Raw genomic sequence first — 63,701 nt, 5'->3', positions numbered from 1 at the left:
TGCTTGCCCAGAAAATCCCCTATATGGTGACACTAACTTTCCCTAGGACCCTTAAGAAGCTGTATTTGTCTTTAAGGTTGCTCACAAGTATGCCAGTTCTTCTCTTAGGCATGTGAAGAGATCTCTTCTCTGCCCCCTTTGAAGTTAGGTAAAGTAATGGACTGGTCAATACAACGTGAGCAGAAGTGTCACATGGAGTCACATACACATATCAAGATGGAGCTTGTTTCCTGAGTGACTAGAATGAGCAGACCCCACTAGACATGCAGAATGAGCAAGAAACAGACCATTTTTGTTATAAGCCACCAAACTTGGGTGTTATTTGTTACTACAACATAACCTAGCCTATCCTGGCCGATACAGAAGCTATGAATGTCTACAGAGATCCAGAAGAGATCCAGAAGGAAGACCAGCCGCTGCTAAAAAGGAACTTCGGGATAAATGGGCTGCTCCAGCTCCTGAATTCAGTTCGCTCATTCCAAGGTTGCAGATAGTTCTGAAGGCAGACGGGTGCCCTTCATTCCTTTTTAGCAGTTCCTCACTAGAGACTGAGTGGTCCGACCTGTTTCTAAAAGCGGTCTGTAGTCCTATAGCCTAGGACCTCGGAATGAAAAACACCACCACTGAGTGGTCTTAAGTCATCCTTGCAAAGTGTCTTATACAAAATGCATAAATAAGGTTGACAGAAAACAGCCATCATTTTTGTACAAATGAAAAGGGGCTCATGAGTGCCGTATTCCTTGAGTTTACTGATTTTTGAGGTCTGTCATCTTTTTTTTAAATTCTTTTAAAACATTTATTCATTTTTGAGAGTGAGAGAGAGTATGAGTGGGGGAGAGGCAGAGAGAGAGGGAGACACAGACTCAGAAGCAGGCTCCAGACTCTGAGCTGTCAGTACAGAGCCCGATGCAGGGCTCGATCCCCCGGACTGCGAGACCATGACCTGAGTGACACTTAACCGACTGAGCCACCCAGGCACCCCTTGAGGTCTGTCATCTTTATATTTTAATGTCAACATGGTCGAATTGTAGTCTTTTCAACTCCTGTAAATGTTAACAATATCTGCTCATGGTAAAAATGTCAAACTGCATGGGGCGCCTGGGTGGCGTAGTCGGTTAAGCGTCCGACTTCAGCCAGGTCACGATCTCGCGGTTTGTGAGTTCGAGCCCCGCGTCAGGCTCTGGGCTGATGGCTCAGAGCCTGGAGCCTGTTTCCGATTCTGTGTCTCCCTCTCTCTCTGCCCCTCCCCCGTTCATGCTCTATCTCTCTCTGTCCCAAAAATAAATAAACGTTGAAAAAAAAATTAAAAAAATAAAAAAAAAATGTCAAACTGCAGAGTAGGGTGTAAAGTGAAAAGTAAAAGTCCTCCTATATCTTATATATGCAATCTCACTCTGCCACCCCCCACCCCCACCCACCCAGCTGGGGGCACAGGCACAGAGCCTGGCACTGGGGTGTTTTTTTTTTTATTAAAAAAATTTTTTTTTCAACGTTTATTTATTTTTGGGACAGAGAGAGACAGAGCATGAACGGGGGAGGGGCAGAGAGAGAGGGAGACACAGAATCGGAAACAGGCTCCAGGCTCTGAGCCATCAGCCCAGAGCCCGACGCGGGGCTCGAACTCACGGACCGCGAGACCGTGACCTGGCTGAAGTCGGACGCTTAACCGAGACTGCGCCACCCAGGCGCCCCATTGGGGTGTTATACATATAGTGTAAGAAATGGTCTTGACCCTCAATAGGCTCATTCTTGTATTCGAACTGAAGCAAGCTGGGAGGGGACTGTGTTGCACTGGTGAGTACATGTCTTATCCAAAGCGACAGCCTTTTGCTCAGGTCCAGTTGTTTCTTGTTCAAGGAATAGAGACTCAGTGTTACTAGATTTCAGGATTTCAAGTGAAAATGGAAATCCATTTTTGCAGGAGATACTTGTTGCTATGCCAAACTAAGCACACATGTTTGGCTGGATTTGATCAGTTTGCAGATGTTGCAGTAGTCCTCAGGATGGGCCCTGGAGTCTGGGTTTGAATCCTGGTTCTACAACTCATCTATCTGGGCCCTAGTTTCCTCAACTATAAAAGGGGATTCTACCTCATTGGATTCTTCTGAGAATCAAGTAAGATGCTGAAAGCACTTAATAACATGTGAGGTGGACACCTCATAAAGCTTACAATGTAGGGAAAGGGTCAATAAATGAACTTCATGTGGGAATTGCAGGAAGACTTCATTGGGACAGTGGCATTTAAACAGAAACCTGAAAAATGAATAGTTAATTGGGTAGAAAAGTGGGAAAGAAGGGGAAGGAAATAACAGGCAGTGGGAAAAACCCGTGAGAAAGCCCTGAACAATCATGTAAGCCAACGCTAAAGCAGTGAGGACATAGAGGAAACAGCCGTCTGGAAGCCAAGGATTTCCTGACAAAGTGGTAACTGGAAGGAGCTTCAGTTCAGCCTGAGGGAGTCCTTGCAAACTTAAGACTTCATACTACTCTGGCCACTGTTAACTTCCCGGACAGAAAAACCACACACACCAGGTCTTCTGCAGAGCCCTCTAACCCTCTTCTCTCAAACGGAGAAGAGGGCGGGCGGGGGTAGGGTTTGGCCTTGGGGTCAGAAGTAAGTAGTTTTCCGGCAGAGAAGGGAGATCAAGAGGGTAGGTAGGAAGGCACAAAGGTGGGAAGCAACCCTATTTGCTCTGGCGGCTGAGATGTTTAGAGGGATGCCTCCAAGGCTGGCTGGGCGGGATGCAGAACCTAGTTTCAGGCTGAGCAATCTGGCCGGCTGCAGGACCTCAGTCAAATGGAGAATGGGCGCCCCCTGGGAGCAGTGTTCGGTAGTGGACGCTGGAGAACCAAGATGAAGTAAGTGGGCGGGGAGAGGAGGGGGTGCGGCTCAAGATAGGGGGAGACTGCCTGCCACAGTTTTCTTCTCACAGGAACTGACCCCCTTTCGGCATGATGGATTCCTGGGATCCCAGAAAAGCTGGGCAGGAAGGGACCTCGAAAAAGGAACTACCAACACGTGCCCCGTGTCAGGACCTGAGCTGGGCACTTTCGTGAACATTGTCCTAGTATACCTAACTCTACCTGGAGATAGGTCTCCTTATCCCCATTTTTCAGATAAGAAAACCGAGGTTTGGTGATTTCCCAAGGAAGGGCGGGGATTTTGTGTGACTCCAGAGCCTTTTCCCTGGAGTCCTCAAGACTTGGAAGATACCTATACCAGGAGGTTTGGGGGAACAAGCATCGGGTGTGAGGCACCCAAGCTCTCCAAGAGACAACAGCATGATGGTACTTTCAGCGAGAACCACGCCTCCCTTGTCGCGACAATACTGATTATTGTTGCTTTCCTTTACAAGCCTTACCATCAAATATGAAGTCCTTGCCATACGCGAGGACGGACATTATATATTACTTAGATCGCCCGACGTGTTTCTCCCTCACCTACATTGATCCCCACTGGTGACATAAATTCTCCCCCTCCACTGGCAAGACAAGGCGTGGGACTACATTTCCCGGCAGGTCGTTCAGAAAGAGGTGGTGGGGAAAGGAAGACGGAGACTCTCGCTTTCCGTAGGCTCGCAATTTGGCGTGTCCGCCGTGATGCACATTTCAACAGCCCACGTCCTTTCTCTGGAGAGCTAAGGAAGGGACTACGTCCCCCAGCAGGCACTGCCGCAGAGAGCGAGTGATAGGCAGCCATCATTACTGTAGTCAATTTTTCCCGTTTCCACAGGGAGCAGCCTTAGTGCGCGGACTACAAAACCCAGGTCGCCGTCTCCCCTTCCCTCCGGCCCGCATCTTTCTCGATTGTCCCCGCCCCTTTCCCCTTCCATTGTCTCGACCAAAGATAATGGAGCGGAGCTGGGAAGACTGCAACTCCCGTCAGGCTCTGCGCCACAGGGAGGGGGGATTTCGATATTACAGGCAGGCGAGGAGCCCAAGGTGGCAGAATGAGGCGACGGGGAGAGGCCAGGTAGCCTGCCATCTTTATGGTAGTCTCCTTATTCTCGCGGTTCCGCCATTCTTAAGGCACACTAGAGGACTAAAAAACTACTACTCCCATCGCACCTCATAAGACCGACTGCTAGTCAGGTGTACGCCCCTCTTCCGCCATCTTGTTTGTAGTCCTCATTCCTTTTCACCTTTCCATTGTTCCTGACGAGTAGAAATGGCAGCGGGAAGGCAGCAGATGGACTGCGACTCCCGTCAGGTACCACACACGCGGAGGGTTGTGGACCGGAGGGCGTGTGAGTGCCTGGGAAGGAGGTCGGGTCGGGGGAGAAGGCCATCTTGTTTGTAGTCATCGTTCCCGCTCCTTCTCTATCCTCTGCAACGGGGAGCCTCGGGGCAACCGGACTATAACTCCCGGCATCCTCGGCTCCCGGCTTGGCACGCCCTCCGCCATCTTGTTTGTAGTCCCCGCTGGCCCCAGCGTCCCATTGTTCCCACGGTATCACTGGTGTCCGCAGGACTACGATTTCCGTCGTGCCCTGCGCGTGTTCGCCCTGGAAAGTGGAGGTGGTGGGGAAAGGAGGGGGCAGGGGGCGGGGTTCCTCTGGGAGAAGGAGGGAGTAAAGAGGAGGAGGAGGAGGAGGGAAGGAGGAGGGAGGGGTGGGGGAAGAGAGGAGGAAGGAGGAAGGAGCTCTGGAGGGATGAGAGAGGCGGCCAGGGCCCCGGGCCGAAGCAGCGCGGGGCTGGGGGACCAGGGGGGCTGAGGCACCCCAATTGCCCCCTCCCCCTTTCCCTGCCCCCTTCCATCCTTTCCTTCCACCTTCCAGCTTAAGGAAGGGGATTTATTCAAATTTTATTTAAACCCCTATCTCCGGAGGGTCGCGCGCTGGGGGGAGGGGGCGAGGGCGGGGGCGCGCGCAGGCTGGGGGGGCGGGGCCGAAGCAGCTTCCTTCACCCCCCTCCGCTCGCCCCGTAGCCCTAGGGCAGGGGGCCGCAGTCTAGGGGCGGGCCCAGGGGAGGGGGGCAGGTTACAGGGACCCCCCCCTCCCCGGGAACCGGCGGTGGGCGGGGCTTGAACCCCGGAAACGGTGGGGGGGCCCAGGCCTGGTCCTGGACCCCTGGGCAGTGGGAGCCGGGAAGGGGCCAGTTAAAGGGCCGGGGGCACTGTGGAGAGGTGGGGTGGGGGGAGGGGAGCTGTGACTCAGACCCCGGACTGAGTGGGGCCCGGGCAGAAGCTGAGCACCCTGCGCCCGAGGAGCCCCCGTTGGCCTGGGGGGGCTGAGGGACTGAGCCCCCCAGAGCAGGACCTCCCCCTGGAAGGGCCGCGCCGCAGCCCGTGGGAGGGCCTCGCCCCTGGCGCCCCCCATCTCCACTCGCCGCCGTCCCGGCCTCCGCCGGAGGGAGGGGCCGAGCGCCCTCGGGGGGCCGTGGACCCCGGCGTTCTGAGCGTTCCGCGCCCCGCGCCGCCCGGCCCCCCCGCCGCCGATGGCCGCCGACCCGCCGGGAGCTGCCGAGAAGGGAGAGATGGCTCCCGGGACACGTGTGAGGTGGGTTCATGCGGCTCCTCCTCACCCCCAGACCTGGGCAGCTCCCACTCCCATTCATCCTCAGCCCGGCCTCTCTCTGCCTTCCCCGCCCCCAGCCTCGCCCTCTCTTTGCTCCAAACTCCTCATCTCCAGCCCTCCTTCCTGTTACCTCTCAACCCTGGGGAACTGGCCTTCCTTCCTAGACCCTGCTTCCCCTTGCAGACCCCCATCCCTGCCTGCAGTCGCCGCCCTCCAGGCCCCTCCCCTGGAGCACTGGAGGGCCCCTTCCCCCCATGGATGGGTCTGGAAGTCCCTGGAAAGGGGGAAGCTGGGGTAAGACTCTGGCCACGAAGAGACCCTCCAGGCCTGCTGAGTCTGTATGGGATCTTGGAGGATCTGGTTTCCATGGGAAGGGGAGCCCAAGGGATTCTAGACAATTAGGAATGGAAAGCAGCCTGAGAAGCTTGGGGGTTGGGGGGGAAGACATGTAGGGCTGAGCCCATCCTGAGTTCTGTGGAGATGTCAGGGTGGATTCTAGAATGCCAGGGAATCTGGGAAATTGCCCAGATTGACATGAGAGATCCAAGAGGAGGGTGTCTTGGGGCAGAGGGAGCTCTGTGGGGAGCAGAGGAGTTGAGATGTTGGACTGAGGAAGAGCTCTGAAGCAGCATTGGGGGGAGGGGTGTCTCAGAGCCCTGGGCAGCAGAGTGAATCTTTAGGGATGGGGGAGGGAAGCATCCCATTGGATGTGTTGACAATGTATAGGTTTTGGAGGAAGAGAGATTGGGTGGTAGTTGTGTGTGTGAGAGAGAGAAAGGAGGGAGGAAGAAAGGTCTGGAGCTTCTACCCAGGAATCTGTGGGTATTTTGGAGGTAAGTCTGGGAAATTTTAGGTTGGAGAATGCATGGGGTGTATTACATTTGGGTAAAAGAGGAAGAGTTGGGGCCTCTCTAAGGTAACTCCACAGAAAAGGAGCCCCTGGCTTTCCAGGGAGCTTTGGTGTGGGGATGTCAGTGCAGAGGCCCTAGTCCCTTCCTCATCTCTGGGCTAGGCAAGAGGACACTGAGGAAGTGTTAGAGGAAAGAGGAGTGAGGTCAGGAAGCCAGTTCTCAGACTCCCAGAGGAGCCAGGTGAGCTGCTTTGGAGAGAGAGGCCTTGGAGGGAGTGTTGTTCCCCCCCCCCACCCCCCACCCACCTCCCCTGCAGGAGGGATGACCTCCTTGTCTCTCCCTGGGTAAGAGGGCAAGCTCTGGTTGCCTAGGAAAGAGGGGATCTGCGGGAGTTTCTCAGGCCAGGGCCTCAGTGGGCTCACCTGACCTGCCACCATTTACCCATAGCCCTCGGCGTTGCTGACGCCCCCAATGTCGTCGAGCAGCCGGGGGCCGGGGGCCGGAGCGCGCCGACGCCGAACCCGCTGCCGCCGCTGCCGGGCCTGTGTGCGAACTGAGTGCGGGGACTGCCACTTCTGCCGAGACATGAAGAAGTTCGGGGGGCCCGGGCGCATGAAGCAGTCGTGCCTGCTCCGGCAGTGCACTGCCGTGAGTTCTGACCCCACCTCATCAAACACCCTTGGGGCTTTGGGTACCCTTCCCCAGCTGGCCCAAGGGCCTTTCTGGGGGTGGCTTCCTGGCGTGTACTGTAGAGTTGCTGTTTATTCATGAATTTTTTCACTATTTTGTTTAAATGTCCACCAGGCCCATTTTCACTCCAAGCTGGGGCAATGTTAGGGAACCTAGGAGAATCTAACCTAGTGCCTGCTTTCATGCTTTTCCCAGCTTCAGAAGCACAGACCCATAGAGAGCTCACCCTGTCTTGGTCTTGTACCCCTCCCTGGAGGGATTTGTGTACAGAGGCCCACTTCCAGAGCCAGCCCCGGTGAATAGGTCTTAGCCTTCTTTGGCCTCTTCCTCACCTGCCAGAGTGGTCTTGAAGTTGAGGCAGGCTTACCCTTTGCTTGACCTTGAACAAACACTTTGAACCTCAAGGTGTCTTTTCTGTGAAACGTTTTCTTTGCCGAGTGTAAAGATTAAACAGTGGCATGGATGTGAGTGTTCCTGCTACTGGGCCCAGCACACAGTAGGTATCTGGAGAATGTGAGTTTTTTCCTTTAAGCTTCCTGGGGCTCCAGAATGTGGCCCTTCTCCAGCAGCCTTAAGGAGCCAGCTGCATCCTGCGCCCCCTCCTGGAGGACCACCACCTCCTTTTCCTTCCAGCCACTTTTTGCTGCTTCTTTACCCCACAGCACTCCCTTCTCTCCCTTTGTACCCAAACCCTTGCCTCGCTTTCCTGTTTCTCCTTTCCCGACCTACTTTTTCCTTGGGCCTGTCTCCCGACCTTCAGCGTCCCTCAGATGACTACGTGTTACCACTGCCCTTCCCAAAGTCAAGTTGTCTCAGGGCTGCTCTCTTTCTCATGGGACTTTTTAGTGTTCCCAGGAGTCTTGCCAAAACCTGGTTCATTGTAGGCTCCAGAGCAACCCTTGGGCTGCCCATTGAGCAAACTCAGAATCATCCCAAGCTGTTGCCACGTCCTCTGCAGCTCTCTCTCGGTAGTATTGTCATATTTCCCATGGTTTCTCTTCTTCGGCAAAGCCAGCTACAATTTTCAGGGTCACACACACAGACCCTGACTCCAGCTGCAACATTTCCAACAGCGATAACAACTATGTATCCGGTGCCTCTCATGCATTATCTCCTTCTTCCAATAGTCCCACAGAAGAAAAATGCTTAGCACCATTTTACAGATGGAGAAACAAAGACATAGGGAGGTTAAGTCACTTGTTCAAGGTTACGCTGCCAAAAAGGAACAAATTCAGGATTTGATCTCTTGACCCGTGGGTTCTGAATTTCATCCAGCATTGGCCAGGCTCCCCAGATGGAAGGGTTTCTCCCCTGTTGCTTGCTTTCAGGGTCCCTAACACCCTCTCTTCCCCAACAGCCCGTGCTCCCACACACAGCTGTGTGCCTCTTATGTGGGGAGGCTGGGAAGGAGGACACAGTGGAGGGAGAGGAAGAGAAATTTGGTTTGAGCCTCATGGAGTGTACAATCTGCAATGAGATCGTCCACCCTGGCTGCCTGAAGGTGATGGCCCTGGGGGCCCTGGAGTCTGAAGGTGATGGCCCTGGGGAATGCTGCCTCTGGGCTTACTGGCACCCTACATCCACTCCCTGCCCTCTGCCTACAGATGGGGAAGGCTGAGGGTGTCATCAATGCGGAGATCCCTAACTGCTGGGAGTGCCCTCGATGCACCCAGGAAGGCCGGACCAGCAAGGTAAGGATAGGGGCTGGGCTGGGTGCTGGACTCTGGGTAGGCAGTGGGTCGGAGAGCTGGATAGAACCTCACCCTCAGCTTCCATCTCCCCAGGATTCAGGTGAGGGACCAGGCCGCCGCAGGGCTGACAACGGCGAGGAGGGCGCCAGCCTGGGGAGTGGATGGAAGCTGACGGAGGAGCCGCCGCTTCCACCACCCCCACCCAGGCGCAAGGGCCCCCTACCTGCTGGGCCCCCCCCAGAGGACGTGCCTGGGCCCCCCAAAAGAAAGGAGAGGGAGGCAGGGAATGAGCCCCCCACCCCAAGGAAAAAGGTGAGCCAGGGAGCATGCTCACTAGGTCTAGCACAAAGGATTCTGGGAGCAGTAGTCTTGTTCCTTGTTGGGGAGGGTGGGCCTGGGACGCTGTGCTCTGTGGGTTCCCCAAGGGGTTTTTGGGAGATGTAGTTCAGGTGGTATTGGGAGGAGGATGGAGCATGCTCAGTGGGGAAGAGAGGTACAGGTGAGGTGCAACTGGTACTGGGCAGGGAAGCTTTGGGAGCTCAGGGTGCTTCAGGTAGGAGGGAGAGAGCATGCTCAATTTAGCTGCTACAGAGGAAGAAGGAGGGGCTGGGAAGGGCCTGAGGGGGAAGAAAGAGAAGATGAGAGCATGCTCAGTGAGCCAAGACACTGTTGGGGAGGTGAGCATGCCCAGAGTTCTTCCTGAGATGGGGGCTTCTGGGATTTGTAGTTTAAGAAGAGAGCATGGATCTTAGCTTTGTGGACAATGAGGGGCTAATGGGGTCTTTCCCTTTCCCCATATTTCCCTCTTACTCTGGTAGGTGAAAGGAGGCCGAGAGAGGCACCTGAAGAAGGTGGGTGGAGATGCCTGCCTCCTCCGAGGATCGGACCCAGGCGGCCCCGGCCTTCTGCCCCCCAGGGTTCTGAATCCAAGCCAGGCTTTCTCGTCCTGCCACCCTGGGCTCCCTCCCGAGAACTGGGAGGTGTGCCGGGGACCTCCTCCCTCCCCCTCCCACCTTTCCTTGCCCCACCCTCCACCCTGGAGACAGAGATCTGTCCCTTCCTGCTCACCTTGTCTGCCCCTGCCCCATTTGGCCACAATGGGCATCTGGACCCCTGGGAAGAGTGGAGGGGGAGAGGTGGGTTGGGGCCAGGCTTCAGAACTTTCCAAGAACCCTTGGGGTGTCATCTGATCCATTTGCATCATCTTTCCACATCTTAAAGGGAAAAAGAACTGAGTTCAGATCCCTGCCCACTGACTCCCTGTGTGGTCTTGGCAACTTGTCAGCTGTTCTGAACCTTGGTTTCCTCATGTGTGAAGGAGATGATACTGCCTACCCTACCCACCTATCTCACAGAACTGTTTACATCTAATGAAAGTAAATGAGTTTTGTGAACTGTGAAATGTACCTAGGGTTGTGGAAAAGGAGGCCCAGAAAGGTTAAAAGACTTGCCCAGGGTCACACAGCAAGGCTGAACTTCAGGTGTCACTTTGCCCTGACACACAAATGCAAGGGTCTGCCTGATTGTGTTCAAATCCTGCTTTTGCCATTTGTCATTTTGTAATCTGGGCTAGTCACTTACTCTCTCAGAGCGTCCATCTCCTCATGTCTAAGAAGAGTGGCCCAGGTTGCCATTCCATGCAAGCACTGTGAGAGTATGTTGAGTTAGCGTGAGATGCTCTGTCACTCTCACATCCTTGAACAGATACTTAGAATCATCTAGTCCAGCATTCTGTATTGCAGGTGATGAGCCAGGGGTTTCCAAAGGCCACAGAAAGTTCGATAGCCAAGCTGATACACAAAACTACATCTCTAATTGTTCTCCATATTTCACTGCGTTTGGAAACTCATAAGCTGTTGAAACCCATAGGGCTTTTAATTCTTTGAATCAATGCCTTCATGTGACAGATAAGGAGACCAAGGTCCAGAGGGACATGGTGTGGCTGAGGCTTCACATCGTTCGGGGGCATAGTCACGACTGGAACTCGGGACTGTCTCTTGGGCTGCTCATCCCCTGCTGACTCCTCAGGGGCAGGGAGGTGGGACAGTGCACCCCAGGCCCTAGAACAGCCTCCCCCTATCTCCTTGCAGAAACCAAAGCCGCCTTTGGCCTCTGCTGAGGGCCCGGCAGTGCCGTCCCCATCGCCACAGAGGGAGAAGCTAGAACGTTTCAAGCGCATGTGCCAGCTGCTGGAGCGGGTGCCTGACACCTCCTCGTCCTCCTCAGACTCGGATTCTGACTCCGACTCTTCAGGCACATCGCTGAGTGAGGATGAGGCCCCTGGCGAGGCCCGGAATGGGCGACGGCCAGCCCGGGGCAGCTCGGGCGAGAAGGAGAACCGCGGGGGGCGGCGGGCTGTGCGCCCTGGCAGTGGGGGGCCCCTCCTCAGCTGGCCCCTGGGCCCCGCCCCACCGCCCCGGCCCCCACAGCTGGAGAGGCACGTGGTACGGCCCCCACCTCGAAGCCCTGAGCCCGACACGCTGCCTTTGGCTGCTGGATCCGACCACCCCCTGCCCCGTGCCGCCTGGCTTCGTGTCTTCCAGCACCTCGGGCCCCGAGAGCTGTGCATTTGCATGCGAGTCTGCCGGACTTGGAGCCGCTGGTAAGTGACCTGGACAGGCCTGGGTTCTCACTTGCTGTGTGACCTGCAACAGCAGGTTGTGATCTCTTTGGCTCCTGGTCTGTAATCTGTGCACATTTTAGTCTGATACTTTTGTATTTGCTGTATGCAGGCTGCTTTCCATTTGTGAGCTCGTTGAACTCTCATAACAACTTTGTGAGGTGGGTACTATTATTCCCTTTTATAGATGAAGCTGAGGTCAAGGTCATGGAGGGGACGTAGTAGAGCTAGGAATTTGAACCCAGGCCCTGTGGCTCCAGAATCTTTTCTTTTAATAACTATCATTTACGAATGTTCAGTATGTGCCAAGCATAGTGCTGACTGCTGGACATGCGTCACCTGACTTGTTTTTCACGCAGTCTTTTTTCTGAGGACAGTCTCATTATAGGTCCTATTTACAAAGAAGAAAGGTCTTTGCTGAGGTGGCCCCTGCCCTCTCAGAGGCAGCCATTCTTGAGGCCCCTGGCTCCCTTGGTAATTTCTTTCTGCCCCGTAGCCACCACCAGCTCCCTTTGCCTATCCTCCCCTCATCTCCCCACTGCTTTCTCAACCTTGTTTGTTCAGAAATGTCGGTCATCCTCCCAAGCCCCTGGTCTTCCTCTTTGATCCTGCCCCTGACAAAATCCTCCCCCAACCCCATCAAACTCCCACCGTACTCTGTTCCCTCTACAGAGCACATAGAGGTCTTTTGCCTGCTGATCAGTTTTCACTCAATGATTCATTTTCATGTTCATGTCCCTTGTTGGCATGGTACTTTGTCTGTTTTATCTGTATGTCCCCACCATGGGACAAGGGCAGTGTAGGTGCCCGAGAAATAATTCATTAAATGAGAACATTCAGGCTCTTTCCCAGGCACTTACTGTAGACCAGGCATTGTTTTGGGCACTTGGCAAATTGTTGGCTGACTTGTTCCTCGTAATAGCAGCCCTGTGAAGGAATGAGGGACACCTGAAGTCACAGCGCAAGTTCGTGGCTGAACTCAAACTTCAGTCCTTTTCCTTTAGACTCTGGGGCATTAGTTCATGCCTCTGGTCCCTGTGGAGGCTGTAGAGCTAAGAAGATGGGAGTACAGGCTCTGGAAGCAAATTTCCTATGGTTGCATCGTATTCTTTCTCTGATAAGCTGATGCTGCTGGGCTTAATTTAGAAGTTAAGTTTCTTAACTTCTCTGTGCCACCGTTTTTTCTTCCATCTGTGAAGCCAGGAGAACCAAAGCATTTACTTCGTAGTGTCTTTGTAAGCTAATATACTTAAAGAATTGAGGATGCTACCTAGGAAATAGAAACTACTCCATGCCTTAACTGTAATCGTTATTATTCACTCAGTTGCAAATATTGCTGGAAGCACAGACTTTATATCCTCAGAACACAGGTCTGTGCCCTTGAAGAGTTCCCAGTCAACCCGCAACATAGAAGCAAATAGAGCAATTACTGGGGATCATCACCCCAGCTTGTGTAGTGATTGAGGAAATGTTTGCTGAGGCCTCCTCAAAGCCAACTCTGTGCTGGGCACGTGGGATCCAGAATTGAAGAGGACTTGATTTCTGCCTCAAGGAGAGACTTGCGACCGGAAGTGGACGAAGCAGAGAGGCTGGACTGCACAGTGATTTCTAGCTGGGGTCCTGGAGTCTGGCCTTCGTGGGTGTCATCCACTGGGACTTCCGCACTTCCTGGATGTATGGCCAGGGGTGGATAGCGATACCTTTCATGGCCTGTTTTCTCATCTTTAGTCTAGGGTTCATACTCTTACCTTGTGGGAATTAAATGAAGTGGTCCTTGCAAAGCACTTAGCACACTACCTGAAAGGCACTAAACACTATATAAAATGGTGGCTTTTGATAAGGTTGAAGGTAGGGCGGAGCAGAGGTTCAGTGGGACCAGTCAGGAGGCTCGGTCAGGCCCGGGCACAGAAGTAGGGGCAGGAGGGGTAGAGAGGAGGGACTTGGAAGACGGCTGTGCTCACCACTATACCACCAATGCTGGCAAGAGAGGAGGCACTTGGGCTGAGAACTTTTTAAGAAGCAGAATGGCTTGCACTCAGTGACTAAATGGCTATGAGAGCAGCAGGGTGACTCTTAGCTGAGTTTCTGGCCCACAAGTTTCTGGGTGGGCAACAGTGCCGTTCCCTAAGCTCAGGAATACCAGAGGAGGAGCAGGTTCCAGGGAAAGCAAAGTGCTCAGCTCTGACATAATTTGGCCCAAAACTTCTGTGGTCCAGTCAGGAGCTAGCAAGACAGCAGATGGATGTACAGGTCTGATGTTTGAGAGAAAGATCCAAGTTTGGAAGTTTTCATCCTATGGGTGGCAGCTTCCAGAAAGAGGACAGAAGACGGAATGTTAGTATTTGCGAATTAGACAAAGAGCAGCCAGAGACATGGAGGAGATGGTGGTGGTCACATCCTGAAGAAGAGAGATTGAGGAAGGAGTAAATGATAAAGTGTAGGATGTTGGTGAGAGGTGGTAAGAGACCAAGGACCAGAAATGGCAATTGGATTTGCTATGAGAGGCCTTGGTATCCTTGGCTGTGCTACAAAGAGTTAGGGGGACCAAAGCCAGGTCGCATGGAATCAAGGATGTCAGCTCCAAGGGAAGGACTTAATCTGTTTGCTTCTGTGTCCCTAGTTTCTAAGATGGTATCTGGCATACAGTAGGTTCTAAGACAGTACTTGTTTTTTTGTGTTTTTTTTAATGTTTATTTTTGAGAGAGGCAGAGCGTGAGTGGGGGAGGGACAGAGAGAGAGGGAGACACAGAATCCAAAGCAGGCTCCAGGCTCTGAGCTGAGAGCCCGATGTGGGGCTCAAACCCGTGAACCGCAAGATCATGACCTGAGCTGAAATCAAGAGTAGCATGCTTAAACGACTCAGCTACCCAGGCGCCCCTAAGATAGTACTTGTTGAATGGGTGAATGAATGGAAGTGAGGAAATCAGGATGGTGTGTGGAAAGAGGTAGTGAGGGTGGAGCTAGAGAGGAATTTGTAGGTGGGAGAGCAGGAAGTTGTAGGCTTTCCTGTCTGGTGGCTTTTATCTTTTGGCACTGGGAGGCGAAGTCAATGTACCAAGAGCGAGGGGAGGGGGCAGCCAGAGGAAGTATGGTGGAGTTGTTGAGTCACAGGGAAGAGGGTTGGAACTTTGGAGGACATGGGCAGAGAGGGTGGCAAGGAAGGGACTAGAACACAGGGTCAGGACCAGTTGGGGGCTGGGAATAAAGGCCTGGAGATGGGTGGGTAGGAGGACAGTGGTGGCATCAGGGAGTCCAGATTGCTGAGAGGGAAGAACCAGTTTGGGCTGGTAAATCTGCATCCCCAAAGGGCCTCTGCAAGACAGAGGTTTAGAACTAGAATTTCAGATTTGGGAGGTGGGCTTAATGGGGTGCTGACTCAGTCGGGGTGGCTGGGGTCTAGGAAGAAGTGAACGGGTTAGGGAACTCACACATCAAGCCCTGACGCCCCTAGATGAGCGCATGTGGTGCCTCTTAAGAGTTCTTCTTGCCTCTCACCTTAGGCGTCCTTCCCCAGCTTAGAAAGAACATATCCGTGGCTCCCTGCTGCCCTCACAACAGACTCCCACAATTCTGTTGGACGTTTGGACATGTACAGTACCTCACCGACGGCACGAAGTATTTCCCACACTTCCCCCATACGGTCTGCCTTCATCTTTGCAGCAAACCTTTGAAGTACCGCCTTTACTCTCTTATGGTTTGGAGAATGGAGGCCCAGAGAGGGTGACTCAAAGCATGGAGCTGGCAGAGCTGGGATTCAAATTCCTATCGAGCTCACACACTTTACCTCTAGGCTCTCGTGGGCATGACAGTCCAGCCTGGCATTCCAGCCCGCCTTGACACGGTGGGCCTCCCCTGGGCCTCCTCTGAGTTCTTCCCCCGACCTCTAAACCAGTCACAGCTCAGGCTCTCAATCCAGACCAGCTTGGTTTAAAGCCTGGCTTTGCTGCCACTTGGTAACTCTGGGATCTTGAACAAGTTTCTTAATCTCTTTGCCTTAACTCTTAAAAAGGAGATGATAATAACAATATTTACCTCCTAGGGCTGTTGTTGTGAGGTTAAATGCCTTATCTATAGACAAGTACCTGGTACATAGTAAACTCTCAGTAAACACTAGTTGTTAGTACCATAGGCATCATCCTCACCTTCCTCATTATGGTGAGCTGATGAATTGCCCTTTGTTCCTGCTGCCTGAGTTTCTCAGAGTGCTCTGTTTTCTCTCTGTGTCCTAGGCCTGGACACTGGTTCTTCCCCATCTGGAACATAACACCCACTTTCCTCCCCTCACTAGAATAACTGCTGTCTTAAAGTCTCAAATCAGGCTGTCTCCCTGGGAGGCTCCTTGTCCAGTCCTCTCATTGACCCTTATTATATCCTTTGCTGCTTCAGTTACCATGGACTGGCCGTGTTTCCCCCATTTTCTGATAGCCCAGTGGAGGCTGGGCGCTTAGGATCAGTAGGGCAATCGGTGATTGTCGGCTGCTGTTCTTAGGTTTAAACCCAGTGTCCTGGTCATTCAAGAGTAAAGGGACCAATTAGTTCAATCCCAGAAAAGTCCTGGGAGACTTCCCGGGAGAGGAGGCACTGGAGCTGTGTGTTGAAAGCTCTGGGTTGGTTGGCATTTCTGGCAGAAGCACAACATGTACCAATCTATGTTGGCTCCAGGCAGCATTGTATGTCAATAGGCAGGCAGGTCGTTTGGCCTGGCTATCGTGAAGTGGGATACAGAAACAACTGGGGGGCCCATGTGTGCCTCCAGGGAGAAGGGTTCCCTTCTAGCCGTGGAAGGTCCAGGAGGGCTTCAAGATGATAGTGGCAGTTGAGCTGAGATTCAAGACTGGGTTGGAGTGGGCAGGATTTCACTGAGTAGAAAAAGAAAAAGGGCAGGACCTAGGGGCAGAAGCTGCGTTGAGGATAGGTTGGGTTTTTTCCTTTTCTGTTTTATAATTGGAGAGATTTGCAAATGTTTATTGGTTGAGTGGAAGGAACCAGGAGAAGTAGAGGCTAGAATGCCAGAAGAGGGGGGGAAGTGGTAGGAAGCAGCAGGCGGGAGTGGAGTTGTTTGGATTGAAGCCTTCAGTGTCTGTGCCCCCAGTATTCCCTAAAATGTCATACAGGGCGCTGGCAGTTTCAAGTGGCACAAAAGCATGGCTTAATCCTTCTGTTAGTTTTGAAAAGGAAGTCTCTCCATTGGGTGCTATTGTGTCTTTAACACTTCTCAATACTTATCTCCCTGTTTAACAAAAATAGTCTTCAGGTGGTAGCCTAAAGCCACAGGAACACCTGCCTAGAACTTAATAGCCCTGGTCTGTTTTTATTGTACATGTTTCTAAGGTTAACATATGTATATGAAATAATACTGCCTTTAAGTGCGAAGTGGGGATCAATTTAAAGATAAATCCATGTTCTGCACAGAAGGGGATAGCAAATAACCGGAGTTGGGAACCACTGCCCCAGCTCAGGGCTTCTTGCAGGGAAAGCCCTTCAGTATGAGGGGTGGGAGGCAGGGAAGACACAGCCTCCTGGGCCCTTCCCACGCCTGCTGCTTCTGACACAGTCCATCTAGCCCAGTGAGAATTTCCTGACATGCCTCTGAAAACTGGAAGAGAGTTTTCTAACTAAGTCTCAAGGAACTTTAGTGTGCCACAAAGTGTTTATAGGTGATCTGGGGAGAACACTGGAAGGGTTCCTGGTAAAATAAGTTTGGGAAGCCCTTCTCTGGTTTTGCTGCATGTTGGACTAGTCAAGGCTCTCAGAAATGCTGGGATCAGGAATTCAAATTCAAATCAGGATTTGAAACTGAATCCTGGGCCCTACCAGGCCTTCCATAAACACTGATTAAGTGAATAAATGAAAAGCTGAGATGAAATGTGTTGTGGGGGAAGGCCCGGTGGAAGCTTCAGGGAATTCAACACTGGCTTTGCACCATTCCTTCATTCAACAAATGTGCAACAGATCACCTGGGTGCACCTGGCACAGTGCTGGGTACTGGCCCTACCAAAGGAGAAAAGCCAGACCTGCCCTTGTAGAGCCTCCATTCTAGTTGAAGAGACACAATGATCAAAGAGAACAGGGTTGTAGGTCAAGCCTCAGGCAGTTGGCCATCAGAATGGGGCAGATGTGGCTCAAAGGCAGAGATTAATAAAGGTTATGGGAAATTCCCATGAGTCATCATAACTTAGCCAGGGAGAACTCCAGAAGTCCAAGGTGGGGTGGGGGTGGGGGTGGGTAGGGGCTGCTGACAGATCCCTATGGTGTTACATTAAATACACCATGTAGGGTGTTTGTGTCTTTGCTAAAATGCTTTATAAGCTGTAATGCCTAAAAACATACAGAAGCCCTGTGGGGCTGACTGAGTCTGGATCATTATCCTCATTTTATAAAGGGAGCATCTGAGGCTCAGGGAGAGGAATGGACTTGCTTGGGGTCTCACATCCAGTAGGTGATGAAATAGAACCCCAGACCCAGTGCTCTTGTCCTGAGGAGGGGAGCTTCCTGCCACCCCCTGCTGTCTTTGTGGGCCAGCCAGGACAGAGCTGTCTGTGGTGGACCCTTAAGTAGGGAGTTTTTTGGGCTCCCTGAGAGCTGAGAGCTCTGTCTCCCTCTTGTGGCTGATAGGTGCTATGACAAGCGTCTGTGGCCTCGAATGGACCTGAGCCGGCGAAAGTCACTGACCCCGCCCATGCTCAGTGGTGTGGTTCGTCGCCAGCCCCGAGCCCTGGACCTCAGCTGGACAGGTGTCTCCAAGAAGCAGCTCATGTGGCTTCTGAACCGACTGCAAGGTAGGGTTGGATGGCAAGGTAGGACAGAGTGAAGAGGGAGACGGTCCTGGGATGGAGCATCAGCTTCCTGACCTTCCCTCCAACCCCCCAGGCCTGCAGGAGCTGGTGCTCTCTGGCTGCTCCTGGCTCTCCGTCTCTGCCCTGGGCTCAGCCCCACTGCCGGCCCTGCGGCTCCTGGACCTTCGCTGGATTGAGGATGTTAAAGACTCCCAGCTGCGTGAGCTGCTGCTGCCTCCACCAGACACCAAACCAGGTGTGGCCCCTGTTGGCTCGTTTGCAGAATGGGCTGGGCAAGGGGAGGGAGTGGGTATGAGGCCTCCAAGGTCTCTTCCAACTCATGCTGGATGTTAAAAGATTTGAAGAAAGGACAAGCACAAGTTTGATTAGAAGGCCTTACTTGGCCATTGTTCATCTGCTGTGCGTTCCACCGTGTGATAGGAGCTGTAAGGGAACAGGGATGAAGAGGAAGTAGCCCCTGCCCTCTAGAGGGGAGATGGTTATGTGATGAAACACGGTATAAAACAGGAGGATGATGTAAGAATTCTGGAAGAAGCCAGGGGCATGGCTGATGGCAGATATGAGTGAAGTCACTGGGTGTGGTGGGCACTATTGGAGAGCCTCCAAAGGGAGCAGCGGCAATTGCCAGGGAAGAATGCAGGCCCAAAGAGCCAGAAATGGATTTTTCTATGAGATATCCATGATTTTATTTTATTTTTTAAATGTCTGTTTATTTGGGGGAGAGGACAGAGAGAGAGGGAGAATCCCAAGCAGGCTGTTAGCAGGGAGCCTAACTTGGGGCTTGAACCCACAAACCGTGATATCGTGACCTGATATCATGATGATATCATGATGACCTGAACTGAAATCAAGAGTTGGGCACTTAACTGATTGAGCCATCCAGGTGCCCTGAAATATCCTTGATTTTAAATGATGGCAGTTAATTTAACATTCTTTTGCTTATTTTATATATTTTTAAATGTTTATTTTTGAGAGAGAGAGAGAGTGTGTGTGTGAGCAGGGGAGGGGCAGAGGGGAACAGAGGATCTGAAGCGGGTTGTGTGCTGACAGCCGTCGGCCCAATGCAGGGCTCAAACTCACAAACTCTGAAATCATGAGCTGAGGTGAAGTCCGATGCTCAGTCAACTGAGCCACCTAAAAGAATGTCCCTGACATTCTTTTAAAATTCACGTGTGGACCAGTAAATATATGGCTGAGCAGTAGATTTGGCTCTTATGCCCCCTTGCCCTGTAATAAAAGGATAAGGGTTTTCCTGAGAGGATGGAGCAGAAAGAGGGAGCCAAATGACTTGGAAGGTTGCATAGGGCTGGTGGTATCATCTCCTGAGTCAGGCCAGGTACCTGCCAGGTAAAGTCAGCTTTTGTTATTGAACACATGCCCTGGCCCTGTGTAGGGCCCTGGAGATCTCAAACTGAGTTGGTCCCATTCCCTACGCTGCTGGAACCCTAGTAATGCAGAAGAGAGAGAATCAGAAATGGAAAGTTATGGTGTGATAATGGTAGTGGCTATGGTCAGGGCAGGGGTGGGGAGCAGTGAGAGAATTCCTCCCTGAGTTGGTGCTATTTGAACTGGGTCCTGAAAGGGACAGGGTTGTCCCAGTGAGTGTGAAGCAGGAATAAACAGTTTCTTAGGGCATGAGGCCCATACTGACAGAGGGGGGTGCTGGGAGCTGAGGCTGGTCAGATGAACAGAGGCTGGTCACAACAGAGGTGTGGGTTAGGAGCACTGAGGCCCGGAGCTTCCTTGTCTAGCCAGGAGATGTGATGCTAACAACAGCTTCTCTGGCCCCCGCTAGTCTTTTCTCCACACTGATGCCAGGGGAACCATCCAGAAGGGCAAATCTGTCCATGTCTGCCCTGTGCTCTAAATTATTTCTCATAGCCCCTTGGTGCTCTCTGGATAAAGACTAATACTTTGTCGCTAAGGCATGGCATGGTCTGGCTCCCACTGACACAATACTATCCCTGCATTTCAGCCCCTCCAGCCCCAGGACCTTTGCCCAGTCTTTGTCTAGAATGCTGTATCCTCCTTTGTCTAATTAACACCTAGTCATCCTTCAGGCTTCAGAATAAGTGCCACTTCCTCCTGGAAGCCCTCCAAGATCTGCGCCACCCCCCACCCCGCCCCACACTGTGCACTAAGATCAGAGTTCCTTTAGAGCTTTGAGAGCAGGGGGGCCCTGGGTGGCTCAGTTGGTTGGGCATCTGACTTTGGCTCAGGTCATGTTTTCATGGCTTGTGAGTTTGAGCCCCGCATCAGGCTCTTGCTGACAACTCAGAGCCTGAGCCTGGTTTGGATTCTGTGTCTCCCTCCCTTCCCCCGCGCGCGTGCTCTCTCTCTCTCTAGCTCTCTATCTCTCAAAAATAAATAAACATTAAAAAAAAAAAATTTAGAGCTTTGAGAGCATCCACTCCCAGCTATCACTACATAGTTGTGAAGTGATTTGATGAAAACCTATTTCTTCTCTTAAGCTCCAGGAGGGCAGGGGCTGTGCTCACTCTAGCCCTTTACTTTCACAGCTCACTTTTCAGCACCTTTCTCCCCACCCCATTCCCCTTCACAGCAGTCTTGGAAGGGGGTAGACAAACATCTAGAAGTCTCTTACTATCTGGACAAGCCACCAGAGGGACTGAGTGACTACTGCAAGGCACACAGGCAGAGCTAGCCCAGAGAACTTCCCTGTTGCCCACTCTTACCGGCATTAGACTGAATCAGGAAAGTGGGGGTGAGGGTGGGCATTGGGAACTGTTTAATCCATGAAGTGAGAAAGTGCTGTTTGGCTGACACACTGACCCCAGCTCCTCCTGCCTGAACTACCTGAGGAGCTTCCAAGGATGAACCTTCCAGGTCCTTAAGACCTGTTACACCCACCTTTCTTTCTTTTTTTTTTTTTTTATAAATTTTTTCTTTTTGACATTTATTTATTATTGAGAGACAGAGAGACACAGAGCATGAGCAGGGAAGGGGCAGAGAGAGGGGGAGACACAGAATCCAAAGCAGGCTCCAGGCTCTGAGCTGTCAGCACAGAGCCCGACGCAGGGCTCGAACTCACAAACTGCGAGATCATGATCTGAGCCAAAGTCGGACGCTTAACCGACTGAGCCACCCAGGCGCCTCTACACCCACCTTTCTTATCTTGGCTCCCTGGCTCTGTGCAGCATTCCTGAAGCAAAATTTCAAGTTCTTCTATTTCCTTGCTTTCGTCCCGCTGTTCTCTGCCTGGTGTGTTCTTCTCTCACTTCTCTGCATGTTTAAATCCTTGAAAGCCCAGCTGAAATGCCACCTCAGTGAAATCCTTGTAGATGCCTACTTCCCCTGCCCAAGCCAGGAGTGACCTCTCTTTCCTCTGCTTCCTCCTGATGGCTTTTAGCTGTGGCCCGAGATTGAAGGCATCTGTAGGTGTATCCCCTTTCTAGGCTCTCTACTCCTTAAAGGAAAAAACGAGGTAGAATCCAGTTCGCCAAGTCAAGTGTCCACAAAGGTGGCCTGGCAGATAACAGAAGGGTTGGGCTTGGTGAATGACTTTAGGGAATAGCATCTTGCAACCCAGCTCCCAGCTAATCATTTTCAGGTGAAAAAGATAGCCCAGTAGTGCCAGATCTTATAATTTTTGAAGGAAAAGCTCTATCTAAATTTCTTTATGGAAATGTCCTTTTTGTAGCATTAGTCATTAATTTAAGAAAATTTTTAGCACTGGGGCACCTGGGTGGCTCAGTCGTTTAAGCATCCTACTCTTGATTTCAGCTTAGGTCATGATCTCGCAGTTTGTGGGTTCAAACCCTGCATTGGGCTCTGTGCTGACCATGCAGAGTCTGCTTGGGATTCTCTCTCCCCCTCTCCTTGCCCCTCCCCTGCTCTTGCTCTCTCAAAATAAATAAACTTAAAAGAAAAAGAAAGAAGAAAATTTTTAGCACTGTGCAGACTCCATAAAACACTTGTGAAGGCTAGTTTCATAAGTTTGCGACATCTGATTTAGTTTATCTGTGGGCTAGGCCGGTGCCTGGGAGGCAGATAGTGTTGTGGTATGTGGTCTGTTGTCCTACTCTGTTACTTCAGAGTCATGTGACTTCCGACAGATTGCTTAATGATTTTAACCTCAAAGTTCTCATCTGTAAGCAGGAGTGATAGTCACAGTCTCCCACAGCTGTGGTTCTTACAGTGCAGTCCAGACCAGCAGCATCAACACTACTAGAAAACTTGTTAGAAAAATAAACTCTAGGGGTGCCTGGGTGGCTCAGTCGGTTAAGTGTCTGACTTCGGCTCAGGCGGTGATCTCACTGTTCATGAGTTTCAGCCCCGCATCAGGCTGTCTGCTGTCAGCACAGAGCCCACTTCAGATCCTCTGTCCCCTTCTCTCTCTGCCCCTCCCCCACTCACGCTCTCTCTCTCAAAAATAAAAACATTTAATAATAATAATAAAATAGAAACTCTGAGGCCCTACTATCTAAATTCTGGTGGCAGGGCCAGCAACCATTCTAGGCAGCCCTCCAGGGGACACAGAAGAGTCACTGGCATTGGGGCAGGCTGCCACTTAGCCCACCTTAGCTGGTGCCTGGCCCACACTGAGTGCTCAATTAATGATGGCTAGTGTACCCTAGGCACTTAGTTTAAAAAGCAAAAAAAAGTAATGCAGGAATGTGGTAGATACAATAAAAGAAAAGCAGGCCACATGCTTTGGGTGTAGAGATGAGGGGCATGAGTTCTTCTACCCTGGAGATGAAGAAGAGGCCTCTAAGCTCAGACCTAAAAGCCTGGGACACCAGCCAGGCATAGGATTGAACTTCGGTGTCCACAGGCAGAGTCTCAGAGCAGGGTCACCTATGGAATTTGGCCCAGGTGTTTGGGAGCACAGGCGTGGAGTTAGGAACTGAGACAGGGATGAGACCTAATAGGAACTGGAATGTTGTAACCAAGGAGGTGCCTTCAGGGTTTTTGGTAGAGGAGCCTGTATTTGAGAACAGCTCTCTTTGGATGCGAGGAAGGAGAGGAGAGACTGGACTGGGTGAGGAGGCTGTGGCAGGAGTTCAGGCAGGAGTGGTGTTACCCCAGAGGGGTGTCTGGGGAATGGAGAAAAAGGGATTCAGCTGATGATGTTACTAATGGAAGGAGAGGGAAGTAGGAGGGGAGCCTGGGATGGCAGTTCCATTGGGGATGGCATTTGTTGGATGAGTGAATATATATTGAGCACCTATGTCCCAATTGTTAGGGATAGAGCAAGAACAAGACACAAACTCTTGCCTTGGTGGAACTTACATTCTAGTGGGAGGAGAGAAAAAAAGATGTCACATGTTAGAAAAGGGGAAAAAATAATGCAGGGAAAGGGGAGGAGTATGTGGAATGTTACCGAGTCAAATGGAGTAATCATGGAGGGTCTCACTAGGGAGGTGATGTGAGCAGTGAACAGATTAGATGAGGTCAGGTTGTGTGGGTGTTTGGGAGAAGAGCAGGTGGTGCAGGTGGAGGCTCTCTTATCTCGGAAGCAGTTTACGGATCGGTGAGGAATAGGTGTGGAGACACAGGTAGGCTAGATGCCTAGGTTTGGGCACAGGAGCGGCCAGGAGTGCTGATCTCTCACCTGCCTACCCAGGGCAAACAGAGAGCCGTGGGCGGCTGCAGGGGGTAGCAGAGCTGCGCCTGGCGGGCCTGGAGCTGACAGATGCCTCCCTGCGGCTCCTCCTGCGCCACGCACCCCAGCTGAGCGCCCTGGACCTGAGCCACTGCGCCCACGTCGGAGATCCCAGTGTCCACCTACTCACAGCCCCCACTTCCCCACTCCGGGAGACCCTGGTGCACCTCAATCTTGCTGGTAAGCAATCTGTCTGTCCATCCTGCTAGTGTGTTTGTCCCCGAGACCGGTGGCCACCCTCTACTCACCTTCCTAGTCTCAGTTACCTCTACCCCACCCCTAGGTTGCCACCGCCTCACGGACCACTGCCTCCCGCTGTTCCGCCGCTGCCCGCGCCTCCGCCGCCTAGACCTGCGCTCCTGCCGCCAGCTCTCACCTGAAGCTTGTGCCCGGCTGGCAGCCGCTGGGCCCCCTGGCCCCTTCCGCTGCCCAGAGGAGAAGCTACTTCTCAAGGACAGCTAGTTGGGTGCCCCCCCACCCTCCCCCAGGACTCATCAGGAGCCTGGACCTCGGGCCTTCATTTTATCCCTGCCAGGAGGCCAGGTTACCCACCTCATGACTTGGGATTCCTGCCCAGGGACTCGAGCCAGCCTCCCCCCCTTTCTGCCCCCTGCACTGATATCTCTGGGGGTCTCTCCTTCCCATCCCCTCTCCCTTCCACCTGCTTCATTGTCCATCCCCTGGGGGGAGTGGGTCAGAGGTACTGGGGGTTGCTGAGCCAAAGGGATGGTGGGAGGGGGGTAAGGTGCAAGTTTGAGGGAGGGAAATCGGGGAAAGGGTATCTGCACACAGGATACTGGGAGCCAGGGGGCTGGGGGAGGTGGAGGATGGGCTGGGGGAGGGGGGACAGAAAGCAGACCACCAAGGGTTCAGGGAACAAAGACCAGATACTTGGAGTTGGGGGGTGGGGGGGGCCAAAAAGGGAAACCAGAGGAGTAATTGGGGATCCACATGTCAGAGGTGGGGGGGAATCGGGGAAACAGGGGAAAGCCAGGGCTGAGCGAGGGGTGGGGGCAAAGAGCAGGTGTGGGGGCAGTAGTACCCCCTCAGGGGGTCACACCCCTCTCCTAACTCCCTCCCCAGATTTCAGTTCCTTCCCCCCACAAGCCCTGACTCCTTGAACGTCACTGACAATGGCAGCTATTGCGAGGAGTGGGGGCCCGCGGGGTTCAGCGCGGCCCAGGGGAGTGGTGAGGGGTACCCCAGCCCCCTGCCTGCCTCCCCACACAATACTTGAACATTCATCTGTACTGAAGTGTTACTTGAACCGGGGGAACCTCGGACCTGGGGGAGCCAGAGTGAGGGGACTGATCCGCTTGGACTGAGACTGAGACTGGACCAGTGGGCACCCTGCTTGGACTGCGCCACCCCCAGGCTCTCTCATGCTTTACTGTATTGAGCAGCTCCACCCTCCTGACCGGGGGTGGGGGAGGGGGTGGGGTGCCAGCCCAATGATGGTAAAGATGGGACTCCTCCAGCCTGGCTCTTCCCTCTCTTTCATCGTCATGGAAACTTGTATCCCATTTGCCCAGGGAACTGCCACTCCTGGTTGCCATGGAAATAGCAGCCAATGGACACCTCCCAAAGCCAGTGCTAAGGCTGGAAATGGCCCCTCTTAGTTGCCATGGGAACTTAGTAACAGACTCTTGGCCCTCCCCTGCCCCCCTCCAGGATGGGGGCGGGGTTTGAGGAGGCAGGGGGAGGAGTTGGGGCCAGGTCCCGCCCCTCAGCCCCGGCCTCCCGGGGCAGCCGGGTTGTACCATGTAGGGGAGGGGGGATCTATCCACATACCTCAGGTAACAGGGAGGTGCGAGGGTGGGGGGAGGGACTGGGCGGACCAAAGGCCGGAGGGGAGGGGGTTCTGGGTATGGCGAAAGGCTTGATAATGGGACCGCTTGGGGAGGGGGAGGAGGCAGCCCGGCGGGGCAAATGGGGGTCCCAGCCGGGCTGGGCCCCTGGGCCCCGGGTCTGTACAATACGGTTTGCTATAAAACTCAAAATCTTCCAGCCACTGCTGCCGCGTTCGTGTGTGTCTCTTCGGCGTTGGGGTCGGGGGGTAGAGCTGGCCTGACTGGAATGCTCATGCTTTGGGCCTCCCTAAGGGGGGGCGGGCTGTTTGGATGGATCTGGGAGTTCTTCGCGTCCCCTAGGCTTCCCGGAACTGAGGATGCCGGACGTCCTGTGATCCCTAAAGGTGGATAGGTTTACCTTTCGCCAGCTCATCATTTAGGGGGGAGGGGATTGGAGGTCTGGACATCTAGGGGATGTCCAGGTGTGCCTCAATGGTCCAGGGCTCGGGGACCCCCAAGTCACACGCTGGGGCTAGGCGTTTGCCTCCTCGGGGTTCCGGCACCTGGGCGATAGAGAAGTGGCCTTGGGTCGCGGGGTCCCTCGGGATCTCGGCCCACAGTCCCCCGGCTCCACCCCATCATGTGGCCGCTCCGACTCCGCCTCCGTCCTAGTTCCGGTTTCGGCCTCTGCTGTCCCGCTTCGGCCCCTAGGTCTCCCTGCAGACGCCTGCTCTTTCGGCTTCGCCTGGGCGCCTCTTCGTGGGAGCCCGCCGCCTGCATCCCCGCTAGCCCCGCCGTGGGATGGGGCCTTCTGCCGGCCGGGGCCTGCCCTCCTGGGGCCCCCAGGGCGACTCGGGGCCCCCGTGACCGCCCAGCCCGCCCAGTGCTGCAGCCCCCAGGATGAAGGGCGGCGAGGGGGACGCGGGCGAACAGGCCCCGCTGAACCCGGAGGCCGAGAGCCCCGCGGGCTCGGCCACGTACCGAGAGTTCGTGCACCGGGGCTACTTGGACCTCATGGGGGCCAGTCAGCACTCGCTGCGGGCGCTCAGCTGGCGCCGCCTCTACCTCAGCCGGGCCAAGCTCAAAGCCTCCAGCCGCACGTCTGCCCTGCTCTCGGGCTTCGCCATGGTGAGGGGAGGGAAGGGGCGCACAGGGTGGGGGTGAGGCACATGGGGGCATGGGGTCGTGGACGAAGTAAACGGGTACCCACGGGAGACGGGACAGAGGAAGGGGTTTTTAAGAGGTAAAGGAGTACAAACAAGGTCCCAAGGGACTACTCCAGTCCCTTTTTCTGAGTGTGTGTGTGTGTGTGTGTGTGTGTGTAAGTGTGTAAGAAGACCCCTAGCATAAACCGGGCCAGAAGGAGGATAAACAAGCCTGAAAGGTGTCCTGAGGGGAGACAAATCACCAACGGCGATATATATGCAAGGGTGGGGCAAAGAGGTCCCAAAGGAGCACGTCCCAGGCAGAAGTCCTTACTAGGTTACCATGAGAGATTCAAAGGCAAATCAGAGTTTGGTGGGAGCTATAAAAACAGGCCTGGGAGAGTCAAAGACCAAAAAATGAATAAACGTAGTCACCCAGCTGAAGGTGGCCCCATCCCAAAGAGGGTGGCCAGTTCCTAGCAATCACAAAGAGTGCTTGGTGTAACGCAGGACAGCTCTGAGCAGAGAGGATGCCTGTGAGGAAGCTGCTGGGGAAAGAAGCTGATTAGGAAGCTGATATGTGATTTCGGAACTGATAAACTGCAGGTGTGGGAGGATGATATCAGCCAACAGGCCCAGCGGAGGAAATGGGACTGAGGGAATCTCAGGGTCAGGAGGAGTCAGCAGACACAAACCCTGGCTCCTCCCAGCCTGTGGCCAGCTGTGTGACCCTGGACAGGCATCCTCCCCCTCGCAGTCCAGTGGGAAACTGAGATCATGGAGGGTGCGCTCTCTGTAGCTTGCAAGTACCCGCCCCAGGATGAGCTGATTCTTGTCATCAAACTCTAGATCCCAGCATGTCAGAACAAGACACGCATCAGAGATGGCTCAGCCTGTCTGTTAATTGGAGAGGCATGGAAGCCAAGGCCCAGAATGGGGCAGTGCCTCTGCCAAGAGCACTCAGCAGATGAAGGATACAGAATGAACTAGGGCCCAGGATCACTGGACTCAGTTAGTCCAGAGTTTCCCTACCAACACGACAGGAAAAAGCAAGCAAGCTGGTGGGGAGTCTTCATAGGAACATACGGACATGGGGATAGAGGAGTCACAACACTAGGTGATTTGGGTTAGTCTCTGCCTCTCTCTTTACCATAGCCTATGTATTTGAATGATGAGAGGAAAAGTCTACCCTTAAGGGTCATCCGAGTTCTATCATTTTCTGTATAGGGACCCAGTATCCATAGGCCAGTCCAGTTTTCCTGATGTGGGGTCAGCTAGAGACAGTGAAGTGGCTCTTTTTCTCCTGTACAGACTGTAGAGGGAAGGAAGCAACTTCCTGGACCTAGCTGAGAGAGGTCCCCCACCCCCATCCATCCCATGGTCCAGCCTGTTCCCAAGGGGACAATCTGGCCTGCTGCTGGACTTGCATGTTGCTGAGGTGACAGCTTAAGCACCAGGGCCTTCTCTGCAGGATCAAACGACCAGATGAGTAGGTTCTGGGGGCAGACTGGCCCCACTCTGGCCAGGGGAGAGCAAGACTGGGTCAGGCTCTGGGAGAAACCAGGACTAGGCCTGGCCCAGATCACTGTCAGTGGAAAACACCTGCTAACACTCACCATGGCCCAATTTCCCAAAATACTTAGCCTTGTCTTCCTACCACCACCTTCCAGGTTCTGTACCTTCTTTCTCTCAGCCCCAGAGCAATATAATGGATCCTGTAAGAACTAGGCATGGGGAAAGATCCAGATTCTGGTATCTGGGTAGCCTGGGTTAGAATAACATACAAATTGTATTACACTGTCATGCAGTACCAGGCAATGTGCTTAGAGCTTTTACGTGTATCACGTTTATTATTCTATGAAGTAGGTACCACTACTATGGCCATTTTACAGATGCGAAAACAGGATCAGAGATGTTAAGACACCTGCCCAGGATCCCACAGCAAGTAAGTGGCAGAATTTGAACTTAGGTAGTCTGGCTCTAGAATCCAAATTTACATAAGCCTAGAACAGGATCACCAGCGCAAATGTTTGCAAAGGACAGGCAGTTTAATATGGACTCCAAGTTGGCTGGGTGGGGACTGTGGCTATCAGGAGACCCCATGACCTGTCCAAAGGGAGCAGGGGAGCAGTCATGACTCAATTCTAGCTGGTAGTTGCCATGCAGGAATGTGGGCCTAGTGTAACCAGATCTTCCAAATTTTCAAGAGGATCCAGAAATAGAGATATTTATATGAAATCTCTAGAGTTAAAAAAAATTTTTTTTTTTAAATGTTTATTCACTTTTGGGAGAGAGAGAGAGAGAGAAACACGAGCAGGGGAGGGGCAGAGAGAGGGAAACACAGAATCGAAGCAGACTCCAGGCTCTGAGCTGTCAGCACAGAGCCCGATGTGGGGCTCGAACCCATAAACCGTGAGGTCATGACCTGAGCTTAATCACCTGAGCCACTCAGGCGCCCCCCAAAAATTTTTTTTTTAATGTTTATTTATTTTTGAGAGGCAGCATGATCAGGGGAGGGGCAGAGAGAGAGGGAGACACAGAATCTGAAGCAGGCTCCAGGCTCTGAGCTGTCAGCACAGAGCACAATGCAGGGCTCAAACTCAAGCCGTGAGGTCATGACCTGAGCCAAAGCTGGACGCCTAACTGACTGAGCCATCCAGGTGCCCTGAAATCTCTAGAGTTTTAAAAGTTCAACCTAATTCCTTAAAAAACACAGTGTATGAGCCAAGCAAAACATGTGCAAAGCTGGCTTGGATTCATGGTATACCAATTTGCAGGCACTAGCCTTAGACTTCGGTGTTTTTTTGTTTTGTTTTTAATTTTTTTAATGTTTATTTTTTGAGAGGAAGAGAGAGAGTGCAAGTGGGGGAGATGCAGAGAGAGAGGGAGACACGGAATCTGAAGCAGGCTCCAGGCTCTGAGCTGTCAGCACAGAACCCAACGCGAAGCTCGAATCCATGAGCCATGAGATCATGACCCAGTTAACCATCTGAGCCACCCAGGCACCCCAGACTTCAGTGTTAATAACACTATTGACAGTGTTAAGAACACTAGTGTTAATAACAGTTAATAATTAATAATAACAACAATTAACTAGCACTTACTCTGTGCCTTATACCTTCTTATTACTTGGTGTACATTATCTCATTTAATTTTCACAACAACCCTGTAAGGCAGGTAGATATTATTATCAATCCCCACTTTCCAGATGAGGAAATTAAGGCATAGAGCTATATATCACTTGTCAGCTTGTAGAGCTGAGAGTGAACCCAGGTGGCCCAGCTCCAGAATCTGTTTTTTAACCCCTAGGTGATAACAAGGTAAGATTTCCAGAAATGTGTCATCCAGCTCTCTCAATAGCCAGGTGCAGAAACCAAAGCCAGTAAAAGGACAGAGCCTTACCGAGGCTACCAATTCATTCACTCAACAGAGACTAAGCATCTTCTTCCTGCCAGGCACTGTTCTAGGTCCTAGGGATACCTTGGTAATGTATACCAACAGGTAAAACAACCCTCTACTGCCAAAGAGGTTATAGGCACTCAATCCATCTCTGTCCCCACAGGTGGCCATGGTGGAGGTACAGCTGGAGAGCAACCACGAATACCCGCCAGGCCTGCTGGTGGCCTTTAGTGCCTGCACCACCGTGCTAGTGGCTGTGCACCTCTTTGCACTCATGGTCTCCACCTGTCTGCTGCCCCACATAGAAGCCGTTAGCAACATCCACAACCTCAACTCTGTCCACCAGTCTCCACACCAGCGACTCCACCGCTATGTGGAGCTGGCCTGGGGCTTCTCCACTGCCTTGGGCACCTTCCTTTTCCTCGCTGAAGTTGTTCTGGTTGGCTGGGTCAAGTTTGTGCCCATTGGCGCACCCTCGGGCACACCAGCCCCTTTGGTACCTGCCTCCCAGGTGCCTGGGACTCTGTCACCAGTGACCACCTCCCTTAGTCCAGCTTCCAAGCCATCCTTTACTTCTGTAGCCCCATCACAGGCTGAGCCATCTGAGGCCTGCCCACCCCGGCAAGCATGTGTTGGTGGAGGAGACCATGGACCAGGCTGGCAAGCAGCTATGGCCTCCACAGCAATCATGGTACCTGTGGGGCTTGTATTCGTGGCCTTTGCCCTGCATTTCTATCGCTCCTTGGTGGCACATAAGACAGACCGCCACAAGCAAGAGTTAGAGGAGCTGAGTCGCCTGCAGGGGGAGCTGCAGGCTGTGTGAGGCTGATGTTAACCACTACTGTAAACACTGCCTCCCTCCGGTCTGCAGGAGGACCCAGGTCCACAGACCCCATTCCTTGCCCCTGCCTGGAGCCACTCCTGTGGCCACTCCCAGGTAGAGACCAGACTCCTGCTTTCTGAGTCCTTTGGGGTGGGCCCTGGGGGCAGCTTTTACATTCCCAGGGATTCTCCTCGCTGTCAGTCTATCCCAGTCTGTCTATATCTGGGCTGGGAGGAACAGAGGAGGAAGTAGAAGGTCTTCAGTCCAAGTCTCACGTAGCTAGAGGGGAGGCAGGGAGACCCTGGTCAGACCTTTGGTGCTGACCCTTAACACCTTAACCCTGTACAGGATGTGGAAGTCAGAGGTTACACACCCACCCAGCTGCCTCAGAAGGTAGCTAACCCTTGCTTTATTTTTGTAGAATCTACTTTATGGTTGGCATTTTGGGAAAGCTTTTCCCCATCTCCAGATTTTGATGGGTTCCACATTTTTGCTTTAGTTGCTGAAGAGAAGGATTTGGGTGTTTCTAACCCAGACATAGGTCCACTCTTTCCTAGGAGGAGCCTCACTATTTATGGAGGTTCAAGTGCCTGCCCCACTGCCCTAGACCCACACTTAAGCTTCTGCGTCTGGTTCTCACTCTCCTGGGCCAGGGCTGGAGATCTTTGGAGACTGAGGGCCTGTGTGCCCAACCTGACTCTCTAGTAAGGGTTTGGGGTGGGGAGGTTTTAAGGGAGAGGATCCAGTCACTAGCCCTTGGAATACAGAGCTATTCTCACACTGAATTTTTGATGCACCTTGTTTTGTATAATAAAATGTGTTTCACAGATGTCCCTGTAGCTGTGAATGGGGTGAAGAGGGGGCCTCCTTGGGATCAGGTGACTTACTCCTAAGAGCCAGGTGGAAGCAGGTGTACCTGGGGGGGGGGCGCGGAAGAATGGTTCCAGATATGATCCCCTTCTGGTGCTGGCAGGGACCAGTATCTTCGGATTTGGAGACTGAGTTATTCCAAGGCTAAAATTTTTGCACTCTTGTTCTTGGGTCTCCATCACTTCCATTGATGATTTAGAGTTTCTTTCTAAAGTGTAAGTTTCTTTCTTGAGTGACTACTACATACTAGGAGCAAGGATATCTTATTTAACCCTCACAACGACCTCAAGAGACAAGTCTTCACCATTTCCATTTCAGAGATAAGGAAACAGGCCCGACAAAGTGGAGGATCTTGCCCAAAGCAATGAAAACTTGGACTACCTTTACCATAACATGGGAAATCTCCTTCTGTCTGATATAAGAAGCCAATCAATACCTTTCAACTGGGACAAGAGAAAGGAATCTGCTCTTATCACCAGTGCTTTCATATAAAAATTAGGCTTTCATGTAAGTCTAATTTTCCTCAAAAATTTAAGGGGCTCTAATCCTCGCTCCTCTATTCTTAGCATGAGAGCTTGGTCCAGTCCCTCTTTTCTCTTTTCCTGTAACTTAAAATTGTGAATTTGTATGAACCAAGCCTCAGGGTCCTTTCCCGCACTGTTTTTTTTTTTTTAATGTTTATTTATTTTTGAGAGATAGCTTGAGCAGGGAAGCGGCAGAGAGGGAGAGGGACAGAGGACCGAAAGGGGGCTCCACGCTGACAGGAGAGAGCCCTATGCAGGACTCGAACTCATGAAACGCAAGATCATGACCCGAGAGGAAGTCAGAAGCTTAACTGACTGAGCCACCCAGGCACCCCTCCTTTACTGTTCTGACTGCTATAACATTCCTGTGAGACAGGAATGAACATCCATTTTTCAGAGGAAGAATCTTAAATTTTGAGAGGTCAATGGCTTGCCCAAGGTCACACAGGGAGGAACGAATGTAGGCAGAGATGTCTGAAACCTAGAGCATCCTCAGCTCAAGCAGGGGGTCCTTCTGAGAGTGCGGTTACCCAGAAACCAGGATGCCCTGCGTCCAAGCGAAATAAAAAGGTACCCAGCCTCGGCGACGTTAGCGCCTGGGCTGGTGCTGCCCTCCAGCGGTGGGACCACGTAAGCATAGCCCCCCGCCCCGGCTCCAAGCTGAGGGCACTGGGAGCATGGTGCTTGGAGAATCGACCAGCCCAGCCTAGCTCCAGTAGGTACTAGTTTATTTTTCACGAGACCTGTTCTAAGACCTTTATGCCCCCCAAGACTTTTCACAGAACTTTGAGGCAGCCTCGAATTTAATTACGAATGGCGGCTCGATTATAGGTAAAATGCGGCACCTTCTGCAGGCCTCAGTCTCCCAATCTGTCAAATGGGCATCTGAAACAGCTGGGGCCCAAGGGGACAGCGAAAGGAAAACGTTCCCGGCATCGTGTGCGACACCAGGCAAACGGCCTGAGTCACCGCTGTTAGTTGTATTTTTCCATCTCCTAGGCGCCCCTCCCAGCCCGCACGGTTTCGGTGGGTCCTACAGGAAGCGCCCCCGCGACGCCGGGCTTTACACGCCCTGGCCACGCCCTCTGCGCGCCGCGCGTTGGCTCCGCCCACAGGAGGATCCGCAGATTCGCTAGGCCAGCTCTTCAGAATTACTTGGGCCTCTCTATACCAGGCTGGAAATTCTCATCGGCCTCCGAGAGCAGCTTTGGGCTGTAGCCATTTCTCCGGGGTCGAAATTGGGCATTCCCCAAGCTCTGCTAGTAAGAAAGATCCGGGAAAAGTGGCCAACTCTGCCAACGGGGCTTGGCTAACCAGGCATTATTTTCTTGACTCCACCAAGGCGGGTGAAGGGAGGCGACAGCTGAGGCCAGGACCACAGGACCTGTGGCGAATCTGCAGCCTTTCAGGCCTTTGGCCGCACAAGGAAGGGGCAGGAAAGAAGAGCAAAGGAGCGCGCATCCCATCCACCGATTCGCCCCGCCCGCCTGACGAATCTGCGCCTGTTCAACGCGCCACTCAAATCTCCCCAGCTCTGGCTGGCCTCCTCCCCTCCGCCCCGCCCCCTTTTCCTCAGGGATTAGTCGCTGCTTTCGTCGCCGCCGATTCGTCAAGGACCCCAGGCCAGAGCAGCTGGGTAGTCGTGGTGAAGCCCACTCTCCGGGGAATGCGGCCAATCTCCAGGCTCCCTGGGCCGCAACTCTGGAGCCTTAAAGGGCGCCGGCCGAGGCGAAGCCGCTTTCCTCGGCCCCGTGGGTCTCCCGGCGGCACCCGTGGCGAAAGTGCGAATGTAGACGCTGTGCCCGCTGGGCCTCGCGCAGGTGGCGGTGGTGTTTGGTGCGCGCGCCGGGGAGGTGGTGGTGGGGGGGCGCCGCCGCCGCCACCGCTGCGGGGCCGGGTCTCGCGCTGCCGCCGCCGCCGCCGCCGCCGCCTCGCGCCGCTGAGGTGCCGCGCGGGGTGGGGGGAGGGGGAGCCGCTCGCCACGAGCGGGTGAGTGAGGCCTCGCCGCGCGTGCGCGGAGATGGGGGGGCAGAACGCGCCGGGGCGGGAGGAGAGGGCAGCGGCGCGCGTTCCCCCCCCCCCCACCCCCCCGCCCGGATTCGGGGCCGAAGCCGGGTCTCGAGCTCGGTCTCGCGGTGTTTCCAACGCCCCGAAGAGGTGCCACCTCTTGGCCAGAGGATCGGGGCGCGGGGACGCAAGCGGGTGTGTGGGAGCGAGAGCCGGGCTTGGCCCGGGCCGCTGGCCGGTGAGGAGGCGGGAGGGGGCGGGGCCTGCCAGGGGGCGGGGGAGGGGTCTTGCTCTGAGGCCAAGTGGGGCGCGCGCTAAGCAGAGCGGGAAGGTAAGGGGGCGCGAGATGGGCCTGGGGGCCTGAGGGGAGAGTTGGGAGGTGGAGAGAGAATGGGGTGTTGTGAGAGAGGGTACTTGGGGGAAAATCTGGGGGAGCCACGGGTCATGGTGAGGTGTGGAAACTGGGGTGATGAGCGGACCTGAAGTCTGGGCTGGTCGGTGAGGGGCAGCAAGGGGGTCAGGCCTAAGCCCTGAACCCCCTTGCCTATTCCTCCTTCCTGACAGTGTAAATGAGCAAAGATGGATCAGGAAGGTGGGGGAGATGGGCAGAAAGCCCCGAGCTTCCAGTGGCGGAACTACAAGCTCATCGTGGATCCTGCCTTGGACCCTGCCTTGCGCAGGCCTTCTCAAAAGGTGTACCGCTATGATGGAGTCCACTTCAGTGTCAACGTGAGTGCCCCAGGCCTTGTCATCTAGGGAACTCCAGGCCCCATTCTCCTCTGTTACCTCTGTTCAGCATCCTGAACTCCCATACCCATAGACTGCCTTTCTTAAAAGTGTGCAACCAGAACTCAGCTCTTTTGCATGTGAGTCTCCAAATGAGCTTCCTAGAACTCAACAGTTTCACCTTGAGCTGTCTTTCTGTTCCTGCTTTCATTCCTAGGACTCAAAATACATACCAGTCGAAGACCTCCAAGATCCCCGATGCCACGTCAGGTCCAAAAACAGAGACTTTTCCCTCCCAGTCCCTAAGTTTAAGGTATGTATCTGCTAGACCCTGGTGTGGTGGCCCTTGGGAGGTGTGGAGGATCCATCCTGGCAGTTTTTGTCTCAACATAACCTGATAAAAGTGGTTTTCCTATGAAAGGATCACAACCAAGTCTTAAAAGCTCGGAGGCTGTGAGACTGAGTTGTTCTGGAGAGGAGTTGTGTTTATCTTCTAGAAAGTTATAGGTTAGGTGTCTCAAGCAGGAGTGCTAACTTCTTGAAGGATGAAGTAAAGGCACATTTCTTTGCTGTACCTATCACTGTGTAGTCCGTGTCACAGCATGACAGTGCCCTGGTGTGATATGCCAGTTTCTCAACAATTAAGGGTAGCGACAAGGCCAGGAACGCCATCCTTGGAGTTCTCTGCTCTTCACCCCTCGTTTGGTGCCTTGATCCATCTTGTTTCCTCAAAGTATTCCTCTTTCCCTGTGTAGGCAGGATACTCATCAGGCCTTGGACTGGCTCTTGAAAACTGATGGGTCTTGGTTTTCTTCACTAACTCTTTATTCTTCTTTATTAAATAAATATTTGTAAGGTTTCCACTCCATTTTTTTCACTTTGTGTATTCTCCCTGGACAGTCTCTTTCACATACACGATTTGGATTGTTACTGAGACATGGTGATTTCTAAATTTCTGTTTCCAGCCAAGATCAGTCTCTTGAACTCCAGACTTTTATGCCTGGTAGAGGGACAGCTCCACCTGGAGGCCCCACAGACATCTCAAACTCAAGAGGTTGAAAAGAAGTTCTCTTTACTCCTTCATCCTGCTTTCCTTTCCATTTCCCTTTTACTGATGAATGGTAATACCATGTACTTAGCTGCACAAACTAGGAACCTGGGAGTCATCCTATGATTGTTCTCTTTTTTATTACATAATCTATCACCAAGTCTTGCTGATTCTTTTCTAAACACATTTCCTTTTTATTTTAATTCTTTTGTTTCCATTGCTGATTTTCTAACACAATTTCTGTATTCATTTTATGGGGTTTCTTGCCTCCATTCTCTTTTCCCATTTCATGCTCCACCACAGATGGCTCCTGCCATTTGTATTTTTTATTTGGCTTTTACATTATTTTTGTTGTCCATGTTTTTGTGCATTGGCACATATGATTATAGATTTGGCTAAGCCTCATCTCCTGCCTTGATGCTGTATATCTGTGTTCTACTATATACGTTTTGCAGTTTCTAGAAAATGCCAAGTTACTTTATAGTTTCATGCCTTAAGTCCTTGTCACCTCTTGAACTCTTGTTACCCAAAAAGTCAAATAGGAGTGACACCATCTTTGTGAATTCTTCCTTGCCTCCACTCGGAACAACGCTTTTCTTCTCTGGGTTCCTAAACATCCTGTCTACACTTTTGTGAACATTTGTGTCACAACAGTGACTACGTATATATGTCTTGTCTGCTTTCCTGAACAAGAATCTTTTTTTTTTCATCTTTGTATTTCTGTTGCCCAGTCCATGGTAAAAGCTGAACTACTAAATTATTTTCTACAATTAATTTCTTTGACGTATACTTATTTCTCAGTTGTACGTTTCTTTTCCTGATTTCTTGTATTATTCTGTGATGAGAAGAACTCAGAGCAGAGAGAGGTCAGACTGACGTATGTATCACCTGTTGGAGCCCCTCTTCCCCATTCCTTTGCCCGTGTTTCCCAGTCGTCTCTCTCTGAACCAAGTTCCCAAAAGGCAAAGGAACAGTAGTCAGTATTGAGACCCCAGACTCAAGACTCCTGTCTTCTCCACAGCTGGATGAGTTCTATATCGGACAGATCCCTCTGAAGGAAGTGACTTTCGCGAGGCTGAATGACAATGTGCGGGAGACCTTCTTAAAGGATATGTGCCGAAAGTATGGTGAGGTGGAAGAGGTAGAGATCCTTCTTCACCCCCGTACTCGCAAGCACCTGGGCCTGGCCCGCGTGCTCTTCACTAGCACTCGGGGAGCCAAGGAAACAGTCAAAAACCTCCACCTTACCTCCGTCATGGGCAACATCATCCACGCCCAGCTCGACATCAAAGGTGAGGGCTCTCTTGCCTACTGCCTAAGGTTGGGTTCCAGCAGAGACTTTATATGCAAATGCCTGTTGGGGCCAGGTGAATGATCAGGTTCATGATTCCTCATCTGCAATTCTTGGAGCCACATGTGTTTGTGAAATCAGAATTTTACAGAGGGATTGTGGTTTTTATGTGTTTCGTGTGTGTGTGGGGTGGGGGGTCCTTGGCAAGGTTGGGTAGCATCTTACAGTCTAGCATGTAACATGTTTGTAAGAAAACATATGAAGGGTTATACTAGGTAGCATCAATAAAACCTAGTAAATAGCCTCAGTTCAGATCAAGTTTTGAGACGAAATTCAAAAAAATGTTTGGTTTTAAGTTTTGGGGGGTTTTGAAATTTTGGATCGAGAATAGGGACTTGTACAGATAAGTGAAGCAGTCTGGGTTTCTGTGTTGAGAAACAGTAGGGAGGAGTCGGGGACTGTAGAGTACACTGTCATCTGAAGGAGATGGCTATTAGTTGGTATTAGCCAGTTTGCACTTGGGAATGAAAACTACTGTTGCCAAATAATGTTTTTATATTAAGCCAGGAATCTAGGTTTTTGTGTGAAATCTCATTGTTTTTAAGTGCTGAAAATCCCTTCCCCCCCCCCCCCCCCGCCAAATTTTTAAGTGATTGTGTAGGGCAAATAAAACACAACTGTGGCCTGGATTTAGCCCTCAGGCTGCCATTTTGCAACCTTTAGTTTGTAGGATGAAGAGCATGGTGGGATCTAGCATCAGACGACCTGGGTTTGAATTCCAGTCTGCCACTGACCAACTTTGTGACTTTGTGCAGGTCAATTTTCTTTGAGCCTATAAAATAGGGGTACTGATGCCTTTCTCTCCTGGTGATTATCCAACTTAGATTACTAATTTATGAGTGAAGATGTTTGATTATAGATTGTAAAGTGCCGTTCAGTATGTTGTTGTATCATTAGGTAGAGATGAGGTAGGAGGTCCCAAAGGTAGAGACAAGGTAGAAGACCTGAAATCCCTGAACTCAGGACTCCAAGAAATTATAGGAAACTTGAGGCCTGAGAAAGAAATGGGAAAGCCAAAGAAGGAAGGAGTTGTTTCTTCCATCTGACTCTTGATGGCTCCCATTTTCCTCCCTCCAGGACAACAACGAATGAAATACTATGAACTGATAGTCAATGGCTCCTACACCCCTCAGACGGTGCCCACTGGGGGCAAGGCGCTGAGCGAGAAGTTCCAGGGCTCTGGTGCAGCCACTGAGACGGTAAGAAGCTTGTTGCCACAGCCCTAGCCACGTGGGCACAGTGCCTGGGTGCCAGGAACAGTATTTGGGAGGTTCGGGACTTCCATTAAGGATGGCAAGAGCCAAGAAAAGATGCAGAGATGCTTTCAAAAGACAGGGAACTGAGGTTCTTGGTTTGGGGAAGGGCAAGTTGTTGTATGGTACTTGATGTCTTCTTTTCTCCGTGCTCTACTTTTGCCCTCTAGACTGAATCCCGCCGCCGCTCCTCCTCTGACACGGCTGCTTACCCGGCGGGCTCTGCTGGGGTGGGCACTCCTGGCAATGGCACCCCCTGCTCCCAGGACACAAGCTTCTCCAGCAGCCGACAAGACACCCCATCTTCCTTTGGCCAATTCACCCCTCAGTCCTCCCAAGGAACCCCTTACACATCTCGGGGCAGCACCCCCTACTCTCAGGACTCTGCCTACTCCAGCAGGTGCAGAGTAAACACTCTCTGGGACCCCCCAGATTCTGGGAGTTGACACTAGAAAGAAGAAACCTGGAGTCTCCCTAAAAGGGAGTCGGGAGTAATTTGTCCTGGTTTCTCTTATGGATTCAGCCAACAGAATCCCTGTCCACAGGGAACCCCCTGTCTAGCTAGAAACCCAACAGATCTTCCTTTGGGGGCAGTGTCAAGGGCGCCTGGGTACTGAGAACCAGGACACTAGGGTTTGGTCCTACAGAACTGAACCTAGCTAACTCCTGCACTCTTTTCTCCAGCACCACTTCAACCTCCTTCAAGCCTCGGCGGTCAGAGAACAGCTACCAAGATTCTTTTTCCCGCCGCCATTTCTCTGCATCTTCAGCCCCCACGACCACCTCTACAGCTGCCTCCGCCACTACTGCAGCCACTGCCTCGTCCTCCTCCTCATCTTCCTCCTCCTCTTCGTTGTCCTCGTCCTCTTCATCCTCCTCTTCGTCCTCATCCTCTCATTTTCGTGGTACTGACTCAAACTACCCAGCGTACTATGAAAGCTGGAATCGCTACCAACGCCATGCTTCCTACCCTCCCCGCCGCGCAACTCGGGAGGAGCCCCCTGGGGCATCTTTTGCTGAAAATGCAGCTGAGCGCTTCCCACCTTCCTACACCTCCTACTTGCCCCCTGAGCCCAGCCGGCCTGCTGACCAGGACTACCGGCCTCCTGCCTCAGAAGCTCCACCCCCGGAGCCTCCAGAACCTGGTGGAGGCGGGGGTGGGGGAGGGCCCAGCCCTGAGAGAGAAGAAGCTCGGACCTCCCCCCGCCCAGCCTCACCTGCCCGCTCCGGCTCCCCAGCCCCAGAGACCACCAATGAGAGTGTGCCCTTCGCTCAGCATAGCAGCTTGGATTCCCGCATTGAGATGTTGCTGAAGGAGCAGCGCTCCAAGTTTTCGTTCCTGGCCTCTGACACAGAGGAAGAGGAAGAGAACAGCACCACAGGCCCTGGGTCTAGAGACATAGGGAGTGAGGTGCCTTCTGGGTCAGGTCATGGGCCCTGCACGCCCCCTCCAGCCCCAGCTAATTTTGAGGATGTGGCACCTACAGGGAGTGGGGAACCAGGGGTTACCCGGGAGTCTCCCAAGGCCAACGGACAGAACCAGGTGAGGTTGGGGTTAGCCAGCAGAGATGACTGGGATCTGGGAGGCAGGGTTGGGTCTGGTGGGGTGGGGGAGGGAATTAGATAAGAGAACAGGGATTTGAGGAAAAGCCCATGGAAAAGGCAGAAGTTTCATGTGACCCTCTGCACTCCTACAGGCTTCTCCGTGCTCTTCGGGAGAGGATATGGAGATCTCTGATGATGACAGGGGCGGTTCACCCCCTCCGGCCCCAACACCCCCCCAGCAGCCTCCACCCCCTCCTCCACCACCCCCTCCTCCTCCTCCCTACCTGGCTTCCCTACCCCTTGGTTATCCTCCCCACCAGCCTGCCTACCTCCTCCCACCACGCCCTGATGGGCCACCACCCCCTGAGTACCCCCCACCTCCTCCGCCACCCCCCCACATTTATGACTTTGTGAATTCCCTAGAGCTCATGGATCGACTTGGGGCTCAGTGGGGAGGGATGCCCATGTCCTTCCAGATGCAGACCCAGATGTTAACTCGGCTCCATCAGCTGCGGCAGGGCAAGGGATTGACTGCTGCCTCAGCTGGCCCCCCTGGTGGGGCCTTTGGGGAGGCCTTCCTCCCATTCCCACCCCCCCAAGAGGCAGCCTACGGCTTACCCTACGCTCTGTACACACAAGGGCAAGAAGGCCGAGGGGCATACTCCCGGGAGGCATACCACCTGCCTTTGCCCATGGCAGCTGAGCCCCTGCCCTCCTCCTCGGTCTCTGGAGAAGAGGCCCGGCTACCTCCCAGGGAGGAAGCAGAGCTGGCAGAGGGCAAGGCCCTACCGTCAGCAGGCACCGTGGGGCGTGTGCTGGCCACCCTAGTCCAAGAGATGAAGAGCATCATGCAGCGAGACCTCAACCGCAAGATGGTGGAGAATGTGGCCTTTGGAGCCTTTGACCAGTGGTGGGAGAGCAAGGAAGAGAAGGCCAAGGTGAGGGCCAGTGCTTGGGACTAGGGAAAACCTGGGGCTCCATTGGAGGAAGTAGACTTTTGGCTTTTCCAGGCTACACAGCTCAAAGTAAAAAATAGAGTCGATCAAGGCAAGTGGAGAGAGAGACTGTGTAGCCACTTGATGGGGCACAGTGGTTGAGCAGGAGAACTGGGGCAAATGGAACAGTAGGAAAGCATAAGTTTGAGGGGCCTCTGGGTGGTTCAGTCGGTTAAGTGTCCAACTCTTGATTTTGGCTCAGGTCATGAGCTCAGGGTTGTGAGATGGAGCCCCGCATTGGGCTCTACACTGGGCGTGGAGCCTGCTTAAGATATTCTCTTTCTCTCTCTCTCTCGCTCGCTTGCTTGCAGAAAAACAAAACAAAACAAACATAAGCTTTAGAGTCAGAGGAGCTTTGTTCTAGCTCTACTGTTTGCATGCTTCTGACAGACGAGGCCCTTAAGTCTCTCTGGGCTTCAGTCTTCAATGTGTCCATCTGTAGACTAGGAATAATAAAGGGGGATGGACTCAATGAGCAGACTTGGAAGAAATGTCTGTACGGGGGCTGGTGCAAGGGGGGTGTGGCATAGATCTGTGTCAAATAGAGGAGTGAGTAGATGCATTTCTGTATTCCTGGGACCTGGGAGTAGTTCTCAGGCAGGAGGCAGGAGGGAACGCCTGGGTTCTGGGGCTCAGTCCCCCTACTGCCCGCAGCCATTCCAGAACGCAGCCAAACAGCAAGCCAAGGAGGAGGATAAAGAGAAGACAAAACTCAAAGAGCCAGGCCTGCTGTCCCTCGTAGACTGGGCCAAGAGTGGGGGTACCACGGGCATCGAGGCCTTCGCTTTTGGGTCAGGGCTGCGAGGGGCCCTGCGGCTGCCTTCTTTCAAGGTACCCAGAACTGGTCTTGCCTAGTAGGGAGGAGACAGCAGGGTGGGAGTTCCCTTCCTTGGGGTAGGGGTGGTTGGGAACCATGAGAGTTTGAGTTCTAAACAGGCTCCGTCTCTTTCGGCGCCCCAGGTAAAGCGAAAAGAGCCTTCGGAAATTTCAGAGGCCAGTGAGGAAAAGAGGCCCCGGCCCTCCACTCCAGCTGAGGAGGATGAAGATGGTGAGTGGGAAGTCAGATGGAAGGAGAAAAGGGAAAGGGTGCTAGCTTCTGATAGGAAAGTAATAAGCAGAGGTAAAGGGTGAAGATGTCAGAGGGCAAGTAGCCAAGTAGAGGTTTTGGTGCAAGGTTAAATGAAAGCAGTTCTGAGATGTGTGAGAAGCTTAAGATGGGGTCATTCCTGGGTTCTAGTTGTGGTTCTTACTCTGGCGTGCTGATTGAAGTTTTCTGTATTTCAGTTTTCCCCTGTAAAATGGAAATACTTTCAACATTTAGAGTCGTAGGATTTCAGGGTTTAACAGGTCATCGGCCCAAGTTCCCCATCTAAAGCTCTTCTGCAACCTCCCTCCCAGTTTCCCTAAGTCTGAGCTATTGGTTGACAGCTTACGTGGCTAGGAAACTTCCTTACTGAGTCCGATTTGCTTCCCTGGAGACCCATTTACCTTAGTACTGTTTTCTTGGTCAGGCATAACAAGTCCTCTCCCTCTTCCACCCAACCCAGAAAAGGATGAAAGGTAAAACGGGTGCAGTATGTTTAAACTCTATAAAATGTTATAGGTAGCTCTGGGGTTTTGGGTTTTTCTCTGTTGACCTTCAGCTTCTTGTCTGTAAAATGAGGTCTGTCTTGTCGGACTGTCAGGAAGATCAGCAGTGGTGTGTGCAAAAGCTCCTTTGGGCCAGGGGAACGGGGACTGTTAACTGCTGATGGTAAATTGCTCTAACGGCCACTCACATGCACCTAGACCCTGAGCGAGAGAAGGAGGCTGGAGAGCCGGGACGTCCGGGAACCAAGCCCCCAAAACGAGATGAAGAGCGAAGCAAGACCCAGGGCAAGCACCGCAAATCCTTTGCTCTGGACAGTGAGGGGGAGGAAGCATCCCAGGAGTCCTCCTCAGAGAAGGTGAGGGGCGCCCGGTTCTTGCCAAAAGCCTACTTGCTGAGTTCCTGTCACCACAGCCACCTTCTCTCTGGGCTGGAGCCCAGGTAGCTGTGCCTCCGGGAGGACAGTTGTTCTTCTCCTGTTAGTCCCTGTTTGTCCTTTTCTTTAAGGATGAGGAGGAGGATGAGGAAGATGAAGACGATGAAGAACGTGAGGAAGCCATGGATACTACAAAGAAGGAGACAGAGGCATCAGATGGTAGGTACAGACAGAACACAGTAGAATTCTGGCTCAGGGAAGAAGGAATTCAGCTGCCTGTCTATCGCTTCCCTGAGTCCACAGAAATTTCATGCTAGATTTATTGGCCACCTTTGCCTTTCCCAAAAGCAGCTGTCCTTTAGTCCTATCCTTTGGAACGCTTGGCCCATTATAAACAGTAAGTCCAATACCCAGAACACTCCCTTCTGCTTACCTCCTGTACTGAAACTTTGCTCCTTTCTGAAGACAGCCTAGCAGAATGTACTTAATTTGCCCAACCCCTCAAGATAAGTGGTCCATGTTCTCCTGCCAGCCCTTGATAACTACCAGACCATGCCTTTCTGCCTTTGAGCACTGCTCTTCCTTTAAGGTCCAGCCACCGAACCATGCTTCCCCTTCCTCCCCTCTCCCCTAGCTGCCATCACCAGACACTGCTCTGCTCTTCAGTTGAACACCTCCTCCCTCCATATCCGTTGAGTCTTGGATATACGGTTTAGTCTTTCTTCTCATTCATTTGTTCAGAAATCGCTGTTGAGCTTCTACTGTGTACCAGGCGCTGTTCTGGGTATTGGGGACACATCTTTCATGCAACTTGTGATCAGTTGGAGGGGAGGAGGAGACTTGACGAGTGAACAGATAATAGCACCTCAGAGATACATACGTTGCAGAAGAGAAACTAGGTTACTGGGGTAGAGAGTAACGGGTGGGGGAGCTGGGGAAAGATGGGCTGTTCTAGATCTGTTGGAGAAGGAGTGCTTCTGAGAGGTGCCATTTCAGCAGAGGCCAGATGGGAGAATGATGATCTGAGAGCCTATCTTTTCAGGAAAGAAGAGGGCAGGGTCACCTCCTCTAAGGGGGCAGACTGTTGTACATCCATTTTGTCACTGCTTTCTGTCAGTTTCACCACCTCAGTGTTTCTTGGATTTGTTGCCTTCATTGTTCCTGCTGTTCTGTCTTTTCTCGGTTAGTCTTCTGCAGCAGTTTTGATTGATTACCTCGTCTTTGTTTCCATCCTTCTTCCTCCATTCCAATCCATTTTCCAGTCTGCCAATGGCATTTTCTTTTCTTCAGCGAACACCTGACCCTGTGACTTCTTCCATAAAGTCGATTCCTAGCGCCCTATTTTCTATAAGATGACTCCTCCTCTTGATACGTTAAGCCATTTATAACCTAGCTCCCATTTATCTGTTCAGCTCTATCTTGCCATTCTCCAGACCCATCCTTGGCCACCAGCACTGTCTATTCTAATTTATCCAGTTGTGTTCCTCAGACACTTCAAATTTCTTAACTTCTTACAGAATTCTTCCAGTGTATTGCCCTTTCCCAGAGGCATAAAACATATATTTTTAAAGCTTCTTTTATCCTATAGTCCTTTTTATGAGTCTGTCGTCTAGGCGGCATTTATAAGACCCACTTTGGGAAAAGCTTAAAGCAGACCGCTTACTGGTCTCCAGGTGTCTCACCTTCCCTCACCTTTGACATCCCTGTTCAGCCCTCGTGTCTGCTTAGTGTACTTTTTTTTTTAATGTTTATTCATTTTTCAAAGAGAGACTGAATGTGAGTGGGGGAGGGGCAGAGAGAGAGAGGGAGACACAGAATCTAAAGCAGGCTCCAGGCTCTGAGTTGTCAGCACAGAGACCCAACACAGGGCTCAAACTCATGAACTGTAAGATCATGACCTGAGCTGAAGTCGGACACTTAACCGACTGAGCCACCCGGGCGCCCCTGCTTAATGTATTTCTACTTGTCCTTCTTGACTTCAGCATCTCCCTCCCAGGGATCCCTTCCCTGACCGGATCTTCCAGGTAGAATCCAGGACTTCCCTTTGCCATGGTCCCCTAGCCTTTCATGTTGAGGTTTATCTCACCGTGAACAAATAGTGTGTTTATTCAACTCCTTGAGGGGTGGACTTCCCAGCACCTAGCACAGTGCCTAACCTGTCCATGGTAGGGAGTCAGTGAATGAACCCATGGCTTGACCAAGGGAGGGGTGTTCCCACCTCGCCTGATTGCCCCTTCTGGATTTCCAGGCGAGGACGGGGAAAGCGATTCGTCCTCCAAATGTTCTCTGTATGCCGACTCAGATGGTGAAAATGATAGCACGTCAGACTCCGAGAGCAGCAGCTCATCCAGCTCGTCATCGTCCTCATCTTCCTCCTCCTCATCCTCCTCATCCTCCTCATCATCTGAGTCCTCCTCTGAAGAAGAAGAGGAAGAGGAGCAGCCAGCAACCATACCCTCAACGTCCCCTCCCCCCAGAGATGTCCCTGCGCCCCTGCCAGCGCCTGTGGAAGAGCCCGAGCCAGAGCGGGTTGCAGGCTCCCCAGTCACACCTCTCCCTGAACAGGAGAAGTCTCCGGCAAGACCTGTAGGTAGGTGATGCTGAGCTGTTCATTTGGTCTCTGTTTATGTGTCTGTCTGTCTTTGTGAGAACAGTGACAGGGTTAGCAGTTTTTAATTATGTACAAGTATGTGACTTTGAAAACGAAAGTCACCATCTCCTGTCAGTCCTTCCTTGGAGACATTTATGGCCACATTCAAACTGCTGTCATGAGCGGTTTACAGAACCAGGGCAGGGTGTTTGGCTAACAAGGAAAACAGAATGGTCTGCAAGTTAATTAAGGAAAATCCCAATTTAACAAATTCCTCCTATTTTTCTTGAGTCTGTGCCTTAAATGTGTAGTGGATACTTGTAGGTGATTAAATGGACAAATAGGTGGAAAGCCACTAGTAACAGCATTGGCTTGGAACTTAATTTTATCTTTGCTTTCTTTTGTGGATTTGTACATTCAGTTATTTTATAGCACATACACATAATTTGTCCTTCTGAGTGAACTGTTCATTCAGGCAGTAGGTATTTATTTACTGAGTACAGTTGACCCTTGAACAATGCAGGGGTTAAGGGCACCAACCCCCCTGCACAGTCGAAAATCTATCCATAACTTTTAACTCCCTTCAAACTTAGCTGTTAGTAGCATACAATTAACTGGAAGTCTTATTGATAGTGTAAGTAGTAGGTTATCACATATTTTGCATATTATATGTACTACGTGCTGTATTTTTACAAGAAATAAGCAAGGTAGAGAAAAAAACGTCATTGAAATCTTAAGGAAAATACATTTATGATACCTTACTGTATTTATCAAAAGAAGTGTGTATATAAGTGGCCCCGTACAGTTCAAACCCATGTTGTTGAAGAGTCATCTGTACTTTACAGTAGGTGCAAGGGATACAGTGGTAGGCACAATAAGTCCTGTTCTCACTATCCTGAAGCTTATGGTCTGTAGGGAGAGACAGTTTAGTTGAGTAATAAATACCTAAGAAAATCTGTGGTTACAAACTGATAAACACCACAATAGAGGACTCTGAGAACCTGACTACATCTGTGGAGACATCTTTGCTGTCTTCTGTGCTGAAGCATCATTGAGCTGAAATCAAGGTAAAGCAGGCAGCTGGCATTAATGACTAGCATGTGCAAAGGCCCTGAGGGCAGAGCAAACAGCATGTTGGAAGACATAAAAGAAACCTTCTGGATGGTGGAGAGTGAGGAGAAGCTGGGGTGACTTCTGGAGAGGTGAGCAAGGGCTGGGTCGTACAAAATGGGTAGATCATACGAGGAATTTGGTCTTTATCTTGAGGGCAGTGGAATGCCATCAGAGCAATGACATGATCATATTTGTGTTCTGAAAAGAAGCAGTGCCTAGAAAATTTGGGGAGGGACCAGAGTTTGTGGAGGAAGAATAAGAGGCTATTGCAGTTAGTAAGTAAGGGAACCAATGGTGGTAACTTGGAGTAGGGTGTTCTTAGCATGGAATTTATAAGTCAGTTTTCAAGATAGGCTTCGTAAATGCATGTGGCCTTCCATACATCTCTCAGATATTACTGAGAATCTGGTCTGAGATGGACAGTGACCACATGAAGACCTCCCAGCACTGGTGCACTCTGTTCTGGTGCAGACCTCACGAGTCAAAGCTCTCATTAATCCTAAAACACCTCTCCCAGCCTCTCCTGAGTCTGTCGGTAGCAGAAGAGCTGGTGGTGGTCAGAGGGCATCAATCTCAGTAGGGTGGGATGTGGTCAGTTTTGCATTTTGCCAGAAAGATCATTCTGGCAGGAAAGGGAAGGATTCGGAGAGGTGAGGAAGGAGGTAGGGTGACCCGTGTAAGAGTTTGAAGGGATGCGGATAAGTGAAGGGCGTGAACCAAAGCAAAGGTGGTTATGAGTGAGGTGTAGGGAGTAGGAGTGGGGATGAGGATTTGAGAAATTTAGGAGATAGAACCACTTGGTCGAACTACTTTTTGGGCAGGGGAAGTCAAGGAGGAGAACCAGAATTAGGAAGAAAGCTGATGTGATACTTTAGGGTTGACTTTGACATGCCTCTGGGACCTCCAGGTAAGAAACATCCAACAGGCAGTTGGATCAGTAGATCTGGGGCATCTGGGTGGCTCAGTCAGTTGAGCGTCCGACTTCAGCTCAGGTCATGATCTCATGGTTTGTGGATTTGAGCCCCATGCTGGGCTCTGTGCTGACAGCTCAGAGCCTGGAGCCTGCTTCGGATTCTGTGTCTCCCTCTCTCTCTGCCCCTTCCCTGCTCATGCTCTTTCTCTCTCTCTCAAAACTAAAAAATTAGAAAAAAAAACATAAAGAATTAAAAAAAAAAGTAGATCTGAAGCTGTGTAAAGAACCAGTGGGCTGGAAATGTAAATACTTGGGAACAGGGCAAGTGTGGGTGTGAACATGCTCGTTGTATACCCTAGAATGATGTGATAAACCCTAGAACAAGAGAAGGGCTCGTGCCTTACCATTGTGTAAGAGACAGGTGGGCAAAGGGGAGCCAGAGGAGGCCAAATAGGAGCTATCAGCAGGATAGGAAGGAAACCAGGACGCTCAGTTTTCAAAGGGAAGGAGTGGTGTGTACCAACAGGCTGAAAGAAAGGTTGTAAGATAGGAAAAGCTTCTGCTGGATTTGGCAGTTAGGGGGTCACTAGTGACCTTATCAATTTCAATAGAGCAGATCAGACTGGAGCCAAGTTATGGGGTGTTCAGGAGTAAAGGCAGGTGACAGAGATAACCAGCCTTTTGGAAGGGTAGACTACTCTTGTGAAAAGAGAGAGAGTTGATAGGCTGTAATGAGTAATACTAACATTTCTTGAGTGCTTCCTGTGTGCCAGGCTATAGGCCTAGGACATTGCAGATTTGTCTTCTTATTTAGTCCTCATTCCATCCCTGTTACTCCCACTTTACAGATGAGGAATCTGAAGCTTAGTGAGCTGCTCAAAGTCACCCAGCTGGGATTGGAGAGACAGCAAGAGAATACAGGGTTGATGGAGGCTTAGTTTTCCAAAATAAGTGAGACTGAAGCATGTAGATACAGGGCAGAGAGGAGGAGGCAGATAGATAGGCCAGGAGAGAGAGAAGTATCTGGGGGTAGAGGGGTGGACTCTAGGTCTGATGCACATCCGTAATTGGGGAGGCAGGGAGATGTGGGATTTCATGCCTGAGGGCCTTCTGTGCATCAGACCTAGAGGGCATTTTCTGAGCTCCATGGAATGGCTGGAGGAGGAGCCTTGGGGAAGGAAGTAGAGAAGGGAGTAAGGTTGAAAAGGGACCCGGGCTTGGTTCAGATGCCCCGCTGAGACTGGGGCTCAGGGGTGAAAGAGGAGGGAGCACAAGTGGTTGGGCAGAGTCAGGGTTGGAGGTCTCCATACAGGGTGGCTGTGGCAGCTGAAGGATGTGGAAAGTGCCGTGAAAGGAGAAGACAGAGTGAGGGCCCTGCAGGCAGGCACAAGAAGGAAGGCAGCTCATTTAGGAGGACAGGCTAGAGGGAGCTAGAAGGTGGGGAATTGAACAGGTGTGGTGCCATGTGGTGAACTGAAGAGACCTGGGGAAATGTGATCAGAGGGCAGGGCGTCAGAGCGTAGGGGTCTGAGGTGGCACCATTCCAGGGATAACAAGGTCAGGTATGGGACTGGTGGAGGCTGGCTGAGGATGAATGAAGGCAGGCACTGGAGAGGGGAGAATGGGGTGAATGGGTGAGATATCAGAGTCTCTTAGGTAGGGTGCCTGGGAGGCTGAGTCAGTTAGGCATCTGAGTCTTGATTTTGGTTCAGGTCATGATCTCACAGTTTGTGGGCTCGAGCCCCGTGTCAGGCTCTGTGCTGGCAGTGTGGAGCCTGCTTAGGATTCTCTCACTCTCCCTGCACCTCCCCTGCTCTCACGCTCTCAAAAAAAGAAAAAAAAAAGCCCCTTAGGTAGATGGCAGAAATGGGAGAGGAGAGGAAGGTTAAGGCAGGTCTCTTGGCTTTTACCGAATGATAGGGATATTTGAGTTCCCAGGATGCACCTTGATAGAGGATATGTGGCCTGATGGCAAGAGAGGGCTTGTTTAGTGGAACCCAAAGATGGGACCTGGACACCCTTTAGGATTTGCCTCTCCCCCTCCCCCTCTGCCGCCTCCGCCTCCTCCTCCACTGTTTCTTCTTTTTTTTAAAAAATGTTTGTTTATTTTTGAGAGAGAGAGGACAAGTGTGGAAGGAACAGAGAGAGAGAGAGAGAGAGAGAGAGAGAAGGAGACACAGAATCTGAAGCAGGCTCCAGGCTCTGAGCTGTCAGCAGAGAGCCCGACGCGGAGCTCGAACCCATGAACCGTGAAATCATCACCCGAGCTGAAGTCAGATACTTAACTGAGACACTGAGGCACCCCGATTTGCCTTTATTCTATCTTCTGGTGTGGTTCATTCCTTTCTCCTGCAAATGGGCTTCCCCTGCTTCTTTATTTCAGCAGATGTCCACGCTGCAGAGAAACCCATTCCTATCTGAGATCCTTATTCTCAGGGAAGTTTCTGGTTGGGCTGCCTTGGGTCAGGTAGTCATCAGTTAATGATGGATGGGCTCAGGGAGTGGGGCAGGTCATGTAGCAGAAACATTGGCTTCTGGGAGTTGTAGACCAGAAAGGTACCCCAAAAGTTGTCTCCCTAAATGAAAGGTATGGCCAGGTTTCTTTCAGGATAGGAAGCAAAAGAAAAATCTATGTGAAGAAGCTGAGCCAGGAGGGGAATTTTTTCCCTCAAGAGCCAGACTTCCAGAGGGCACAGTGAGCTAGGTTGGAATGATGGGTCAGAGGCAGGGCTGCCCCAAAACAGCAGAGAGGAGAAGAGGTGAGAAGACTGGAGGACCTGGGACGAACACCCAGGACCACCCTGTGGCTCACTGCTGGCTGAGACACCAGATGCTGTCCAGAGTCTCAAGAGATAGCAGGCTGAGGACGTTGCTGGGGGTGCCTGGTTGGGGAACGTCTGTTAAGGCAGTGGACACATGTTGATCACTGCCTGCTTGGGTCAGGCCTGGAGCTGGCTGCCCTTTAGTTCTGGGAGTGTTAGAGCAAGACGTGAAACCACAGAGCCCCACTACAGGATGTCCAGAGCAGCATGGGGAGGTGGATAAGAGCACAGAATTCAACCCAGGCTGTCTGGGGTGAGCTGTGTGACCTTGGGCCAGTTATTAACCTCTCTCTGCCTCAGTTTCCTTATCTGTAAACTGGGTTTTATTAATAGTACCCATTTCACAGGCTAGTTGTCAGGAATGAAATGAGTAGTCAACATATGTTAAAGTCTTATATTGGTACTTGGCACAAAATATTAGCTAATAATCTGCCAGACTAAAAAGACTGGCACTTATGAAGCACTGGCCTTCTGGTTCTGAGAGCAAGTCACTACCAGTGTCTGAAGAAGCTGGGGAAGCCTCAAGCTGGCGTTGAGCTGGGGCTGAAAGTTGCATGTGAGCTTTCCCAACGTGCAAGAGGAGAGAAGCATTCCAAACAAAGGGAGCCACGTAAATGAAGAGCCAGGGGTCTGAAAGGCCATGCCTGTTCTGGTGGCTGAAACCTAGGAAGAGAGAGGGTCAGTCTGCAAGACAGGGTCTGCCTCAGGGAAATGTGTCTGGCTTGAGCTGTATTCAGACCCTCTGTTGGGACGCCCAACAGAGGGAAGCTGTGTCTCTGGGGGACTGGGGAGAGAACACCGCCTGCCCAAGACAATGTGTCCCCTCCCCAGGCCACCCCCCCATCCTTAGGATCTTAGCTTCACTCTCACCTTCTTTAGGGGAGTCTTGACCCCTGTGCACTTTGGCAAATCTCTAGTACTGTTTGGCATGTGGTGGGGAGGAAACAAATTTTATGCAGTGTTTTAATACAAAGATTCGGCTTTTTACATTGTATCTTTCTCACCTCACTAAACAGAGAAAGAACATTGTAGTTGAAATAACGGATACTTTAATTCAGAGCCTGGTTAATTGCATCCTCATTATACACTGCCTGGCAGAACTCGTCTTGGCCCATGTGCCTAGTCCTTGGACGTAGTTCAGTCAGTCACCACCAGTCTTGGTAAGCAGGCTACAGTCTAAGTATTTGTTTCCCTGGAGCTCCTATCCCGACTCTTCACAGTTTGGGCTGTGCCTCTGTTTCCCTTCATTGTCCCCATTGGATTATAAGCTCTGTGAGGGTTTTGAAAGTGTCTGCTTGACGTGTTTTTCCCACGCCTGCCAGAGTTGGTGCTCAGTGGCTGTTTGTCGAATCTCCTCCCGCCGCGGGAGCCCACAGTGCTGAGGACATTGCAGCCGGGAGGCAGCAGTGTGTTTGCTGAGTGAGCCCAAGTGTCTGCTGGCAGTGGGGGCGAGCGTGCAGCCTGTCAAAAGGCAGCCTGGACATGGCCTCCTCAGCGAGGCGGCCGGTGCCCTGCCCACGAGGAACCTCTTGTCTGATGACGTTGGCCCAAGTTGCTGACCCTCTCCTTTTCCCTGTGTTCTTCCTTCCCCAGGTTCCACCGAGGAACCACCTCCCAGTGTGCCCCAGCCTCCCCCTGAGCCGCCAGCAGGTCCCCCAGCCCCCGCCCACCGCCCTGACGAGCGCCCCTCCTCTCCTATCCCTCTCCTGCCCCCACCCAAGAAACGCCGGAAAACCGTCTCCTTCTCTGCTGTGGAGGAGGTGCCGGCACCAGAGCCTCCCCCAGCTGCCCCACCACAGATCAAGTCTCCTGGACCCGTCTCCCGCAAAGTTCCCCGGGCCGTGGAGCGGACCATTCGAAACCTGCCCCTGGACCATGCATCCCTGGTCAAGAGTTGGCCCGAGGAGGTGTCCCGAGGAGGTCGGAGCAGGGCTGGAGGCCGAGGCCGCTCTACTGAGGAGGAAGAAGCTGAGCCAGGGACAGAAGTGGACCTGGCAGTGCTAGCCGACCTGGCCCTGACCCCAGCCCGTCGTGGGCCAGCCGCCCTGCCTCCTGGCGATGACTCGGAGGCCACAGAGACATCAGATGAGGCGGACCGCCCGGGCCCCCTCCTCAGCCACATCCTCCTGGAGCACAACTACGCCTTGGCCGTCAAGCCGCCGCCCTCCACACCGGCCCCTCGGCCCGTGGAGCCAGTTCCTGCCCCTGCAGCCCTCTTCAGCTCCCCAGCAGATGAGGTCCTAGAGGCCCCTGAGGTGGTGGTGGCTGAGGCAGAGGAGCCAAAGCAGCAGCAGCAGCAGCAGCAAGAGGAAGGCGAGGAGGAGGAGGAGGAGGAAGAGGAGTCAGAGTCATCCGAGAGCAGCAGCAGCAGCAGCAGTGACGGGGAGGGTGCCGTTCGGCGTCGCAGCCTCCGCTCCCATGCTCGGCGCAGGCGGCCTCCCCCGCCCCCCCCCACCCCCTCCACCCCCCTCCTTCGAGCCCCGCAGTGAGTTTGAGCAGATGACCATCCTGTATGACATTTGGAACTCAGGCCTGGACTTGGAGGACATGGGCTACCTGCGGCTCACATACGAGCGGCTACTGCAGCAGACGAGCGGGGCTGACTGGCTTAACGACACCCACTGGGTCCATCACACCAATATCCTGGGCCCTAAGGCCGGCCTGCTCTGGACAGGAAGGCAGGCCCCAGGGGTGGGGGCAGGCTTCCCTGGGGTTGCACGGCTGGGTAACGTCCCCCTCAGATTGCAGCTAGCACCTTTATCTCCCTCCCTATCCTGTTCTGTCTGCCGCATTCAGCTTGGGTATTTCTCCTCTAGCTTCCGGGCCAGCCTTTTCTCTCTGTCTCCTGCCCCTTCTCTGGCTCCCCAAGTTTTTCTGGCAGAAAATGTGGGATCTGAGACTTCCTTCTCTCTCTTTTTCTATCCTCACTAAATATGCTGAGGACCTCCAGCTAAGTTCAGTCACCCTTTCCTTGGGCTGGGACTGGGGAGACAGGGGAGGGGCCCCAGGGGTCTGGCCAGTCAGGAACCCATTTTCTTCCTTAACATCCTGCACTCACCAACCTGAGCACTCCAAAACGCAAGCGGCGGCCCCAGGATGGGCCCCGTGAGCACCAGACAGGCTCAGCCCGAAGTGAAGGCTATTACCCCATCAGCAAGAAGGAAAAAGACAGGTACCTGGATGTGTGTCCTGTTTCTGCCCGGCAGCTAGAAGGAGCGGACACTCAGGTAAGGCTCTGCCCTCGTATCTGGCCCACTGGGATCTCTTCCCATGGTTTCTCCTGTCGCTTACCTCACCTCTGTCCTATTTCTCCCAGGGGACTAACCGTGTGCTTTCGGAGCGCCGGTCTGAGCAGCGGCGGCTGCTGAGTGCCATTGGCACCTCTGCCATCATGGACAGTGATCTGCTAAAGCTAAACCAGCTCAAGGTGAAGAGCAGGGACTTGGGGGAAGAGAGGCTTGGTGGGAGGGCAGCATCATGAAGTCCCCTAGGGGTGGGCATGGAGGGAGGTGAGTGGCCAAAGAACCCTCCTGCCCTAGAGGTCTGCAGGAAAAGCAAGGAGTTAGGTTGAGTGAGGCACCCAGCAGCACGGTCTGCCTTCTGCCCTCTAGTTCCGGAAGAAGAAGCTCCGATTCGGCCGGAGCCGGATCCATGAGTGGGGACTGTTTGCCATGGAACCCATCGCAGCTGACGAGATGGTCATCGAATACGTGGGTCAGAACATCCGCCAGGTGAGGCCCCGAACCCAGCCCCCAGTCAGAGGGGATGCTGGCCTGAATGCCATCCATTCTCTGTATAAAGCCCCATATGACCTCCCAGCTCCAGGACATAGTCGGTGAAGCCTGCCTCTTTCTGTTTTTCCTTCCTTCAACAGTTAGTAACGGATACTAGTAAACTAGATGGTGATGATCCAGCAAGAAACAAGACCAGTATTCTCTCTCCCTTTAAGCACCTCGCACAGTTTAGTGGAGGAAGACAGGCGCTGCACAAACAACTGCAGGAAAGGATGGCCTTCGGTTGATCAGAAAGGGGCTCAGGGAGGCAGCAGCAATGGGTGCATGGTGATGTTTAAGGCAGGAGCTGAAGGATGATGAGAAAATACCAGACTCAGATGAGGGGAAGGATGCTCCCAGTTGCCCAGCAGCACATGAAAAGGCAGGGTAGTCTAAGGAGGGCAAGGAGGTCACCGTGACATAACCCTAGAGAGGCAGGCGGAGCCAGTCTCCACGGAGCTTGGGAGCCATGTTGGTGAGCTGGGGCCAGGGGTAAGGGGAGGGAAGCTGCCGTGAAGCACCAGGCACTGGCTGCGGTGGGACAAAGGGGACAGCTAGAGACGAAGACCAGTGGGGTGCTGTTGTGGAGATCCCAGTAGGCCCTGGTGGCCTCAAGTAGTGGCAACTGGGGTAACAGAGGAGCCTGTGGGTCCAAGGTAGCTGGCGGGACCAGACGACAAGTTAGCTCTGGAGAGTCAGGGCAGGGCGAGGTGAGGCCACCTCTCAGTGCTGCTTTGAGCAGCTAGGGTAGGTCGCCTGCCAGTGAGGTGGGGAGTGAGGAGGAGGAGCGGCTCTGTGGTTGAGATGAGTTCCAATTGGCACATGTGGAGTTGCAGGGCCCCGGGGACATCTAGAGGATGACGCCCAGCAGCTCCACGGAGGTGGATTTTGGCTAGAGATGGAAGTTTGGGAGGAGTCCCCACCACTTTTCTGGCAGTTGAAGCCCTGGAAGAGAGTGAGATCACCCAAGAAGAGAATACAGGGGGCCTTATTGTGCATTTCCTGGGAAGTAGTTACTCCTCCTTGCACAGAATGTGGGCACTAATGGTGACAGGTGGCAGCCAATGGGTGCTTGTTTTGGAGAGAGAGGGTCCTGGGAGAAGAGATGAACAGGAGTCAGTCCATGAAATGGCCACTATCATCTCGGGAAGTGGCCCAGCCCCACCATACACTGGGGGCTCCACTAGGGGCCAGGCAGAGGCTCCAGGAGGAGCCAGTGGCCACTGCTCCTGCCCAGTGACCACCACAGTGGCAGCCAAAGGTGTCAGGGTTGGAGAGGCCCTATGAGGGAGGGCTCCTGGAAGCAGTGAGAGTATCATTGCCTTAGGTTGACAGCCAGAGAAGAGCTACATAGGTCCAGGACAGGTTGATGTGGCCCCCAGGGTGGTAGGTGGGTGACTGTCCCGATCCCCTTCACGGGGGCTGGTGGGGTCAGGCCTGGTCTGGCAGGGAGCTGAGGGACAGCACCCTGACTGTGGCGGCACCCCATCCTACCAGATGGTGGCCGACATGCGGGAGAAGCGCTACGTGCAGGAAGGCATCGGCAGCAGCTACCTGTTCCGGGTGGACCATGACACCATCATCGATGCCACCAAGTGCGGCAACCTGGCGAGGTTCATCAACCACTGCTGCACGGTGCGTGGGGGGCCAGGCCAGGGTGGGATGGGCATTGGGGTGGAGGGCGGCCACGGCTCACACTGCCCTCCCCTCCCGTAGCCCAACTGCTATGCCAAGGTGATCACCATCGAGTCCCAGAAGAAGATTGTGATTTACTCCAAGCAGCCCATCGGTGTGGATGAGGAGATCACCTATGACTACAAGTTCCCGCTGGAGGACAACAAGATCCCGTGTCTGTGTGGCACCGAGAGCTGCCGTGGCTCCCTCAACTGAGGTGGGGCAGGACTGGTGCCCACGCCCCTATTTATTCCCCTTGGTGCCCTGAGCTCCCAGCCCCCCAGCCTTAGTGGGCTCAGCAGGGCCCACATCCCCCCATCTCCAGATACGGGGTTGGGAGGCCCTGAGCCCAGCAAGGGAGCCTCAGTCCCTTGAGGCAACTTCTGCCTCCCCTGTCGCCCCTGCCCACCCACCCCCTAACTTTTTTTTCTTTGCGGAGAAGAAGCTGTAAATGTTTTGTAGCTGCCAGCAGCTGTTTCCTGTGGAAACCTGGGGTGCCGGCCTGTACAGATCCTGTTCTTGGGGGGCTGCATAGCCCCCTTGCTTTGTGTTAATGGGGACTTCCCCTTTGTGCCCTGCGTGCACCCCTCCCCAGTTTAGGGGGTCTCTAGGGGCAGTGGCCATGTTCTCCCCCTGGGGGGGGCTCTGTGCCCCCAGTCCTAGGGACTCCGTGCCTGGAACCCTGCCTCATCTTCTGTTCCTGCCAGACCCTGTGGGTCACCCTCCCACCCTGGTGTCTGGAAGCTCCTGCTCTGCCAGGCCAGGATGGTGGGGGGGGCGGGCCCTTCCTGTTGGGCTGGATTGTACATATGTTAATAGCGCAAACCCAACGCCACATTTTTATAATTGTGATTAAACTTTATTGTACAAAAGTGCTTGGTGAATGAATATCTTTGGGAAAGAGCAGGGTGGGGGGATGGGGGTTGAGGACAAAGGATGGGGCAAGTAAAGAGAGGGGGAAGTGGATGGCCTGAAGTGTGGGGTGGGTAGACCTACAGACTCAACCACCATTGTTCTGGGTCACCTAATAGGCTGGAATAGTCATCCAGAAATCCCCCACCAAGGTCAGCCAGAGCTGGGCCAAGGTCAGGCCTCTCTTCCCTTCCCAGAACCACAGTTACTGCTGGGCTTCTGGCATCCTGGGAAACCCAGCAAAAGGGAAGGACTGACATCATGCAGTGGGAATGAGGTCACCCCACCTGCTCCATCCTCAGTAGCCACCCGGCTGGTTCTGGCTTCCCTAGCCCCTTCCCCAAGTTCTTTGCTGGAACCAGATGGCAGTGGAGTGCAGAGTGGCCACCAGGGGGCGCCCTATGGCAAGAGTGGGGGACAGAGGGGTGGAGGCTGGGCTGGTGTCTGTTCCTGGAATGGGCCAGGAGGGAGGAGCAAGCGGAAGGGGACGGTGTGTTGGCCGGCTGGCCCAGGCGCCGAGAGAAGAGGGTCCCTCCTCCGGTGGCCAGTTTGGGCACCCTGGGACTGTGGCTGCAGGTAGGCAGAGGTGATGCCAGGGCCCACGGGTCCCTTTCCCTAGTTAGAGTCTTCCCCATCTCCCTCTCCCTTCCTTCCCAGCTCCTTAACTCCTACCCTCCATTTTTGTTCCAGAACCTCCCCCTGCAGCTCAAACCCTGAGCCCTTCCCAAATGCCAAGCCCTCCCCCTTCTTATCTCAGTAACTGCAGTCAGAGGGTGGGTTAACCTGGCTGCTGCAGCCTCCAGGAGCAGCTCCGGCCCCTGGATCGCTGATCCAGTCCACTGGGCCAGAGGCCCTGTCTAGGAGTAACAGGTGAGCTGCTGGCACTGGAGTAGGTGATGGCAGGCAACTCCAGTTCTCCTCCCCAGCCAGGCATGGCAGACTCTGCAGAGACCCGGAAGCTGGTGTACCTGGTCACAGGTGGCTGCGGCTTCCTAGGGGAGCATGTGGTGCGGATGCTACTGCAGCGGGAACCCCGGCTCTATGAGCTGCGGGTCTTTGACCTGCACCTGGGTCCCTGGCTGGAGGAGCTGAAGACAGGTGATCGTGGAGCGGAGGGAACGGGGGTGGTGGGTGGACTCCCTTTGCCGTGGTGGAAAAGATGATGCCTGTTTATGTCTTCCGGTGCACATGGATGGGATGAATGAGTCACGCTGGGAACATGTGGCTCCCGAGGGTGTAGGCTGAACCCAGCAGCTGGCCGGTGGCCCCAGCTCTGACACTGCCTCTGCCTGCTCCTATCCCTACCAGGGCCCGTGCAGGTGACTGCCATCCAGGGGGATGTGACCCAGGCCCATGAGGTGGCAGCGGCTGTAGCTGGAGCCCACGTGGTCATCCACACAGCTGGGCTGGTGGATGTGTTTGGGAGGGCCAGTCCTGAGACCATCTACGAGGTCAACGTCCAGGGTGAGGTGGCTGTTTGTTCCCCACCCCCTCTTTGACCTTGACTTCTGTGATCCTTCTGTGGAAACCTGTCCTCTGGGTACTCCTGCCCCTGTAATAGCAGGTCAGCAGCCCTCACTGACCTGCTGTGGGACCTGGGGAAGGAAGCCAGGGGCCCTCACCCAAATTGGGGATGGGGGTGGGTGGGAAAGATGCAGAGAGGGAGGAAGTTTTAGCTCGGGTACACCCTCTCCCCACCACCTCTCCCAGGCACAAAGAACGTGATTGAGGCTTGTGTGCAGACTGGAACACGGTTCCTGGTCTACACGAGCAGCATGGAAGTTGTGGGGCCCAATATCAAAGGCCACCCCTTCTACAGGTAAGCTGAGGTTCCCCTTGATACTGTAAGAGCCCCATCTCCCCTCCGCATTAAGACCATTCCCTCTCCCCAGGGCACCTGGGTGGCTCAGTCGGCTGAGGGTCCCACTCTTGATCTGGGCTTAGGTCGTGATTTCACGAACCCTGAGGTCGAGCACCACATCGGGCTCTGCGCTGGCAGCATGGAGCCTGCTTGGGATTCTCTTTCTCTCTCTGCCCCTCCCTGATCTCTCTCTCTCTCTCTCTCAAAATAAGTAAAACATTAAAAAAAAAGAATTCTCCCTCTCCCCCAACTAGGGGCAATGAGGACACCCCATATGAAGCAATACACAGACACCCTTACCCTTGCAGCAAGGCCCAAGCTGAACGGCTGGTCCTGGAAGCCAATGGAAGGAAGGTGAGACAGGAGAAGAGACACAAAGTGGGGGTGTGGAGGGCTCCTGGTCAGAGGCAGAGCCAGGGCCAGCAGGACTTTTTTGTATCCAATCTCCAGGTTGAGGAGGCCAGTTCAGGCCTCTGGGTCCTAGGTCTTAGCCCTGCCTGCCTTTTGCCCCCAGGTCCATGGGGGACTGTCCTTGGTGACATGTGCCCTGCGTCCCACTGGCATCTACGGCGAAGGCCACCAGATCATGAGGGACTTCTACCACCAGGGCCTTCGTCTGGGGGGTCGGCTCTTCCGGGCCATCCCAGCCTCTGTGGAGCACAGCCGGGTCTATGTGGGTAAGGCCCAGCCTACACAGCAGGCAGGCTAAGAACAGGGCAGGACCCATGTGGTCCCGGGTGGGCGGTGTGTGCCCTGGCTAGAAAAGGGTGAGCCATATGTGGACCAGAGTAGACGGAGATGCAGGCGTTGTCTGCACAGGCCGCAGAGGAAACTGCAGTTGTGTGAGTTGGGAAGGCTAACGTAGAAAACATGCCACAGGCTGAGGACAGGACTGCAATTACGGGAGCGGCCTCTCCCCAGGAGAGGACAGGGGCAGCATCTCCACAGGGCCAACAGAAGAAGCAGCATCCATGCAGGCCGGCCCGGGAGGGCAAGTGGCTACAGGGCAGAGGAGAAAGCACCCTTCACCAGCGCTGTGGTTATGTGGGCGTGCCTACGTGAGCCCACGGAGGGGGTGTGGCTTGGACACGGGCCCGCCCAGGGGAGAGCAGCGTCTGCGTCGTCTCCAGGGCACTCAGGGGCACATTCGCCTCCCCTCCTCCACTGGCAGGCAATGTGGCCTGGATGCACGTGCTGGTAGCCCAAGAGCTGGAGCAGCGAGCTGCGCTGATGGGCGGCCAGGTGTACTTCTGCTATGACGAATCACCCTACAAGAGCTACGAGGACTTCAACATGGAGTTCCTGGGCCCCTGTGGGCTGCGGCTGGTGGACACCCGCCTGCTGGTGCCCTACTGGCTGCTGATGCTCCTGGCTACTCTCAATGCCCTGCTGCAGTGGCTGCTGCGGCCACTGCTGCTCTACGCCCCCCTGCTCAACCCCTACACGCTGGCCGTGGCCAACACCACCTTCACCGTGAGCACCAACAAAGCCCAGCGCCATTTCGGCTACAAGCCCCTATTCTCGTGGGAGGACAGCCGGACCCGCACCATCCGCTGGGTACAGGCCGTGGAGGGTTCAGCCCCTTAACAGTGGAGCTGGGGCCCTGGAGCCCAGCATGGCACATCCATCCAGGTCCAGAGCCCTCAAACCCTGGGTGGGGAGGGAAGGCTGCATTCTAGAGCTGGAAGAGGGGTCTGGTGCCACACTGGTTATCCTACAGCTCTCCACAGTTTTAATCCCATGAGCCTTCAGTCCATGTCCTGATGCGTCTAAGTTCTAGGGCAGGGTTTTGGGGCTGGCATGTCTTCACTCTCAACCCAGGCCTGATGGCTGGTTGGCGGATGTCTGATTCGCCTGATGTTCTCAACTGCCCATCCCATTTCTGGCTTTTCGAGCGGGAAGTGAGTAGGAGTTCCATGGGCTTCATGCTGGCTTTCTTGTGTCCAGGTGTGACTCTCAGGCCTGGATTCAGAGTGAAGATACTTTCTGGCTCCTGTCACCACCTTTGGCCCTCCCTCAGGGATCACAGTCCCATTATTTTCAAACATCGATCACCTTTGGACAGCTCTTTTCAATGAAGCCTACGCAAATCTGTGTATTTTTCCTTCTTCCCACCCCTCCACCCAAATTAGTTCCTGCAGTAATGTTCGATCTCTGCCTGAGGATGCCCTGGTAATGCTGTACCTGGCCAAGCCCTAGATTAAAGTTCCTTATCCAAGCCTGTGCCCATCTGCCTGTCCAGCTCTCCCTCCCGCCTCCCACCACGTCTCCCCCTTCCCCACGGCGCCCGTCCCGTGTGGGGACAGAAGGAAGTGAGCACACAGCAGGCCCGCTGTTGGATTGGTTGCTATTTCTCCCGTCCCACGGGGCCCGACCCGGCCCGGGGTGGGGGTGGGGGGGGGGCTCTGGGGACAGGACATGCAGGGCAGGGGGCGGGGCAGAATTTTCCTGTGTTTTATCCATTTGCAACTTGGTCACCAATAGAGAGAAATGGGACTCTGAGGGCTAACAGGAGAGGGTGGCCTGGCTCTGGGCCCCCAGCCAGGCCCCAGGAGTCCTGTCCCCTCTGGGGAGGAAAGGGAAAGAGCTCTAGAAACCAACGGAGAAACAGGAGGGGCAAGGGCTCATGTCAGCAAACACGGCTACATCACGTGACACGCCAGCGACACGGAAACACACGCCAACGCACACGGCTGCACAGCGGGAAGGGGGCGGTGGGGGGAAGAAGGGAGCCGGGCGCCACCCATCTTGTCCTCTGCGGGGCAGGCTGGGGGGACAGGGTGAATGCATAGAACACATCATGTACACACGCTCAAGGCGTGGCAAGAGCGTGCATCGACCCACAGGCACATGGGATGGACACGCAGTGTGCTTCATGAGAGGCGGGGCTAGGGAGAAAGGGGACGGGGAAGCAGCGAGCCCTGGCCAGGCCCAGGACCACCCACAGGGCAGACATGGGCTTGGAGGTTGTAGGTGCACGGAGGGTGAGCAGCACACTCGTCCAAGAACATGCAGAAGCCACCAGCCCCCAGACAACATTCCAGGACACGTACAGACACGGCAGCCAACAAGCAAACACATCATATGACCTGTGGGACTTGCAGAAGGTGGGGCACAGCAGACCCTCGGGGATCCTCTGGTCCAATGGAGACCCAGGAATGGACAGCTATGGGCCTAATACCACTCAAGGAGGCAACAGCATCATTCCAGCCGTGGCTCCACCCTTGTTCTTGTGGCCCCAAGGCTGTAGGAATTCCGGAAACACCGGGGCCACAAGGGTGTCCTGGCTAGGCAGCAGGAAGGAAAAAGGGTGGGGATGCTGGGGCCTGCTCTGATGTCCCCAAAGAAGCCTGAGATGGGAGCAGGAGGGCTGTAATCAGACACTGGGGCAAACTGCCTGTCCTGAAGAAGGACATTCTTGGAAGGGACAGACAGGCTCCCCTCCTCAACAGAGCCCACCTTGGGGGTTACATATATTGGCGTCACACAGGCAGGGCTCACACAGCTCAAGTAGGGTCAAGCTACTTGAGCTGGGTGAGGGTGGGAGGGGTATTGTGTTCCAGAAGGTCACATCCGCATTGTCTCCCTGTGTCTTTGTCTCCCTGTCTCTCTCTCTCTCTCTCTCTCTCTCACACACACACACACACACACACACACCACTTCACATGAAGTGGGACCCTGGGAGACAATCTGCACACACACACCCAACCCTGAGGCAGGGCGTACTTCTTGTGTGTTCAATCCTGTATATGTGGGTCCTTTGCTCATGCATCTCCTGCAGCCCCGCCACCAACCTTACCCCCCAACCCTCCATGCATAGTGCATGTGCTGTCTACACAGTGAGGAAGGAGTGGGCCCTTTCTTCACCCTCAGAAGCTCGGGCTTGTGCCCTCACCTTCAATCTCAACCCAGGGGACGGGCGGGGGGGGGGGTGGGGGACAGCTATTGCCAACATTTCGGCAGGGGATGGGTCCTGGGACTCGGCTCACCCTGAGTGGCTGCTGCCAACCGGCCATTCCAGTATTCCTGAAATAACAGTTCCAGTCCCTGAGGCAGAGTCCAGAGTGTCAGATGTGGTGGTGAGGACAAGCCCTGGCCAGTTCGGAGGTAAATGTGTGGAAGGCAGGAATGCCCTAATTTTCGATCTGTCTGGGGTGGCCCTTGACATTCACCTCGTCAGTAACATTTCCCACAAATAGCCCTTTTGGGTGGCATCTACATGCAAGTGGGTGCAGCCTGAAAGGGCACCACGCCCGTGGGAGCGTGCATGTTCCTGTGTGTATGTATGTGCCTCAGTGGGCCCCCCACATGAGGCCCCCTCAGCCCGGGCATGCGTGAGCACACCGAGGTGCACCCGCTCTCAACAAAGGTCTACCCTCTGGCAGAGACACAGAGAAACACAGGCGTGTGGGCACGTGTGCACAGGGGCTCTGAAACCTGGCAGGGCAGGAAGCTGCAGTTGCACAATGTTGATGGGACGGTGTGTGACCACACCAGATGTTGGTCAGCAGCTCGGGGAGAGAGGGAGAGGGCAGATATGTCCAGATAAACAAACCTGGACAGGCACGTGTCTTTAAAGACAAACGTGTGTGCATATAACACACAGGCGGGCAGAAACACACCATGTAGAAAGCCTCTAGACACACACGTGGGCGCACGCGCACACACTCTCACACAGATGTATTCCACATAGCACAGAAATGTGTATTTTTGGGCCTACCCAAAATGGGTGTCCAGCGCACAATATGGAGAGCTCTGTCCGAGGAGAAGACCCATCAAATTTCAGGCATGTCCTTGAGACACACGCGCACA

The 63,701-nt window shown here is 53.3% G+C and overlaps 4 protein-coding genes across 14 annotated transcripts; all 4 read left to right on the top strand.

Annotated features, from left to right (window-relative positions):
- The first annotated feature begins 5,173 nt into the window (after window positions 1–5,173).
- FBXL19 (F-box and leucine rich repeat protein 19) lies at window positions 5,174–24,591 on the top strand. 8 transcript variants are annotated; one of them, XM_047087216.1, is made up of 11 exons: window positions 5,174–5,498; window positions 6,815–7,015; window positions 8,415–8,558; window positions 8,662–8,748; window positions 8,827–9,060; window positions 9,567–9,728; window positions 10,839–11,350; window positions 17,984–18,147; window positions 18,239–18,400; window positions 23,753–23,971; window positions 24,075–24,591. In XM_047087216.1, exons 2-11 carry the CDS (start codon window positions 6,839–6,841, stop codon window positions 24,251–24,253), a joined length of 2,040 nt encoding a protein of 679 aa, XP_046943172.1. In that variant the 5' UTR covers window positions 5,174–5,498; window positions 6,815–6,838; the 3' UTR covers window positions 24,254–24,591. The 8 variants fall into 8 exon arrangements, with proteins under 8 accessions (XP_046943172.1, XP_046943173.1, XP_046943174.1 ...); XM_047087217.1 differs by having other exon boundaries at window positions 8,842–9,060; window positions 24,075–24,589; XM_047087218.1 differs by having other exon boundaries at window positions 8,842–9,060; window positions 9,567–9,599; window positions 24,075–24,588.
- A 1,675-nt stretch (window positions 24,592–26,266) lies between these two features.
- On the top strand, window positions 26,267–31,777 carry ORAI3 (ORAI calcium release-activated calcium modulator 3). Its single transcript, XM_047087224.1, has 2 exons — window positions 26,267–26,709; window positions 30,289–31,777. The coding sequence occupies exons 1-2, from the start codon at window positions 26,482–26,484 to the stop codon at window positions 30,946–30,948; spliced, it is 888 nt and encodes a 295-aa protein (XP_046943180.1). The 5' UTR covers window positions 26,267–26,481; the 3' UTR covers window positions 30,949–31,777.
- A 2,532-nt stretch (window positions 31,778–34,309) lies between these two features.
- SETD1A (SET domain containing 1A, histone lysine methyltransferase) lies at window positions 34,310–56,975 on the top strand. The gene is given in 20 exon segments (XM_047087436.1): window positions 34,310–34,331; window positions 34,914–35,078; window positions 35,293–35,388; window positions 37,145–37,415; window positions 38,552–38,673; window positions 38,898–39,127; window positions 39,412–40,270; window positions 40,425–41,210; window positions 41,922–42,098; window positions 42,228–42,315; window positions 43,056–43,213; window positions 43,363–43,450; window positions 45,480–45,821; window positions 52,263–53,113; window positions 53,115–53,307; window positions 53,724–53,896; window positions 53,986–54,096; window positions 54,281–54,400; window positions 55,940–56,077; window positions 56,159–56,975. Coding segments are annotated over 19 exon segments (5,127 nt in total). The 5' UTR covers window positions 34,310–34,331; window positions 34,914–34,928; the 3' UTR covers window positions 56,333–56,975.
- A 535-nt stretch (window positions 56,976–57,510) lies between these two features.
- Window positions 57,511–61,112, top strand: HSD3B7 (hydroxy-delta-5-steroid dehydrogenase, 3 beta- and steroid delta-isomerase 7). Of its 4 annotated transcripts, XM_047087379.1 has the most exons (8): window positions 57,511–57,604; window positions 57,955–58,126; window positions 58,337–58,492; window positions 58,739–58,847; window positions 59,144–59,243; window positions 59,404–59,566; window positions 60,061–60,446; window positions 60,837–61,112. In XM_047087379.1, the coding sequence occupies exons 2-8, from the start codon at window positions 57,961–57,963 to the stop codon at window positions 60,840–60,842; spliced, it is 1,086 nt and encodes a 361-aa protein (XP_046943335.1). In that variant the 5' UTR covers window positions 57,511–57,604; window positions 57,955–57,960; the 3' UTR covers window positions 60,843–61,112. The 4 variants fall into 4 exon arrangements, with proteins under 4 accessions (XP_046943335.1, XP_046943334.1, XP_046943333.1 ...); XM_047087378.1 differs by having other exon boundaries at window positions 57,959–58,126; window positions 60,061–61,112; XM_047087377.1 differs by having other exon boundaries at window positions 60,061–61,112.
- The last annotated feature ends 2,589 nt before the right edge of the window (window positions 61,113–63,701 follow it).

The sequence above is a fragment of the Lynx rufus genome, unplaced genomic scaffold (assembly GCF_022079265.1).
Source record: "Lynx rufus isolate CCGP_SWC_20201006 ecotype Redwood Valley unplaced genomic scaffold, mLynRuf1.p SCAF_23, whole genome shotgun sequence".
In the NCBI taxonomy this organism is placed as follows: Eukaryota; Metazoa; Chordata; class Mammalia; order Carnivora; family Felidae; genus Lynx; species Lynx rufus.
The sequence above is the reverse complement of the archived record's forward strand: the minus strand, read 5'-3'. Positions and strand labels throughout refer to the sequence as shown.

Coding starts and splice junctions, on each gene's coding strand:
- ORAI3 (XM_047087224.1), top strand. CDS start 26,482: ATGAAGGGCGGCGAGGGGGACGCGGGCGAACAGGCCCCGCTGAACCCG. Junction 26,710..30,288: donor TGCTCTCGGGCTTCGCCATG/GTGAGGGGAGGG, acceptor CTGTCCCCACAG/GTGGCCATGGTGGAGGTACA.
- FBXL19 (XM_047087216.1), top strand. CDS start 6,839: ATGTCGTCGAGCAGCCGGGGGCCGGGGGCCGGAGCGCGCCGACGCCGA. Junction 9,729..10,838: donor TCCCTCCCGAGAACTGGGAG/GTGTGCCGGGGA, acceptor ATCTCCTTGCAG/AAACCAAAGCCGCCTTTGGC. Junction 23,972..24,074: donor GGTGCACCTCAATCTTGCTG/GTAAGCAATCTG, acceptor CCCCACCCCTAG/GTTGCCACCGCCTCACGGAC.
- HSD3B7 (XM_047087378.1), top strand. CDS start 57,961: ATGGCAGACTCTGCAGAGACCCGGAAGCTGGTGTACCTGGTCACAGGT. Junction 58,848..59,143: donor AAAGGCCACCCCTTCTACAG/GTAAGCTGAGGT, acceptor TCCCCCAACTAG/GGGCAATGAGGACACCCCAT. Junction 59,244..59,403: donor TGGAAGCCAATGGAAGGAAG/GTGAGACAGGAG, acceptor TTTTGCCCCCAG/GTCCATGGGGGACTGTCCTT.